This window comes from Chenopodium album, chromosome 1, assembly GCF_948465745.1.
Source record: "Chenopodium album chromosome 1, dcCheAlbu1.1, whole genome shotgun sequence".
NCBI classification, from domain to species: domain Eukaryota; kingdom Viridiplantae; phylum Streptophyta; class Magnoliopsida; order Caryophyllales; family Amaranthaceae; genus Chenopodium; species Chenopodium album.
In genome coordinates, this window is record NC_137834.1 from 49915726 (window position 1) to 49987814 (window position 72089).

Genomic DNA, 72089 nt, shown 5'->3' on the forward strand with positions numbered 1-72089 from the left:
TGGCCTTCTACTGCATCGCTTTCTTCAAACATGATGGGGATATCCATTTTTTACCTTTCCCTCCTGTCAGGATGATCTTTATTGCTTTCCTTTGCATGCCTCTTCGCTGCTGAGTATGTTTGGCCGCATACTTCTGACCCTCCTGATATGAAACAGATAGTTTTGACAATTAGAGGAGGAGGTGGGGGGCCTCCTTGCTTGGATTCTCCTTCCTTTCCTGGAGCTTTGGATCTGTCTGATAGAAGTTCTTTGAGATACCCTTTCTTCAATAGGTAAGCAACCTCCTTCCCGAGCGCAACGCACTCATCAGTTGTATGACCAATATCTGAATGGAAATCACACCATCTTGACGGATCTTTCTTCTCTCCAGGTCTATCACTCTTTCTGGGCCACTATACGGTGTCTCCCATCTTATTCAGAGTTTTAATTACTCCTGCAGGGTTAACATTGAAACAATATTCATGCAATTTAGGTGGGAGTTCAGGATCCTCCCTCCAATCTGAGAATTCTTCCTCGACAGCATTGACTGATCCTTCATCAAAGCGAGAACGCTGATACGGCTTGAATCAATGGTCTCTTCTGGGAAAGTTGTTGCTCCTTATTGACTGGCGATATGGCTCTAGGGTCTTTCTTGCATAGACATCTTCTTCAAATCTGACTTGAGCCATTGCTTTGGCTTGCACATCCTCGAAGGTCGTACAGGGATATTTGGTCAACTCTTTGTAGAGCTCACTATGGTCTAGCAGCCCTCTTATGAATGCTTCGATTGTTGCAGGGGCATCACATTTGTGTATCCCAATCTTCTCTCTGTTGAACCTGTTAAGATAGTCCTTCAAGGATTCACCATATCTTTGCACAACACGGTACAGATCTGAGGACTACTTCTCAATTTTTCTGCTACTAGCAAATTGGATCTTGACTAGATTCACCATTCCTGCAAAAGATCGAATTGTCTCATTATCTAAATTAATGAACCAAGTTAGGGCTGGACCTGATAATGTGGCTCCGAAGCCTTTGCACATGATGGCTTCTCTGATGTCTCTAGGGATTGAGCTTGTCATCATCTTCTGCTTGTAGAGGGATACGCGCTCATCATGATCTGTTGTTCCATCATACATTGCCATGTTGGGCGTGCTGAACCTCTTTGGCACTTCTACCATGGCGATCTCTTCTGAAAATGGAGATTCTATATAACCATCCGCTGCTTCTTCCTCCATAGGCTTTGGCACTCCAGGGATTTTGGCGATCTTGGCCTCAAATGCTTTGAGGTATTCCTTAACCACCTTCTCTATTTTTCATTCTTCGGTTCCTTCTTGCCTGTTCTTCTTGAGGGTTCCTGCATCCAGAAATCTAGGTCCAGGGGCGTTTCCCTGCTGTTAGATCCTTTTTCCCCGTTAGGGGAGTGAAAGGTTTCGGACATATCAAGCTGCGTGGCTATGCTTTCGGTACTCTTTCTGGTGTTAATGGTTTTGGATGCAACTGATTGTATTTGGATGCGGAGGGCTTCATTTTGTTTGGTGAGTTTGGCTTCAGTTTGAACCTTTTAATTTGGGCCAACAGTGTTTCGATTTGGCTTTTCTACTGGTCTAAGGTTTGACGGAATGCGTTCATTCCTTCATTGATTTCGACAATGGTAAAGGGTACTGGCTGTCCAGTCATGGTGTTTGTCTTTGTTTTTGGCGAATTGGTAGGTTAATTGATTATCAGCCCCACAGTGGGCGCCAAATTGTTTAGACAAATCTCAGCTAGGATATCTAAGAATTTGCTAGGTTTTGAGGGGTAATAACAATCATTCCACCAATAATGTATAAAGCAATTTAGAACAATAACAAGACAATAAATAACCAATAAATATGCAATAAGTGTTCAATAAGATCAAAGAGACAAGTTTAGAGATACAATACTAAGTAAGGATAGGCCTCCTTGTTCAGCAGGGACACAGATCCGTAGATAAAAGTAGAATAATTAGCTTATATTGAAATGTGAGTGAGTGTACATGAGTGTTATAATGTCTGACTTTTCCTATTTAAACCTAGGAACTCCTAGGGTTACATAGATATCGAAATATATTCAAAGTATAGGAGATCTTCTTAATTTATTATATTCCCTGCTGTTCTGTAGGTGTATTTTTAGCAAGTATCCTCTTGATTGATATTCTTGATCTTGTTTTCCTTGCTTGTTTCAATCAAGCCGCTTTGTCTGATTTGTTGTGCCTCTTGATCATGGAGTGGTGCCCTAAATATACTGGGTCGTATATTAATACGGGCCCAACACCATGATGTGGATATTGGCGTTGGAGTTCTTTGTATCATTCCCATGCCGCACTTAGGGACTCACCACTCTTTTGGCGGAAGCCTTGAATGAAAGATTGAGCTTTGGCAGTTTTTCTATGATTATATAACCTTCTCAAGAATGTCGTGGTAACTTGGTCCCAAGTTGAAAGAGAGTTTAGGGGGCACCTCCTTCTCTAGCCATTATAAACCTTTCCCAATTAAAGAGAATGGGAACATCTTGAGTCGAATGTATTCTTGAGTCACCCCATTGGCTTTTATTGTGTCACAATACTTCTCGGATTCTTTTAGATGTTCATGAGGGCTCTCATACTTCCCACCCGAACATTGTTTCTGCACTATCAAGGCAATCAAATTAGGCTTGATTTCAAAATTATTGGCTTGAGTGGTGGGAGTTGGGATTCCACTTTGTGCTCTAAAGGCTTCGGGAGCCCCAAGACGACTCAAAGACATATTCCCTCCCATATTTGGGGGCTTCAAACTCTCAAAGTCAAAGGTAGAAAAAGGATTGATTTCCGAACTTAATTGGTGAAGAACTAGGACTACCTACGTCTTCACTTAAGGGTGAAGAAGGCAGAGTATCTTCTTCTATGTTCTCTCCCTCTCTTGTAGGGGTATGGGAGTTTCTACTTCTTGCTCTTGCTTCTCTTCTTAGCAATGACAATGACCTCTCAAGCTCGGGATCGATGGGGACCAAAGATCTTGAACGAGTTCGACCTCTGATCATACAACAAAACTAAGAAGAAAGTGAGCACTGACAAGCAACAAAAGTAACCAAAACTAGTAAATAAAAGGTGAGATAGTCTCAATAAAGCAATGAAATAACAATGGAAACCATCTCCCCGGCAACGGCGCCAATTTGACAAGGGAATAAACGCGTAATCAAATGCCTATCCCTAGATCAAATACAATTTATACAACCTAAACAAACCTAATACGAGTATAAGGCAAGCATAGGGGTCGAACCACAGGGAACGAATAAACACCACCAAATGTTATCAACAACTAAGCTAGTCCGGAATAGGAGGTAAGTAAACTAAAGTCTAATCACGCTAAGACAAGAAATAAAACACTAAGGGAAATGGCTTAGGAATAGCAATCACTCAAGCATAGCAAAGGCATAGAATTTGAATTAATCATGAACTAAACATGCATGAATATTGATATAAGGAGTCCAATCTAGCAACCTTCTAGGGTCAATTGGCTTCTCCTTACATTGCCTCTATGCTTCCACATTATAACCATATATTGGGAGGTAAAATCAAGTAACAATCAATACAAATGAACTTAGCTAATTCAACTTCCATTTCATGTAGCAAAGATTCACCTTCAATCAACTAACAACGTGCACATTGCAAGAAGATCGAAGAATATCAAGCATATAAAAACTTTAATCACAAATAAAATTCCAAACCCTAGAACATGCTCAAGGTCCAACTACACCACAACCATCCCCTTAATGGGGAAATTACTCACTAATCATGATAATAACAAGATTAATTAACAAATAACCAAAAATCAACATGATTAACAAGCAACACTAACAACTAAAACAATAATCAAAAGAAAGCAAATAAAATAGAGAAGAGAGATTAGAAATTCTCATTGATTGAAGATGAAAGTCTACAAATAAGATGATCAATCGTTTTCTTCAAAATCCAAGCTCAACAATGGTGAAACCCTCACTTTCTCTCTCTAAACTACTCTAATCCTAAGCTAAATCTAGAGAGAAAAGCTATCCTAAAACTAATTAAGAAGATAGAATAATAGTTGATTCCCACTTATTACCCAAAAATGGGTATTTATACTAAGTTTATTAAAATAGAAAAATAAAAAGAAAAAGAAATAAAATAAAAAGAGGAAAATAAAGAAATTAAGGAAATTAAAAGAAAAAGAAATTAAAATAATAAACCCAAAAATCCCACCCAAAATCGAAACAATCAGACTCCCAATTTCCTTCCTTCGCATTTGGCTGCTCTGAACTCCATTGAAGTGCATCACCATCACCACCGTTCATTAACCATTGATAACAATAATCAACGACAATTATCAAGCATCATCTTCGACCTTTAATATCAACCGTTCGATCTTATTAATTATCATGTGCAAAGCTCGTGAAATGGTTCGGTCGAACCGAGGGTAGGTTCGATCGAACTACGGGGTTGGTTCGGTCGAACCATGGGTGTGTTCGACCACACCTCTTTAAATGAGAAAACTTCGAAAGATTCTGACTGTTTTTGTACTTTTACTTCGACCAAACTCATGCGGTTTGCCCGAACCCGATTGAAATTGGATTTGCTTTGATTTTTGCAATTGCAGGGAGCTATTTTGCTCTGATTTTGGGCAAAAATAGTGGAATTATGGTGAGTAATTACGGTGGTTGAGAGGGCTACAAGAGCTCGTACTGGTGGCTTGCGATTGGCGGTAGAGTTGCGGATTTCTTGCGGTGTTGATGTGCGGTGGTGAAAGGTGGGTTTGCAAGGCTGGAGTTTGCGGTGCTGAGATGCGGGCAGTTTGGTGTTCTGTTGTTGTGCGCGAAGGGTGGACGGAGGAGGATAATTGGTGTGGTTTTTGGTGTTTTGTGAATTGGTGAGAGGGGCGGCAGCATAAGCAGTGCGGGGCTGCTAGTGTTGTGGTGCTTGGAGTTTGGGCGGTGATGGTGGTTCAGGTGGTGGAGTACGGGTTGGCGCAAGTGATGTGAGAGATGATTAAGGGTAGTAGGGACTGCTCCTGTGGTTTGGATTGCGACAGAGATTGATGTGGGCTGGTTTAGGTGGCTGCTGTGTGGAGTAGGGGAGTTTGGCTGCTTAGAAGTGGTGAAGGATAAGGGACATATGCGGTGAAGGCTAAGGGGGAAGCAAGAAGCAGGGCTGCTCATGATGCCCTTATCTCAAACCCGAAACTCACTCCGTTTGGAAATTGTAGCACATGCATTGAACCTCGAACACACCTATAAACGCGAGAAAGACCGAGGAGAGGATTAAGAAATAAATTAAAACGAACTAAAACAATATACCAAAAGAAATTAAGTAAGAAAAAAATATGAAAATAAACTAAAACTAAATAAAATAAAGAGATTAAACTAAAACACTCCAAAATTAACAAATAAAATAGAAACTTTATTAAAAGGAAAATAAGAGAATAAAAGGAAAAATTAGAGAAACCGAGCCCAAAAATGACTCTAAAACTACTCCCTTAGAGGGACATAAATGTCACTCATCAAGACTGTATTAATCATTCGTTGGAAAGTAGCAGGCGTATTCTTCAAGCCAAACGACATCATAGTATAACAGAATAACCCTTGACTAGTGACGAATGCCGTCTTTTCTTGATCATTTTTCCATAGGAGAATCTGAGGGAAGCCTGGGTAGGCATCCATGAAGCTCATCAAGGCATGTCTGGCCGTAGAATCGACCAAACTGTCGATCTTCGGAAGTGGATAACTATCCTTCGGACATGCTCTGTGTAAGTTAGTGTAATCAACGCACATGCAACAGGCACCATTCGGCTTCTTTACAAGCATAGTGTTTGCAACCCAATCAAGGCTCATGGCCTTGGATCAAGGCTCTTTAACTACTAGTCCATAGGCTGGTAATTATATGCCGGCCAATCAGGGAAGTTACAAGGCCGAATAATGAACCCATCGTCTAACAACTTTTTTACTTAGGCGTCTGCCGCCTGACTTCTCTTCTCGCCGTGGTTTCTCTTCATTTGCCAAATGGGCTTCTTTTTAGGATCCACGACAAGTTTGTGGACAGTAAGATCCGGGCTGATGTCTGGCATCATTTCCACTTCAAAGGCAAAAATGTCTTTGAATTCTTTCAGCAGTTGGTGCAAGCTTGCACCCAACATAGCAAAAGCAGTCGTCCCCGCCTTAACAGTTCGCTCTAGGTGACTATCGTCTAGAGGAATATCAATGTGCTCTCCAGCCAGCTGGGGATGGAGGTCGTTTGACCGCTCCTCGGTCAGTGATTGCTATTGCTTTTCTTTTTTTACCACCACCAGCTGATTAGTTTTTCTCTTCTTGGCGGCTGGTGGGGTCGGATGGAATTGGCTCTTTTCCCTGACTGGCTGCAGCTGCCGTAGGCTTAACGTCCGAGAGGTAGCACTCTCAAGCTGTCTTCTAGTCCCCGTTTAGGGAGTCAACAGTTCCATCATCCTTCTCATATTTGACCAGCATGAGGGAAGGAATGATGACGGTCTTGCACTCGTTAAGAGTGGGTCGGCCAAGAATGAGATTGTAGGCGGTCAGCTCTTCAACCATCAGAAACCAGATGGTCATGTGTCAACCGCTTCCTTTCTCTCCCCGGAGGACAGGTAGGTCAATCCGCCCGACTGGGTGCACAACTCCTCCCTCAAACCCAATAAGGGGATGGGAGACATCCATCATGCTATCCAGCCTGTATTTTAGGTTGGATAGACATTTGCGACCGATGATGTCTGAGGAGCTTCCTATGTCGATTAAGATGTGACTAACCTTTTGGTTGGCCACTTTGCATTATATGACCACAGGGTCATCATGCGGCCGACGGACTTTGCCTCTGTCCTTTTCGGTGATGATGACTTCGGGGAAGGCGGATGTGCTTGCCGCCTGTCCCTCTTCAACATAATGGACCATCTTTCTTAGATGGTCCCTGGTGCCCCGCATGGTCGGGCCACCTCCGGCGAATCTGCCTGCTATTGTGTAGACCGGCTCGTCATCGGTTTTGGAACTACCAGCAGGCTAGGGAGTCTTTTTACTAGATTGCCCTGGATTCGCCTTGGAAGTCACTTTGGACTTCACATAGGATTTCAGCGCTCCTTTGTTGGCCAGACGGTCAAGCGTCCACTTGAGGCTGAAGCAGTTGTTGGTGTCATGGCCGACATCCTCATGGTAATGGCAGTGTTTGTTTTTGTTCCGATTTTCAACAGAACCTTTCATAGGAGTCGGCTTTTCCAGAGTCAATCGATCCTTTATCTCTATGAGGTTGGAGTAGCTGTCCTTGTGGAACTCGTACCTTGGAATGTACGACTTCCACTCTTTCTTTTTTCTTCTGGGCAAGCTGATCGGAGTTATCAACCGCCCAAATCTCTTTCTTCTTTTTGCTCTCTTTTGGTTTTAGAGACAGCTAAGCAGGCCGACTTTCCTTCTATCGGTCAGACTTCTTTGAGTCCGACTGCTTATTTGAGGAGCAGAGTTCAGTCGCCTGTATATAGGCTTCCGCATCCATTAGGGATCTTTGGAGGGTGAAAATTTTCTTGCGGACGAGTTTAAACTTAGCTTGAAAGTCAACCCGTCCTTCAAACCTTTGAAAAAGTTTATATAAGCCACTTCGTCAAATAGTCCTTGGATTTGGATTCTCACCAGGTTGAACCGCCTGACGTATGATCGCAGCCCTTCTCTATCTCCATGTTGCACATGGCCTAGATCAAGGCTCATTTTATTTGCAGGGATGTTCATAGAGAAGTTAAAAGCAAACATGAATGCAAGCGTCTTGAAGATATTGATGCAACCAGTCGGCAGATTGCCGAACCACTATTGGGCTATGCCCTTTAGGGTGGCTGGAAAACAGCGACACCATGCGACATCATCCAACCCCTGTAAGTACATGAGGAGGGTGTATGCCAGAAGGTGGTCTTCTAGGTTAGTGATACCATCATAGGTCTCAACCAACACATTTTTAACCTTGGTCGGCTATTCGGCCTCGGCTATTTCCCTAAAGAACGTAGAGGGTTATTCCCTAAGGTTTTGTAGCCGAAGCTTCCAGTCCATAGGCTGGTAGTTATATGTCGCCTGTCCTCCGAAGAAGGCAGGTTGGATGTAGGGCAAAGCAGGCGGCCTGTATAATGGTTGTGCCATATACTACGCCGAGTTGATTATATGGGGCCCCGACTGGACAAGGGAGCCGCTTGATGGGGTCCCTCGTACAGATTGAGAATTTCTCACAGAGGTATTCTAAAATCTATCATGATAAGTCAACGTGGATGCCGACTCTAACAGCTGCTGGGTCTTCTTCTCCTTGATGTATTGTCGAGCATTAGAAAAGGATTTTTCGCTACCATCCGGTTGTACATGCTAGATGGCTTTTCTCGCCACCGTTTTTGGGAAACGGAGTCTTGAGAGGTCGATCCGGGGTCGAGCCTTATCCTTTGGAGCAGGGTGAGGAGTCGGCTGACGGTCCCGGACCGACTTCTGCATTCCAGGATGAGCTGGTTTCTTGGCCAACTGTTCCTTTCTAGGAGTCGTCGACCGCTTGGTGATCAAATCTTTAATTTCACCCAGTTGCTAATGAATTTCATGAGCTCATCTCGGGTGACTGGGGTTGATCCTGCCACCAGGGATGAATCAGCCGGCTATCCTGAGGGCTTACTTGGCTGTCTAGGGGGCCTTCTTGGACCCGTCTGGATTGCGTTGCGCTCCCGCCTGTCTTTATGACGGATGCTCTTAGAGATGAGACCCGTCCTGGGCCACATAGGTTTCGATGTCTCCATCGTCACTAGAGTCCTGGTCCGTCTGGACCACCACTTCTTTCGGAGGCCGATTGGTCTCTAGAGGCAGCACAAGTAGATCTTGTGAAGCCATCTTAGAGGTACTCTCCCCACAGACAGCGTCAAATGTTTCGGGTGTTTTTATGTCCCTTGGGAGAGTTACAACTCGAAGACTGGATTCGACAAGGACGCTTGTACCTGCAAAACAAACGGAGCTCCGAATGGTCGGAGGTCCGCCTCCGAAGATTAAGTTAGTACGAAATCAAAGTAAAACGTGCGAAAAGTAAGTTATCTGCTCGGATTCCAAGCTCAGGTGTTCTCTGTTTTAGAGAGCAATGAATGCCTTAATGATTAAGACATAAGTTCCAAAAAGTGTAAGGTCCTCTAATAATTAAGGGAATCTCCCTATTTATAGGGTCCTAGGAAAATGTGCCCTACCCTTGGTTTGATGACCTAGGGATTAGGGTAGCGCCATTTTGCGACGCCCCTTGGAATTTGGGCCTTGAAGGCCGCCATTTCCAGGGGCATATCTGAGTGACTCGTGTCGTCCATCTAGGGTGTCCATTTGGACGCCTCTTAGAAGGACACATGTCGCTCTCTTACTGGTCCACTTGGGGGTATTAAATACCCCAAATCACTTGTTTTTCCAAACTTTTTTTTAGGTTTACAATAATGCTTCCTCCTGGAGGAATTTTTCTCCCTCAAAAGAAAGGGTTTCGATCTCCTTCGAAAGACAAGAGTTTTCGACCTCGTTCGAAAGGAAAGGTTTATCTCCTCTTTTCGGGGGAAGAAATTTCTTAATTTTGAATCCATGATATTAGATCTAATGGATTTTTGTGAAATTATTTCGTCGGTGAAAACGTTATCAAGTTTTCAAATACAGGTTTTCAAATACAGACATATGAATCATAATGAAATCATCCTCACGGCTACAAAGGATTGTTAAATTGTCTCTCCAACAAGACCGTATATATTTTCCAGCGATATAAGCGGGAGATGTTCCAGAGTGCAAGATCTACTCGACGATCGTAGTTTTTATGAAGGAAAAATTTATTTTATTCAATATCTTATGTATTTGTTAACGTCAAATATTTTTGTAGATGTCGTATGATTTTTAATTAATGAAATATTTTTGCTATTAAAAAAAAAGAAATTATAGAACATAACGCCACAAAAGGCCCAGATTTTGATTATAACACCACAAAAAAAACTTTTATTATAACACCATAAAATAACTTAAATTTTGATTTCACCACTAGTTTCCATCTAAAAAACCGTTAAGTGGGCCTATAATTGACACGTGTTAATGATCTATTGCTTTAAAAAATTAAAATAAAAAACAAAGAAAGTTTTTTTTATAAAAAATCTATCCCCTAACCCAGTTAGCCCCATCGCTGGAGCCACCTGCTTAGCCGCCGACACCTTAACCTAGGTCGTCGGCAACCCCTGCCCCCACCCAAAACCAATGAAAACCAGCCTGACCACCCATTCTTGCCTTCCGTCAGAACTCCATCGTCAGTCTCCTACCACCAAACTCCTCTCCCTTACCCAGATCCATCACCGAAACCCACACCATAACCCAAAAACCGCCTTACCCAGACCCGTCGTCAAAACAGTCACCCTCACCTAAATCCAAAAGCGCCTTACCCAGATTCGTCGCCGAAACCAAATTGAATCGGGGGCGAGGTTGTGGCTGGGTATGTTGTGGTGCGTTGTTTAGGTGGTCAGCTTGGCTGGTTTCTTTGGTCGAGGGTGGTCGTCTGGGGCAGACGACAGCGCGGGTTGGGGTGACGGCGGTCAGGCCAGAGGGAACTGATATGTATACAATGTATACAGTGTGGGGCCCATTAACGGTTTATTGGATGGCGTTAGCAACTGGTGGTGAAATCAATTTTTTGAGTTTGTAGGTGGTGTTATAATTTTATTTTATTTTATTATTTTTTTTTTTGGGTAGTGTTATAATCACAATTTGGGTTATTTTGTGGTGTTATTTTCTAAAATTTTCAAAAAATTATAACAATAACAATAATAAATTTAACTATATGAGCATGATGCCTTGCCTTAAAGTTTCGACCCAAATATGACCTGTCTATAACTTGACTAGACAATTGTACTCAAAGATTGATCCGACCCAAATTGTCCTGACCCGATTTTAACCCGACCCAAGCTTACCCGACCGAAGCGTTGACCCGATACCCGACCCGAATCGAATAATCATTGACCCGAACCTGACCCACCCAAAACCCAAATTGACCCGACCCTGACCCGAACCGTGCCTGAAACTGATTGACGCGAAACTGATCCAACCTGTTAGTTCGAGACATTTCGGGTATCGGATTTGTTCGGGTCAAACACTTTGGATCAATTTTGGGTCAGGTTTGTTCGGGAGTCAGGTCAGGATTAATCAACTCCATTCTCGGGTCGAGTCAATTTTGGTTTTCGGGTCATTTTCGGATCAATGTTTATGAGTCAATTTCGAGTCATGGGTCGGGTCGAATCATCGGGTCTGGGTCAAGATTGCCAGGTCTACTTGTAGGTAGGCCCAACCCGACCCGAGATATAGAAAGAATTTTTTGTAACGACCTGGCTCGAACCAGGCCATGGATCAGGTCTATTTCTTTTTTTTTATTATTTTTTTATTTACAAGATTGTTCAGGTCTAGTTACCCTTGGTTATCACCCATAAAATTGTCATCTTTACCTGTCAACCGTTTTTCTCACTCCTCCTGTGAGTGGCAAGTAAATTCCCAAATTTCAAACCTAGAGTAAATTCTCACAACAATCATTTTCCAAGAAATTCAAGCCGTAACATCTATGTATAAACCTTGAATTACTATCAATCCTTCTCAAATTAACTCTCTAATGGAGAACAACTACATTGTATCCTACAATCTAATTGAACAAGTTCAGATCTTGCTGAAGAAAGAAGCTGGTTTCGACTCTTTCGATTTCAACGATCATTCAATTGAGTCTCCGCAATTATCCTCGTTTCTTGAAGAAGCTATTGCTGGATCGAATCCCTCTATTGATGCTTTGCGATGTAAGAATTGCAGCGGTGAGCTATTGCGAGGTTCTGAATCAATCACTTGCATTTATTGTGGGCATACCCAATTGCATGATATTCTCCGTCACCCAATTAGTTTCAATAATACTGTCGCATTTCAATGGTTTTTGAAGTCGCTTGATTTGGATGGATTTGTAAGTAAACTATGTTTTTCTAATTTTTGGTTGATGTTAATTTGTTTTTTTTGTATGATGTTATTGTGTTGAAATTGCATTGTGAATATGTAGTTATATAATTGAAAATGGGGTTGCAGGAAAAAGTAGGAATACCACTTGGTGATCATGAATCTGGTAATAGAGGTCGGAATTCTTTCAAAGAGGAGGAAATCTCGTTATCGGATTATCTCGATCTCCAGCTAAAGGGGCTGAATGATTCGAGGGAGTTCGGTGTGCGGAATGAAGAACGGCTTCCTAGGAAAATATTTTTGAGCTTGGTTGGTGTAGATATTGAACAAATTTTAGCTCACGATTGTATTGAGCATGGAGTTAGTGTTGGAAGTGAACAGATGGTAACGAGTCGAAAAATAGGAAATGAAAATAGTGGAAATTCAGGAGATAGGAGCCTTAGTTTGTTTGAAAACACGCAGTCTACTGAGGCTGTTTTAAGGTCTAGTGAGGGTGAGGGTGAGAACAACGAGTCCTTTTCTGATTGGGGGGCTGAGTTTCAATCTTCCTTCCCAGAGTCTGGACATGAGAAATCAGCTAGTAGCTCAATTGCTGATTCTTTTTCAGGAAGTAATTTGACTACTTCTGGCAAAAATCTTTGGAGTAATTCGAAGTCTGAATCCCCTTTCAACCCTAAGGTATCTGAAGGAAATTTCTTGGCTGAAGGTGGTGGAAAGGCCACTGAGTCAGTCGACGCTTCTTTTGATTGGTTGCCAGCAGATCAACGGCCTGCTGTCAAAGATGATTCTCCTAATATTGACAAGGGAGATGGTGATGAATCTTTTGATGACTGGGGGGATTTTAGGATGTCTACGAGTGATAATGTTAGTCAATGTGAACCAAGCAGTACAACTGTGCCTGGTATTGGTAGTAGTGTTGGGCTGGTTACATCTGATCCGTTTGATGATTTTACTGATTTCGTGGTTTCTAAAGATATCAAACATCCTAACAATTCTCTGACAGATCCTGATAATGCTTGGAACAATTTTACATCACCAATTACTGGAGGAGAGACTCCTCTTCAGATCAATAAAACAAAGCAGTATGTTTGCACAGGTGATCTCGCTCCTTTGGATGGTACCCACTCAGAATATCAAGGTGTCAATGTAGACAGGACCCAGAATAATATATCTGATCAAGGTCATTCAACTGGTTTATGGAGTAATGATATGCATTTGGGTGTAAATAATGAACTTGGTCAGTTGCAAGGCGGAGAAAGAAAGTTACCTGCAAGTGGGAGTGCTAATGAATTTGGTAATTCATTTGACTTGTGGAGTGATTTTGCTGGACTTGGTGTTGAGAACAAAGAGGAGCAAGCTGTCAGATTCAAAGTGGTAGATGCGAAGGGAAACGGTCATCAAAATGATTCAGTGACCCTGTTGAATGATAAATCGCTTGATGCATGGAGTTATTTAGCACGATCTGGTGGTTTTCCTGACAGTAAGCCAACTACTAATGATAATATATCACCTGGGTTATGGAATGACTTTCCTGGTATGATATCTAGTCATGCAAATCAGCCTCAAAGTAGCTATACAAGAACCACAGAAGATCAAGCAGTTTTCAAGGATGATAATCTATTTGTCTCATGGAGTGATTTCCGAAGCTCGGGAATTCCAACAGGAATTAGTTCTTTGGGACCGATTGATACCAAGAGCAGTTCAGATCAGACTGATTTCCAGAAAGCTAACAGTCTAAAAATGGTTGATGACAATAGCACATTAAGTTCATGGGGTGATTGTGGGGTCGCAAGATCTGTTTTACAGCAGCAGCTACAAGTTGCTGGAGCAGGATCATCTGGAAATAAATTGAGCAGTGAAGATGGTGATTTGTTTTCTGGATTTAGTGACAGCGGTAAACAGTACACTATTCAACCTGACAATCGACATCATTGTGATGGAGTTATGATACATGATGGTGAATCCACTCGTGAAGATGATGATTCATTTGGTGCATGGACTGATTTTACAAGCTTAAGTAATTTGCAAGGAAATCTTCCTAGCTCAGCTAATGCACCTGATGACAAGAAAGCTGTTGAGCATGGGGATCCATTTGATACATGGAATGTAATGGTTAGCTCCTTGAGTACACAAGTTGGTGAAGACAATGCGGTCGCAGCCTTTAAAACACCAGAATCAAACTTGCTTTCCTTGAATACAAATTCAAATTATGTGGGCCCTAACAACCTGATGCCATTGGACCTAAATGCTGGACTGTTCAGTCATCAAAATCGTTCTGCCTCAGTTGCATTTTCACCAAGCGAGGGTCCTGATTTGGTTAGGTATGTGTGCTGTGATCTAATTCTTCTTTTCCATGTCAGTCTATGTCTGGTTCTTGTTTGCTATAGCCAAATGTTTTCTTCCTATCTTATAACAACGCGATTGACCATGCATTAATTTGTTAACACTTGCAAGCAATGTATAAAAAAAAGCTCAAGGCGCATTGAAGCGAGAGGGATTCTGTTGCGCCTTACTTCGGTGATTGCCAAGTTACCCCCTCGGCCCCTCCTACTACCACAAATGATAAAAGCAAGCAAATGAAGTAAAATCAAACTAAAACAACTAAAAAGATGAAATACTAGATTTGAGGGAAATAAGATCAAAACACTAGGTAGAGGGGGTTCCAATCATGATCAACTAAGACAATAATGATGATTAACATGGATATATGCCAAGGAATATAAATTCTACCAAAATAATTCATTCCCATGCAATTGTTCAAGCATATTGATGAAATAGATCAACACTAAACTAGATCATTTCCATGCATCCAATTTAGTACTCAAGTAATGGAATTAAAGGTGCACAACAATAATTTCAAGCAATTTAAGGACAAAATCAGGTAACCGCACCCGCGGCCTGTAATGTCGTGTCCGCGGTGGTGTGGGGCGCGGGCAGCCTTCTACAGGTTCCAAATGGAAACTCCAAAACTCTTTTTTTCCGCGCCTACGGCTAGGACTATCGCGCTCGCAGTCCATAGGGAGGTAGCGCGCCCTCTCTAATCAGCATCTCTCCTCTCCTTAGCCAAACATTGGTCATCTAGCATCATCCTAAAGTGCCAAAAACCTACAAAACAAAGATAGAAAAGCTAGAAAACACAAGAAAAGCTAAAAGAAGAGGAAAAACACGAGAAAAAGCAAATATAACTAAAATGTAAAAATAGCTAGAGAAGGCGCAAACAAGTGACAAATGTGTTTCAATCCTTAGCAAAAAGAGGTGAAATAGTGGCATAAATGTCACTCATCATCTTCTAATTCACCATTGTTTAATTTTTAGGGAAGTTAGCTTACGACTAATTATTGAAGCCAACTAAACATGATTAGCGTATTGTTCTTGAAAGGTGACATAGGAAACAAATTGATGTTGTTAAAGGTCTTAAAATGTGACCTCATTTTTTCTTGTACTATTATTCTACGGAACTGAATATGAAAAGATTCATTGAGCTTGTAGTATAATAATTGTGGTATTGCGACAGTCGACATGAAGGAGGTCTTAGAAGGTTATGATTTATAAGGAGGATCTCTCTTCTATAGGGGGACTGGAATATCTCCCCTCATGGATTTCCGTGGGTGGCTCCAAGGAATTTTTTTTCAATTGGAGCAAGGACGTTTCTTTGGATTAGGGAGATAATTGCATATTAGTTTTGGTATGCGGCTTTTATAGTTAGGCAAATTCCTTTTCTTGCACTTCTGTCTCCAATCTTTTTCTATGAGGCTTTTGATTACAGTTAGGGACCGTTTGGTTCGCACAAGGTAAACGGAATGGAATGAACAATGGGAATGAAAGAGAATGGAATGAAAAACCATTCCATTTGCTATGTTGTTTGTTTACAAAATAACAAAAGAATCCAACCACCATTCTAAACACCACATTACCACCCCGAAAACCCATCTTCTTTCACGAAAACCCTCCCCCACCAACGAAAAATCTCTATAAAACCCTCCACCCCCACGAAAAATAGTTGACCACCCTCCCCTAAACCGATGGTTGATGAGGGTTTTTCCATGGGGGTGGAGGGGGTTTTAGGGTTTTTACGTTGGTGGGGGAGGGTTTTTAGGAATTGGTTTTTGGAAGGGGGGGGGGGATGGAGAGGAGGGGGCGGCGAGGGGTGGGGGAGGGGCGGCGAGGGGCGTTGTGGGGGGTGGCTGGCCAGGAGAAAGAGAGGGTGGTCGTGTGGTGGGGGAATATTTTCGTGGGAGATGAGGGTTTACCGGGGGAGTCGGTGGGCGGCTGGGTGGTGGAGATAGGTTAGAAGGTGGTGGCTGGTGGTGAAGTGGTGGTTAGGGAAAGGGAATGCAAAAGGCTAGGGGGGTGAGGAATCAATTGGGAATAAAAATGAGTAAACTCAAAAATAAATATGGGGAAAGAGAATGACAAAAACGGACAAACAAACAACAATAAAGGGAATGATACCCTTTCCCTTTGATAATTAACCCCTTAGTGTGAGTGTCACACTTTAGAAAACAAAATCTGTAACTTACATACAAGATTAAAACTAGAAAGGGAATTGGGAGATTTTTGTTGCAAATTCTTATGTGACTTTGTATTGGATAATTCATGAAAGTGGAAGTTTTTAATCAGTAAAAACTATTTAATACCAAAGTTCTGGAGTCTGGACTATTAAGACCTATACCATAGCAATTTCACATGTGCATCATGTGTTGGAGTACTAATAGCAAAGACTATTATTCACTGTACAACTCTGCTGTACGGCCTTATGGAGAGTAAGAAAAAAAGTGGGTTTTTTTTTTATTTTTTTTATTTTTATTTTTTTTTTAATTTTTATTTTTTAAGGGAAGGAGCATGTGGGGGAGATTGAAGGATGTAAAGTGCTAAGGTTGTTGACTGTTTGGCGTTGATGATGATCGAGCACCATTACAACACACAGGAAGTGTTCAAGGTTCACTCGCAAAAAAGGAAACTGAGGGTTCTAAATCTGATCTAGGGCTTTACTCACGATTTAGGAATGGCTTTGGGTATTTACAAATTAACTTCAATGTTACTCTCTAAATTTTGTTTAATTTGCCTAAATTAAGGATTTTGGTCTAACTTTGTTTTATAAAAGCAAGAGTAATTAAATTTGGAATAATATATTCTGGATTTTGAAGTTCCTAGCCAAAATAATTACACAAAAAAAGGAAAAATAGCTTTTTAGATATTACAAATCACGCCTATACTAATATAAATAAACCTAGGAAAGCTTAACACATAAGGAAAAAGAATAAAACGTACGCCTATAATGAATATAGACATTTAAACCAATTCTTGGTAGAAGTCTAATTATACTAGGACTATAGCTACTAAAATAAACTTGTTTTTATTAAAAGAAAAAAAAAAAATTGTTTAAAAGATAAAAAAACCTATCCACATAGGATGGTAGTATCATATAATCCAACTGTAAAAACAGATTTTACTCAAAGTAGGACAAACACAACCTGGACAATTGCACCAAGAGAAGCACATAGGGGTGGTATTATAGAGCTTTAAAAGGGTGGTAATGTCGAAAGGAAAAATTGAAATTATCAGTCCTAACTATTGTCGTTCTACTACAAAATTGTCCCATTATGTTTATCTTAGGTAGGGCCAAACTCAAAAGTAAAAGTAATCACTTGGAGTCTTTTAGACCCTTGCCTGAGTTATCTCTAACCTTCATTCACTTCCCCGATAGCGAGCCAGTAGCCATACTTCAGCTTCATCTCCATCTTTTCTTAAAATAAAAGGAAAAATGGAAAAGAATATCCCACCTTTGACATTTCTGCCGGAAACAATCCCACCTTTGAGTAATCTCAAAACAATCCCACCTTTTAACACCATCCTCTCAAAATAAACCTTTTTACCTGTTGAACAAGTTATTATTTTTTTCAAAATAATTTTATTCTTTATTCTTTCTTTTTCCACCTCATCATCTTCTTCTTTGGATAACCCACCATGAGCACTACTTGAACATTACCACTTTGCAACCCCAAAATCCTAACCCCACCAAACCTCCGTGGCTCCATCTCAAAAACCGCACCCATCGAACGATCTAACCCCCCCCACCTCGAAACCCCTAACCCAGAATCCCACCTACCACTAAATTGGCTGAGACCCACCCCCACCATTAAACAAAACCATACCGAAACCCTTACTAATACAAGCACACATTAACCACCTCCACACTCATCCCCACCCTAAAATTTCATCCCTCCCAACCTGATTCCCACGCCGCGAACCAAAACCCCACCCCCACCAGATCCCGAAAACCGGCACATTGGCCAAAAATCCCACCCAAGTTCGAAACCCACCGCACCGGAGTAAATCTCACCCCATTTTTGAACACTTAATTACGCACCGAATTGAAATCCTACACTTGTATGCACTTTGAAACCCACCTCCACCGTTTCTATTGTGAGAAAGGGAAGGGTAGCTGCTTTCAACGGGGAAGGCGGGATGGGTGTAATGCGGCACTGGAGATTGTCCATGTGGGGGATTGGGAAGGGCGCTTTTTTTTTTAATAATTTTTTTTTGTTATTTTTATATATTTTTTAAGAAACAGACCAATTAAAATGAAACACGTGGCAAGTGCAAGGAATCAATATTAGGGGAAGGGTATGTTAGTCATAACCTATTATTAGTAGCTTGGAGAATAAGTTAGAGTTTGTTATGAGAGTTTTTCTACAAATAGGCCTCATTAGCTTGGTTTTAAAAAGCGCGAGGCGCAAAGGGTCCTCGGAGCCTAGGCGCGAGGCGCAAAGCGGAGGCGCGCGCCTCTTGGATACGAGGCGCACTATAAGTGCCCAAAGCCTTATAAATTACTTCTATACCAAGATATAAGCCTTAAATAATCAAAATAACATATTATAAATGCATAAATTAACAAAGGAACTACAAGATACCCTTAAAAGACGCTAATGGCATGAAACTCTTTAACTAAAAAGCAAATCACACATTCAACATAAAAAGTAAATCAAGTAGAAAGAAAAGCAAACATAGTAGGTCTTTAAGCGTGTTATATGGCATACTAAGACACTAGCAATCCATCTCCTCATCCGATGAATCATCATGCACATCCTCCTCTTCTTGATAAGAATCACCTCCACTAACATCCTCTTCCATCTCATCATTATAATTCTCATTATCATCATCATCTATCACAATTGAATGACGTGGTTTAGAAGTGGAGCCACTAGCAATTCCCTTTCCTTTATCAACTTTAGATGCTCCTCTAGTAGCATAGAAAGGTTCATTAGCTCGGAGGCTTTACTAACTGTACTCCAAGTCAAGTCATCCCCTTCAAATACAAAATCATTCTCCTCCTCTGCCTCGTCTTCCATTCTTCCAAGTAGCCACTCATTGCTCTCATCAATTTCATTTAAGACAATGGGATCAATAGTGTCTTTCCTCTTGTATCGCCGTTGCAATGCATGATTATACTTTACATAAAGCTGTAAAAATAGAATAATATAAGCTATATAATGTAATAAAATAAAAACATATTAGGTAAATCAATAAAAAAGAAGATACAAACCTGTTGAAAAACACCCCAATTTCTTTCACAACCTGTAGCCCTATAAGTGAGGCTAAGAATTTTGGTGGCTAACTTTTGGAGATTAGGAGTTGTTCCACCATAAGCCGACCACCAATCCGCCGGAGATTTGGTCTTCCTTTGCCTAATTGCCATTGTACAACCAAAGAGACTGGTAGCATTCTTAAATTCATCCAACTCTGCAAGTATTTTATCTTGAGTTTTCACAACCGGAACTAGCCTTTCAATACAATCATACAATCCTTTCAAAACTTCCTCACAATTTACATTTACGGAATGATCATAATGAAGTTCCGGATTTAGATAAAAACCCGCTGCATGCAAAGGATGATGAAGTTGATAATCCCACCTTTTATCAATGATCTCAAATACCTTAATGTAGTGCTCTTCTCTTAATTCAAAAGTCTTCGCTACAGCCTCTTTAGCTCATAAATGTATCCCATTGGAGGCTTTTTCTCCCCGTCAACAAGTCTAAGCACTTTAACAAGGGGACTTGTTAGCGTAAGAGCATACACCACATTCTTCCAGAAGGTTGCTTGCAAAATATAATCCTGCTGCTTCTTTTTGCCACTTGGAAGCACTCCATTCTTGAGAGGTTATCATCTTTCTCAAGTTGCCTTTTTGCTTATGAAATTGAGCTAGTGTAATAAAAGATGTTGCAAACGTAGTATTTGATGGCCTATGCAAATTTCTTTGTTATGTGAACTTCCTCATCAAGTTCACAAGAGAGGTATGACTATAAATATAGCCATTGATGAACATGCACTACTTTAGTGCATTCAAAACTCTTGGTAGTTTGCCAATGCATTGATACACGGAACGCGGGACGATGGCGCGTTCTGCGAACTAGGACGCGTGTCCCGAAATGCAGAACTTACTCGTTCCGGTTCGTGGTGGTTCGCGTTCTGGTTTGTGTTTGATGGAGTATCCATTTATAGGCGAAATAATATTCTATTTTCTTGAGTTTTTTATATTTAATTAAAGCTTCAAGTTTCATTAATGGAGGAAAATGAAGCAAGAAGTGTGTAGAAGGAAGAAGGTCATTGACGGCTGTAAATGACTCTAACCTAATTATAAAACACAAAATGGCGGACCCCTCCTTATTTATCTTTTCTTTTTACTATTATTTTATCTTTACTGCCTAGTTTTTCCTCATTGTGCATCTGTTTATCTTTTCCTTTTATTATTATTTATTTTTAGTGCCTAGTTTTTAGTTATGTACTAATAGTAGTGTACAATATTTATTTTTAACAGTAGATTAAGAAGTACTTACTTTCCAATTTAAGTCCAATACGTTTAAAAGTCTACTAAAAAAAAGAAATTCTAATTAAAAAAAAAATTCAAGAACTAGAGCCATACGTTCCGGGAACTCTTTACCCTACGTTCCCCGTTCCCGTTCCCATCCCACGTTCCAAAACGTCCCACGTACCGTGTAACGTTGTGCCAATGTCTTCTAACATCAAATCAATACAATGAGCACCACAAGGAGTCCAATAAAGATGAGGTCTCTTAGATTCAAATTTTTTTTCCTACAATTCACAAAAAGGAAAAAAAAATATTAAATAAAAACTCACAAAGCAAAACAATTAGTAAAATTTAATTGAACATATCATAAGAGTGACAAGACTATTTACTAATTCATACCGGCTTTGACATAATTGGATGCATTGTCCGTCACATCTTGAACAACATTTTCCTCTCCAATTTCATCCACCATCTTATCTAGAAGTTTATACAATAACTCTGCATTTTTCACAACGTATGAAACATATAAGGATCTTATGAACACAAAACCCTTAGGGGAATTGACAAGAAAGTTTATAATATCCTTTTGGACAACCGAATCACGCCATCCATCGGATAAAATTGAACAACCTTTACTTGCCCACTCTTTCTTGTTCTCCTCTACTTGCATCTCAACATCTTTCACTTCTTTGTTCATGATTGGAACTCTAAGCTCATACATACTTGGTGGTTTTAATCCGGGACCATATTGACCAATAGCTTCAATCATTGCATAGGTAGCCGCATTGAGTGGAATTCCCGCATCATAAAACCACTTACCAATTGTCCTACAAGTTTTCTCCCTTAACTCCTTATCACAAGCACCAAAAATTCCTTTCCTTTCCTTCCTAGCTTGCATTACTTCTTTAGGAGTTGAAGTGATAAACATATCCAAAGGACCTTTGTGCCTAGGTTTTTTAACAACTTTTTCACGTTTTGTGACAACATCTTCCTATTCTTCATCAACATCATCCGTTTAAGTTGGGACATACTTGACATCATTTGACTATCCACTTTTTCTTGAACTTTGTTTAGCATAAAAGTCTTAACTTCGTCCCTCACATGTTCGGGACATTTAGTGACATTTCTAAAGCCACCAACTAAGTGTTGTTTTAAACGATGTGCCCCTCCCGTAGTCACTTTACCACAAAAACTATAATGCCAATTAACTCTATTATTAGGTTTCGGTTTTCCATATTTTCTAGCCGGCTGATCCGGTGGAGGGAAGGGACTCTTCATTCATGTTCCTATAATCAGAACACAATAACAAAATAAATATAAAATTATAAATAGAGAAAAACAAAAAAAAAAACAAAAACTAAAAACAAATAAACTGGAAAAAAAAAAACAGAATATAAAGGCCTTGTTTGGCAATTGGCTGTTGGCTGCTGGCTACTGGCTGTTACTCTTGGCTTGTCTCACCAGCTGTATGTATTGGCTTTTTATGTTGGCTGTTTGACTGTTAGCTGTTAAAAAATATGTTTGGTAAACTTGGTTATTGGCTATTGGCTATTGGCTGTTTAGGGCTAAAATTACCTTTAAGGGCATTGATATGTTTTATTATTTTTTAATAATAATAATGTTTTTTTTTTTAACTTTTACCCAAGTAGTATCACTGCTACTCTCTATTTTTTTTATAAATAATAATTTTTTTTTTTTTTTTTTTTTTTTTTTTTTTTTTTTTTTTTTTTTTTTGTAAATAGGATTATTATTTACTACTACTAATAACACCTATCACTGTTACTTCGTATTTTTTTTTCATAATAATTTTTTTTTTTTATTTTGTTGGTTATTATTATTATTATTATTATTATTATTATTATTATTATTATTATTATTATTATTATTATTATTATTATTATTATTATTATTATCACATGTAAAATAATGCTTACAAAATTTCAATAATACAATCCAAAATGAATAATAGAACATAGGTACGGAGTAGTAACTTAGAAAAAATAAATTATAAGAATGCATATTAATAATCTAATATTATTGTCTTCTGACTCGCTTGGCTCGTCTAGTTTCCATCGAGCTAGCAGCAATGTTGTCACGAACAATTGTCATCTCCCTGATGATTCTTGAACACATTGAGGGACATTAGTTTCAATATCCTCAACCCCCTCGGGAGGTACAAAGTTAGGATCTTTATCGACGAGTCTAAAAGCTGGATCACCAACACTACTTCGTCTAATATAGTTGTGTAATGCAAAGCAAGCGCATATTATTCTATTCTGATCTTTGAATGAGTACCTTGGCATTTTATCTAAGATCTTCCATCGGGCTTTAAGAATACCAAATGACCGTTCAATGCAACTTCGTATTGAAGAATGGACACGATTAAAAACTTCTTTGGTACCCCTTGGACTTGCACCTCGAAATTCAGATTGATGGTACCTCGTCTTAGGGTAAGGAGTCAAATACCCCTTTCTTTCCGGATAGCCTTTGTCAACAACATAATATTTACCTAAAAGAAAGTTATTAACAAAAAAATTAGCTTTAACCTTCATTAAAAAAAATTTGGGCCAATAGGAATAATAATGTATAATACCTTCTGGGGGTTTTGGAAACTTGAGTCTTGGATCACCAATTGTATCAAGAAATATTCGTGAATCATGAGCTGAGCCTTCCCATCCCGTCAACACGTATGTAAACAACAGATCAAAGTCACATACAGCTAAAACGTTCGTAGTTGGTATGCCTTTCCTTCCTCTATAACGCAGTTGGTCTTCTTCTGGAACAATTATTGATATATGTGTACCATCTATAGCTCCAATACAATCCTAAATGAAACGATATTATTAAATTATTGCACGAAATTTGTAAATTATTTCATTTTTTTGTTTTAACAAAAGGAAAATTCTATTACCTTGAAATATGGCATGTATCTAGCATCATTTGCTAATTGTCGTGGCACCTCCTTAAAACTAGGATCTCTAGGTACAAGTATATCCCTTGACATTCCATCCATAGCATATAAAACTTCTTTGAATACTCGACTCACTGTTTCGCCGGAGTGTTGAAAACGTTCTTGAGTTAATCTATTTGGGGCACCATGAGCAAGGACATACACAAATATGCCCACTTTTTCTATAATTGACATTTTATACGATGGTTTTAAACCATACTTGCTTTCTAAATCTGTGCATAATTCCATAAATAAAGGAGGGTACATCCTAAGAGCATTAAAACAACGTGTCTCATGACCGTTAAGTAACTCAATCATCCACATTTGGCCGGTTAAATACGAGGTCATACAAGGTTCCTTATATATATGGTTCAAATAATACTTTGTAATGTAACATGCGTTGCAAGCAATCAAATCCCAAAAATTATCCTCCTCATATAAGTACTCTTTGCATAACAAGAGCATTGTAAGTTGCATATCATAATCCATACATACAAACAAACAAGTTTAATTTCAAAATCAATTATATAACATAACTAATATTAATATGATATATATAAGATTTAAATGTACAAAACAAGGATGAATTTCAATCATCCAACAAAAGTAGCAAAAGTAATCCCATTAACACCCATACATTTTTACTCTATAAAACATAAACAACACGGGTTGAACACCAATAAATACGTCATTTTGCTTCCTCTTCATTTTGCTCATGCATTAAGCTAGTTGGGATCTCACTTTTTTGATGAGATTGTTTTTTTTTTTTTTTAATTATTTTTTTTTTTATTTTTTATAAAAAACAAATCAGAACCCATACATTTGCAAATTGAGATCTCAACAATTTTGTTTTAACTAACCAATAAGGCTTCTTATTAAATTCTTCCCTAATTAAAAGATAATTGAAGAGCTTCATGGTAAATTCTACATCAAATTTCACCAAATTAAATGAGTATTTTCTACAGATCTAAAAAACTTAATAACCACAAAAAAAAAAAAAAAAAAAAAAAGTTACCGAATAATGTAGTCATGCAGATGCCGGAGCTTGATTATGAATTTATGCTCCGCCGCTCCCGACGCTCTAGTGAAAGTGATACCTTCACCACAACTTCTCCCAAATTCTCTCTGTAGTATAATAGCGGGTTTTTTGATTTTTGGAGAGAGAAAGGTAATTGAGATGAGAATGATAATAGGTGTCATGAGGGATAAAATTGTAATTGTTATCATTTAAGCCAAAAGCCAACCCAAAAAAGCTACTCTCACTAGCTTTTGGCGGAAAAGCTGGCTTTTTAGCCAACCAAAAAGCCAATTAACCAAACACAAATTTTGGCTGTTTGACCACTTCCAAAAGCCAAAAGCCAAAAGCTATATAAAAAGCCATCAAAAAGCTACTTACCAAACAACCCCAAAATCAGAACACAGAAGATAAATACAAGTATGCTAAATAAAAAAACAAAATTTAAAAACACAGTAAGATAAATACAACAAACGACATACAGAGTTCCAAAAAAAAAACACAGTAAGAAGATAAATACAACAAACGACATACAGAGTTCCAAAAAAAAACACAGTAAGAAGATAAATACAACAAACGACATACAGATTTCCAAAAAAAAAACGAATAAAATAAAAAGAACAGCAAGCTAACCTGGTTCTCGGCGAGATCCACCAAAGCTCGGGTCGTTTCCAGCGAGAATCGGCAGGTTTCCGGCGAGTTGGCTGGTTTCGGGAAGCTAGGGTTTTAGTTTTCAAATAGATATGTTTTCTCTCTCTTCCTTTTCTTTAATTAAAGTTTGTGTATTTTTTTTAAAAAAATATTACTTTTGGTAGCACGTGTCTCAAAATCGCCTCAAATCTAGAAAGCGTCGCTCATAGCGCCTCATGCCTCAGCGCCTTAGCCTTGAGGCGTGCGCCTCCTTAATTTCGCCACGCTACAAGGCTGTGAGGCGATTTGATGGCCGCCTCGCTACGCCTCGTGCCTCCTTAACTTCGCCACGCTACAAAACTGTGAGGCGATTTGATGGCCGCCTCGCTACGCCTAGGCGCACGGCTAGGCGCGCTTTTAAAAACTAAGCTCATTAGGATGAATAATCATCATGTTGAATATTGTTGTGGTTTGTTATTGGGAGATAATGAGCCTCTCGAAAGCTCATATTAGGAGAGAATCCACCTCTTGAAAGTGGAAATTATCGTTCAATTAGCTAATATTCTCATCTTAATATTATAATCAGCATTTTTCTTCCTAATTCCTGCCATAGTTGATGCTGGAAACCATGCTAATGCGTAGCAAATGGTATGCAGAGAGGGCTGAAAGTAGGGATGTCAATGGGGCGGGGCGGGGCGGATGTTGGCATTCCCATCCCCATCCCCACCTAACATTGTCATCCCATCCCCATCCCCGCGGCGGGTCTTAAATTCATCACCATCCCCGCCTTGGCGGGTACAATTCCAAAACCATCCCTACCCCACCCTCCACTTGGATATCAACCCCCACCTAATCCGCGCCAAAGACACGCCTAATCCCCACCCAAGACCCACCTAACCTCCACCTTTCAAATACACAATCCTACATATTAATATAGATTACATTAAAAAGAAAAAAAAAATCATTCTAAATATTACACATTTTTTTGTTTATAATATAAGTGTTTTACAAAGTGTTATAATTAATATTTTATTTTACATATATATTTTATAAAATAGTATAAAAGTATAGAATTTGTTTTAAAAGATATATAAATGTGGGTATAGGGGGGAATGGGGCAGGTACGAAGTGGGGCGGATGGGGCGAGGCGGGGAGGGGGTGGGTACAACCTAAAATCCACCCCCGCCCCATCACCCATGGCGGGTATGGTTTTCATCCCCATCCCCGCCCCACTACCCGCCAAACCAAGACCTATCCCTGCCCCTCTAGGGCGGGGATGGAGCGGGTCTCCTACTTGACCCGCCCTACTGACATCCCTAGCTGTTCACTAAAGCCCCGTTCTTTAGAGCCGCTCGCTCAAATCAAATCTGCTGTGCTTTGCTCAAAAGAAATCTGCTGTCTGCTCTACTCTATTTTCAAATAATAATTAATAATAACAAAAATAATAATTAATATTCAATAATAATAATAATTAATATTGTATTGATGATAATAATTTATTATTTTGAATAATTATAATAATTATTAATATGAAAAATAATTTTAATACTTATTAATATTAATAATAATTAATATTTATTAATTATAATAATAATTAATAATGATAGTTATCATTATTAATATTTAATAATTCAAACCGGTCAAGGGACTATTTTGAGCAGATGGAGGGAACACGTGGATTGTATTGAGATTATTCAAAGGTGGGATTGTTTTGAGCACAAATGTCAAAGGTGGGATTATTCTTTTCCATTTTTTCAAAATAAAAATATCATCTCTTTTCCCATTTATGCAACTCATCTCCCTTGTAATCTCTCTCTTCTCTTAAAATCCACACTTTTCACATAACCATGGAAACCAACTTTGAGTATTCAAATCCAAGTACTCAACCCCCACCATTAATGGTGAAAATAACTAAATCTCAAAGTACTCCGTAGTACTCAACCTCAATTTGACACAAAAGCAATATTAATCGAAATTTTTTGTTATGGTGAAGTTTTAAATATGAGATTTGGTTCATATTATTATAATTTTCAAAAAATTAAAGCATAGAAATTTAGTCTGTCCTTCGACTTTCTTTAATAAGATTTGGTCAGACTTTTATTTTGAGTGACCGTGACAATAGAAGTTAAATTCTACCATTAAACTTGAAATGAAATTGTATTACATTTGTTAAAGGCCGGCGTGACAACATACAAATATCCCGTTCTTTTTTTCCTCTATTTTTTTTTTTAATTTTGTTGTTGTCGATAGATATAATAGAGTATTTTATTAACGCTGATTGTTGTTGGGTGAGAGGTTAATGGATGGGGAAATAGGAAGAGGAAGGGGAAATAGGAAGAGGAAAGAGAAGAAGAAAGAACGAAAAAGAAAGAAAAAGCAATGAGTAAGGTTTTTTTAAAAATGACTTTCGTGTCCTAGGCTAGGCACATGGGCATATTTTTACCTGTCGTAAAATGTTAACAAATTACCCGACCCAATATAGTCAAACACATCTCAAAGTTTGACCAACCAGGGATAAATAACAAGTGGGATTTTTTTATAGTGGAATAATATTAGTTGGGATTATTTATTTCAATTTTTCCATGTTGAAAAGTGGTATTCTATGGGGTGGTAAATGGAATTAATTTTTTTTTTTTTTCCTTTTTGATAAAAATCAATAAAACACTAAAAACATGCATCAAAACTTCATATTCATTGTTTAATAACAAATTAAGTATGATGAACATTGTTGCATAAACAAGTAAAAAAACTTTGTCTTACATATTATGAAACCAAATAAAAGTCTTACAAATAATTAACTAAATTGATTAAGCACATAATTGAAAAGGTAGGAAAATAGGTCGTTATTATCACCTCCCTAAATCAAACCAAATTTATAATTTCTAAACTAACCCTAAACAAGTGTAGCGACAAGTTCGGTGCCAAACCACAACGACTAAAGGACAAAGATTTAAGTCAACTAAGGTAATGAAATAGGTTGAAACACTCGAAAGTAAATCGAAAAAGAAATCCACACAACTATAAATCGATTACCAAAAACACAAGCACCAGGCATAGTGATTCAAGCAACCAATTGCACATAAATAATTTTGAGCTTAATTAAGGGAAATTAACAACTTTAACTCACTCTTCACAATCAAACATGATAATTATCAACTAGATTAATTCACTCCCACACAACCAACTTAGCCTAAACATGGATGAATTTTATACTCTCAAGTAACTCCCTCCCGCATAATCAATTAAGAGCACGATAATATCAAATAGACAATTCGTTAGAAAGACTTTAAGCAATAAAGTCATCATCCCTATTCACAAATTGAGCATCAATCACAATTTAAACACCATCAATTAATTATAAACATCAATATTCCCTTCATCCTCTTTGTTAGCTTAAAACCTATCCTAGCATAAGGAAAAAGACCATGAAAATAGCCAAATTGGCAACCAAAAGAATAATGAACAAATAATCAAGGACTAAATAAAGATTAACAACTAATTTAAAAACAAGCTAAAATAAAGGATTAAACTAATGAAAGCAATTAAATAAAAGCAATAAATAAGAGCAGAGAGAATGAGAATGGAGGATTTGTCATATTCATTTGGTTACCAAACAATTTTCTAAAGCTTTCATCTTTCTTTGATTTTTCACTCTAAAAACCCTTAGCTAATCCTAAAGACCTAAGAGAGAGAAAATAAAAGAGAGGCCTAATCTAATCCTATTCTAAGTTTATTAAAAGCTGGTCCTAATAAACTTCCCTAAGGGTATTTATATTACAACCTCCATAAAAGAAATAAGCTTATTAAAGATAATTAACGAAAGAAGTAAAAGAAAATAAAAACAAAAGAAGATAAAAAAAAGGACATAAAAATAAAAATCTCCCCCAAAACAATCAGACCCTTTCACCCTTCCCCTTAAAGATAGGCAACGGGCCGTGCCGTGCCGCGGTGGTGGGTGTGTCGTGCCATGCCAGCTCCGCCCACGGCACGACCCACGTGCCTGGCGGGCCGTGCTGTTCCGGGTCGCGTGCCAGTCCGTGCCACTTTTTTTTTTAATAATAAATGTAAATAAAAAACGATATATATATATATATATAGTACAACTTAATTTTATATAAATAATGTTATTAATTTAAGTTTATGTTAATGTTAATATATTTTATTTTGAACAACTTTATTTTAATTAAGGTTATATAAATTATTTATCTAATTATGTTTAAGTTTATATACATAATTTTATTTTAGCAAAAAATAACAATGCATATAATAAAAAAAAAAAAAAATTACGAGTGCGATAAGCCGAAAACACAAAAAATTGAAGAATAACTTATTTTATCATATGCCGGTAACCGGTACGATAAATCGATAATACAAATAATTAATGATAATTAAAAATCGTACAATAATTGGTGAACAACTTCATTTATTATATAGAATAATTAATAACTTCATTTATGTTAATGTTAATGCCGTGTCGGGCCGTGCCCGATCGTGCCACGTGTTGTGCCGGCAAGCTGCGTCGGCGTGCCGATCCATGGGCCGGCCACCGTGCCACGTGCCGTGCCCATGCCAAATTCACAATTTGCGTTCACGGCATGGCCCACAGGTGGGCCACCATGCCGTGCGCGTGCCGGCACGGCCCGTGCCCATCTTTACTTCCCCCATTTCTTCTTCGTGCTGCCCTTCAATCATCATCCCCATTTCACGCATCAACATTAATCAAATCGCTCGAAAATTGGGACCCTTGGATATGATTGAAATAAATCGCAACAATAACATTATACTACGTATTTGGATTGTTTAATTTGGAATTGGAGCACTTGCTCCAAAGAATAAAGTGCCCGCTCAAAGGCTACTGATTCGTTGCCTGATTTGGGCATGAATTTTCGTGATTGTTGGTGTTGTATTGCTGGCCGGTTATTGTTGCTGTGTGCGGTGGAAGCACTGATGAAGGCCGCGAGAGGGAGAGCAGGTGGTGCTTTTTGGTGACTGTCACAATAACATTATACTACGTAATTAAATGAAGGCATAAATGAAGGTAAATATTTGAGCGGGAAAGTCCTAATAATATTTTACTTAATACCATTTATTTATATATATTAGTAGAGAATTATAATCAAAGTTAACGTGTAAAAAGTGACCAAACTCCAAATGGTGCAATCATTTGGAAGCATAGGTGGTATAAGATTAGGGCAAAATCTATGTATAATAAATATATATATTTTTTTGATATTATCGTAATTAAATGAAGGTAAATATTTGCATACAAATCAATATAAATAGTTATAGAGTGTTAGATAAGGTGAGTGGGTGTATGGAAAGAGTTGGATAAAGTAGGAAAGAGTGTAAAAAGGTGGATGGGTGTAATAAAAATGGTGAAAAAATTACATTGTAAGAGAGTGTAAAAAGGTGGATGTGTATAATAAAAAGGTGGAAAGAGTAATAGTGTAAAAAGGTGGGTGGTATAAGAAATTGTTAGAAAAAGTATGATATAATAAGTGGAAAGATGTTTCCAACATTGGATAATGTAAATGTGTAAAGATTATCGGCTACAGACTTAAACAAAAGGTGTAAATAACTTTTGTGAACTGGGTAGTATAAACAATTAAATTAGAGAATGTAACAATTTTTAAGCAACAAGGCCACAAGGGAAAATTGGAACTAACATGCTTCAATTTGCTACTATGTTTTACAATCTTCCTTTAGTTTTTTAGTGTATCTAATGTAAGATAAATCTAAGATTCTGTTTGGGAATGGATATACTGGCACCAAACTTACCACTATTGTATCATTTTTTATTTTACTGAATCTCTTTGTTTTGTGCCAAATGAAAGAGATGATATTGTTTAGAAATTAAATCTGCTAATGTTTCTTAGGAAATGCTTTGCTAGGCTAGACAGAAATTAATGATTATAGGATTGAGGGATTTTTTTTATTAAATGCTGTATATTGCTTTTAGAATATATGATTCCTATTATGATAGTTGTTCCATATTTTTATGTTTAAATATGATCTAGAGAAAATAAAGATAAATTATGGCCAGTGTTTGAAAAGGTATGCCTAAGGCGCAAGGCGTTAGGGGTCATGTGCCTTTTATGGTCTAGGTGAGGCGATTTTGATTAGGCGCACTAACGCGCACAAAGATTTTTTCATATTTCAGAATCTTTTATTAGTGTTTATTATATATGCCTTGCTCCGAGGCTCATTAAGCCGTGCCTTAGGCGCAAGAAAATATAAAATGCCTTGGTGCACCTTCTTTTTATACATTGATTATGGCTAGATTTTTTTAATGTATCACCTGGACACCTGATATGGATACCAAGGATATTTAACATATATTATTATTTTTAATTTATTTTTATCAAATAACTGTGAGCTTAAGTAATAAGGGACCTAGGATAGATTTTAGGAAAGCTGCATGGCTTTACTTATTCCTTAAGAATAGGAGTTTATATGTGAAAAAAAAAATTGTGTTTTATCTTAATTAGGAAACCTAGTTAATATAGGATTAATATGCTTACATAAAGGGATCTTAGTATGTAATTTTATGTGTTTGTGATTGAGATTAATAAAGTTTTTAGTTTTGTGATAAAACTTATTAGAGTAGGTGATAAGCTTATTCACCCAATCGGGCATATTTAGTTTGGTTTATTATTTGAATCATTTGTTTAAATCTGTTAGTTTAGGTTATTTGTTTCCATATCACCAACCTAGCTTTTGTGAAGTCCGTTAGATGTAGCAAAATCATATCATCACCTCTTAGAAGAGTAATAGAGAGATTGGGTAGAAGACTGCTATTTTACGGGTATATTAGTGTATCTTAGTAAAAAAAAATCATGAGATGTAGGGATAGTCTTTTTTCTTCATTTGATAAATTTTTGTAAAGATATTGACATTATTAATGTCTGCTAGCTGGACTATTAAGGGTCTATACTTGAAACTTTAGTGAAGTGTCAACATCTAACTTTATGAACCATTGTCAATGTTGGCACTTGGCATTAATTTAGTCGTATTTGATTGAGAATCGATAAGTAGTGTGCAGCTAATCCATTTCATTTTTCTACTTTGTAGGACTGAAAATGGTGATCCTAAGGCTGATGTCAATGGAATGAACCCGAGTGACAGTACCTCGAAGGAAGCATTGGATCTCAAGTCCTCAGTTACAGAAACATTGATTTCTGAGATGCACGATTTATCTTTCATGCTTGAAAGCAGCCTCTCAATTCCGAACACTGGTAGATGAAACATCCTGTGTTAGCTTCTCTTCTACTGGATGCAAGATTCGAGCTTTTTATCGTCTCCGTGCATTGTAATACCATTTGTATTTACTGGCATTGTATGTCCATTTGTATTTTCTAGCTTTGATCCATTTCTTGTAATTTTATTCTTTCCTGTTTTTTTTTTTTTTTCTTTCTTTCTTTTTTTTTTTTTTTTTTTTTTTTTTTTTTTTTTTTTTTTTGCAGATGTGATATTGGGATTTTTTGCACAGGTCTTGAAAAGGTTATGAAAGTTCTGAATTTTGTTCAGATACTTTTTAGGTAATTAATGCTTCGTATCATATTAAGCTACAGCTATGAGAAAACTGGATTGATAGACCTTTTTGACACGTTTACCGCGTGTAAGCCATATATTGTTTGACTATCACAAATTAAGATGAACTGAAACATAGATCCAGTCCATAGATTGTTCGACAATCACATAATAGTTAAACAATCATTCGCCATCGTTTGTAGCTATAATTTGTTCAATGTTCTGACGATTTTCTCTGTGTATTTCTGCTCGAATGCTTTGGGTTTTTTTTGCTTGCAATATAATTGTATTCCATGTGAGGCATCCTTAGAGGACTCCATTCATATTTTTAGGGATTGTCCTAACTCTTCGGCTTTTTGGTCTCTAATTTTTAACAAATTTCCCTCTTCCTTTGATTTAAACATGTTTTATAATACTTATCTTTCTGATTGGCTTGTTTTTAATCTTTCAAATGACTCCAGGTGGAAAACTATTTTTCTAGTGGCTATTTGGGAACTTTGGAAAACTAGAAATATTGCCATTTTTGAGAAAAAAAATGTTGTTTATCCAATCGACTTTTAACAGCTTCCTAGTGGATTATTTGTTTACTCTCAAACTTAAGCAGGGCCAAGTGGATACTCCAAGCTTCTCTTCCAACACAGCTAGCAGAATCTGGGCTCCTCCTCAAGCTGGCCATTTCAAACTCAATACGGATGGTTCTTGGTAGGGCGTTCAAATAAACCCGACCCGATTGAACCGACCAGGTTTTCCGATACCCGGTAAATGCCCGATGGAAAATTTGGGGAAAAAGCTGTTTTTTGGGGACGGGTACCTGACTCGGAAAAATTGCATGTTATCTGAGTCGGGACATGGGACACATTTTTTAATGTCCGGGTACCCGATTTCCCAAAAATAAATTATTATTTTTTTTAAAAAAAACCCTCAAACTCCTCAAAGGCCAAGCCCATACCACTATACCAGTTTGGAGATTAGGATTCTCCAAAATTCGCTCTTCCTCTCTCTCTCTCTCTCCTCCTGCCTTCTTCTTCCTTCACGAGTTCACAGATCTGCCTTCTTTCATCCTCTTAATATCTAATTTCTAATCTCCATATGAGCATACTTCTTTTCCTCTCATAATCTATCAAAAAAATCCTTAATCAACAACAAAATTAAATCAAAATTTATATACCCTAAGGCAGAATGGAAGATGGTGGCCAGCGATTGTGGTGCTACGATGGAGAAGAAAGCTTGAGGGTGGCTGACAATTCAGGTTCTTGAAGATGGGTTTGAGAGCTTTCATATAATTTACCCATAATTTGGAATTATAATTCTTGATTTTGGCCAATAAAGTTTAGAACTTGAATACACAAAATTTAGAATTAGGATATGGAAATTTATGCATTGTATGTGAGGATATGATAGATGGTTAAGCAACCAGAAAGAACTTTGCTCATAGATCTATCTCGTGATAATTGGGGGTACTTGATTGTAAATTTTGGATTTAGCATAGTTTTTGTACTTGATAATTGTGGGATAAAACTTAAAAGTAGAAGAATGCAAATTGTTAATTAATCTTGTTGTTCTGTTGTAAATTATTTTGTTTTGATTGATTATTTTTTTTTTTTTTGACAAAAATGTTGAGTGAATTTTTTCGGGTAACCTTGACCCGACCCGAGAAAATCGGGTACCCGAAACGTGGGTACCCGGGTTTCTCGGATCAGGACATGGGTCGAGTTTTGAACTACCCGAAAATCCGGGTACCCGCATGGGTACCCGGATTTGAACACCCCTAGTGCTTGGATTGGATTGGAGAATGCTGGAGGGGGTGGTGTCATAAGGTGTGCTAAGGGTATTTGGAAGGAAGGCTTCTCGATCAATTTCAATGCCATGTCTGCTGCTGCCTCAGAGCTCCTTGCAAACAAAGAAGGTCTTCTTATGGCTTGGAAGAGAAAGATTCAGCAACTTGATCTTGAGACAGATGCTGATACCCTTTCTAAGATGCTGAAAAACCCAGAAGCTTTCAAAGATCATGACCTGGGCAACATGATCAGGGATGTTGCTTCCCTTCTTGCTCGTGACTGGGATGTTGCTATTTTTCATGCTAAGAGATCTGTCAACAAAATTGCAAATTCTTTGGCTCACATTGGCAGAACAAAGGGTCAAGAAGGGGGAGAAAGAGACCTATTTCTACCCCCTGCAGATATCTTCGAGTAATATGCCTCTGAAATCCCAGATTACCATCCACAAGCTTAGTTTCTTCTTGCTGCTATTGTGTCCTGATGATTACTATGTGCTGTAATGTGCCAAGCAAGATCATTTTTTCTAATTTCAGAAACTTTTACTGGCTTTATCACTACTATCATTATCTATGTAACTATTATTCAGGTTACACTAGTACATAATTAACCTTAAGTAACATCCAAAAAGTGTTACATAATATGGTAAAAGTGTTATCATAGTCAATAAGTAATACTTTAGTGGGTGATACATCCGCCCATGTTACCTAAGGTTTTATGTAACACTTTGGGTAATGTATGGCAACACTTTTGAAAGTGTTACTATAAACACTCTTATGTAACACAATTTTATATTATACATATCATTTTTAAAGTGTTACTTTTTATTTATTTGGTAACACTTACTTATTTTTAATAACACTTTTCAATCATATAGTAACACTTTATCTAACATTGTGTATCACTTTTACAAAATATACGAACATTTTTCAATCATCTTTTGACATATAGTATCACTATATTCGACGTTATGTACCACTTTTAACAAGCTAATGTAACACCTTGTTAGTTAATTAGTTAATTAATAAATATTTATTTTACACAATTATTATTATTATTGTTGTTTTTGTTGTTGTTGTTGTTGTTGTTGCTGTTGCTGTTGCTGTTGCTGTTGCTGTTGCTGTTGCTGTTGCTGTTGCTGTTGCTGTTGTTGTTGCTGTTGTTGTTGTTGTTGTTGTTATTATTATTATTGTTATTATTGTTATTACTATTGAAGAACCCGCTCCTTCCCCCTCTACCTCACAACCTCGTCAACCTACCCCTATCCCCAAACTACGAATTACCGACCCCATTCAAAAGCAAGAATTGGGAAAGATGAGTCAGTTGCAGCTTTGGATTCTTTGGGTGGCTACTCGTGCGGAGTACCGAGGTCGCCTAAATTTGGGGTACACTTTTGTCAACTATTGCCAAGGATTGCAAGATAGGGATTCTGTCGAGATCCCTTGTGGGAGCATGGTCACAAGGCTAATGACTAACCTTGAGCTCGGGCACTATTTGTCGTCTTGCACTCCGGTGGGGGATGTTGATTCTCTCTTCCTCGACGTCCGGCAATTGAAGCAAATCCAGTTCTTAGCAAAGAATGATGACGACAAGGTGTTTGATTGGCTAAGGGATAACGCACATTGGTGCTAACCCCTCCTTGACTTCTCTCCACCGCGAGAATGTGGCAAACATTTGGCATGTCTCCAAAAGTCACCGCCCTCCCTACTATGATGATGATGAGGAGATGGGTGAAGAAGAGGAAGAAGAGTCGCAACAACAACATCATCAACAACAACAACAACAACAACAACAACAACAACAACATCAAGAGCAACATCACCAATTTGCTAACTCCGACTTAGATGCCCTTAGTGCTCAAATGAAGGGAATGAAAATCCAGTTGGAGGGCATGTATGTTTAAGAATTTGAGGCCCTCTATTCTTATATGAGAGGGATTTCGGAGATGCAACATGGTATGTTTCTCCAACAACAACATTTGTATGATGCGGGTGTTAACCGGGGAGACATCACTCCCCCGGTTAACTACCCTTACTTTCCACCCCAATATGGTCTTATACCATCTTTTGGGGGTGATGGGGTACCTACTTACCCATATTGGCATGGACCCCTGTTGGGGTTTGGTAAGTCCAACTTACCGCGGAAACGACCCCGACCCAAAGAACCACTCACAATTAATAAAACCACAAAGCATAACAAATAAACATAAAAGGATAGAATCGTAATTTACCTTTGACGCGTGCTTCGCCCGACCTAATGGGCTCTTACTTGAAAGCTTTAGCTCCGCTCACACGAGAGCCTCCAACGATATCCACTCATAAAGGACGAACACCGACATTTTAGGTCCGCTACCTTGGAGTTAGCAAGGTCCGACCAAAACCCGAGTGATTAAATGAGTTCAAAGGTTTTCACAATGGGGATGCCTTTTTCAACTCTCACTCAAGCAAAGAATTCTCAAGCCATGCTTTGGCTATTTATAAGGAAGGATAGCTTGTGAATTCCACTCATCTTTCAATGTGGGACTTTTCACAAAAAGATCCCACATGGAAAGATTGATGAATTCAATCCTTAGTTAAATAAACCAAGGAATAAGTAACAAGTGTCACATGGTTAGGTGAGGACCACTTTCCTACTTGGTCCCCAAGGCAATTCACATGTAATGTGAACTAACCATGTGTCACCCAACCTTGAGCCCCAAGTTGGGTTTTCCTGGGCCATTTTATTTTGGCCCGTGTCCATGACCCGTCACCCGGGTCCACGACCTCTTGCCACACGTGCCGCCACCATGGAACGTTGCACACGGCTGCCTACGTGGCATACTTCCACTTGGCGGCTGCCACTAGGTGGCTGCCACGTGTGCTGTCACATGGCGGCTTCCACTAGGTGGCTGCCACGTGTGCTGCCACATGGCGGCTTCCACTAGGTGGCAGCCACGTGTGTTACCACGTGGCACGCACCTATTGGGTGCGCTTTCCTAGCCTTTTGCGTGGCTAGGATTTTACTTCTTACTTGAAGCATTTTCCCGTCTTGCCAAATCCTAAATTTTGGCTCGACATTTGAGATTCTCCAACGCTCGGTTTCGACGCTCCAAGATCGAATTCCGACGTCTAAATATTTAACACTCGGGCGACGAATTAATTTCTTCCAAATTAATTCGTCGAGTCGGCTCGTATATTTGCTAGGGTGTGACCCGAAGGGTTCAGTCAAGATTAAGCTGTAATATTAGTTATACATTAATATTACTGATTGGAAGCGGCCTCCACCCAGGCATTCCGATCACTTGACCTTACTGAATATATTAGCTTTCTAATAATTCTGAACCCGCTAACGGAATAGTACACTTGTTCCCTATTTTAGTATACAATAAAGGCATCTTCCCTATTTTAGTAGGGGGGCATTCCCAGTTTTGTAATGTAGCTCCTCTTACTGAGAGGACCTAGCCGCCCGAGTGTTGCCATTATAATCCCCTATTACGGCATACGTGTGACAACATCAAAGCGGACTAGTACTCAAACAAGAGAACTCACAATACTCATGGTCAAGGAAATAGGTTCCGATAGCCATAATGAGAAGTATACTTATGAAGATTTTTAATCTCTTAAAGTATTCTCATAGGTCGATCCAGTATGGTTCTAAACCAATACCTGTGCAAATGATTTATGACAATCATGTCCTCGTAGGACAAGAAACAGTGCTATAAATCAGACTACACACTAATCTCAATTGGTCATTAATCGTCCATCGTTTAAATGACCTCGATTAGGGACAATTTTCGATTATAATATTCAATGTTCACTTAATAGGTGTTTCCTTATCAAGACTGGTCTTGATACCCTATTTTGAATATTCCAAGAATCGAATGGACTCATTATTTAATTCTAAACCACAATTAAATAGCAAACGGAGTGATAAAAATTGCATGAAGTTTTAAATTACTCCAAAACCTAAATGGTTCATCTTATAAATGGTTTTTCCGAATGTTTTAAGAGTATCACTCTTTATAAAACATCTAAGAAATCACACCCATATCTAATATGCTTGATTTCTTTCATGCAATTGTGAATGTTGTCGTTCACTTATTGCATAGGTTTAGTTATAATTACTTTGCTAATCTTAGCATCTTCATTACTGATCACTTTCATAATAAGATGATAAAATTTGAGAGTGTCATGGATTATATGTGATTTAGGATTTATTGTCCAAGTGATGGATCCCACTCATTTTCATGATTGAAACCTTCAACTTGACAACCTACAATCATTAACGTTCAGCAACGAACTTTCCATAGAACATCTTCTTTATTATCGCCATTAAGGCATTAATATTCTCAACATATATTTTAGTAGACTTCCTGATGATGCTTTGCTTGGGTTTCATTCCAAACGGCTCATAATGATTTGGGATACCTTAATCACTTGTGATCATGGAAATTTTCCTTAAATTACTGCACATTACACATGGATCCACGTCCATGTTACCATTCTCAAGCCACGACTCATTTTAAGCTCGTGCTTAAAAACGGCCTCCTTGTTAAGGGTCTAATCCTTGTTAAGGTTTGTGCTTGCAACATCAATTCTCAAATCGTATTTGTTTCCACAAGTCAAGAACTCATCCTGTTACTTATCCAAGTACTTTGGATGTTCTTGGCCATAATCTAACGATCTATTACATAGATACAGGTTGATTGGTACTACATACATACATCACATGCTCTAAGTAAGTAAGTCCTGCGACGATTCCATATCACAACTTACATGATGGTTAAATTGCAGAGTAATTCTCAATCTTATTCCATCAATTTGTCATTTTAGCTCATTCAGTTTCACTGAGTCTTTGCTAAACAGTTTGTTGTGTGATATGGTTGAAAGTCTCTATTAGAGTCTTTCATGTTTGACTTAGTATTTAGCCTAGCTTATACTTAGTTCAAACATTTACTTAGTTTTATACATACGGGTCGAAAGTCTTTCAAAGTCCTTCAATTCATGTTTAACACGGTAAACTCCTTTACACGTTCAAACATTTTATCAAGTCTATACAATAGAACTTAATACCCAATACGTACTAAGTATCGTCTTTTGCTTGGTCCATTCGAAAATACTTTCAAATCTAAGCATTTAGCATTTGATAGTTATTTCACAATAGAATTCGTAAACTTCTCGTTGGACCTTTACTTTTGCTCCCACTAAACTTCTTATTCATCAAAATTTCTATGTTTCTCCATAAGCCAATCCTCTTATTAACTTTATGAGAAAACATGTTCCAATTCCTATATGCAATGCTTCCTTAAATCCCATAACGGATTCGTTGAGCTTGCTTTCAAATCTAGCATTATTTAGATTTTCAAAACCCTTAGACTATTCCATAGTCACTTCCAAAAACCTATTTTGGGAAGGCGGTTTTGGTATCTATTTTGCCATATTTCATATGAGCAATTTTGCTAAAACAATCACGAAAAGACTTTAGCATTCCGATTGGTGAATGGGTTTTTATTAAAATCAACTCCGTGAATTTAATTGTATCCTTTTCAACCAATCTAGATATGTATGTGTTTTGGGTGTTTTTGTCCCTTGGGAGAGTTACGTCACGAAGTCTGATCCGGCTGAGCTGTACCTGCAAAACAACGGAGACTCCGGGTGGTTGGAGCTCCGCCTCCGACGATCAAGTTAGTAACTTGAAACGGAATAAAGAGAACGAAAATTTAGGTGGGTATCTGCTCGGATTCCAAGCTTAGGTCTTTCTCTGATGTAAGAGAATAAGGGTGTAATAAATGATTCAATGTGTCCCCAAAATGGGGAAATATCTCCCTATTTATAGGGTCGTTGGAAAATGTGCCCCTACCTAAGTCACTTGACCTAGATTCTAGTGGGCTGCGCCGTTTTACGGCGCTCCTAGGAGTTTGGGCCTTTGAAAGCCGCCATTTCAGAAAACATATCTGAGGGCGCCAAGTGTCAAGAGGATGTTGAGCCACATGGGCCATCCTGAGCTTGACACATGGACACCTCTCATTGGTCCACGTCTCAAGAGGATGTTGAGCCACATGGGCCATCCTGAGCTCGACACGTGGCGACCTCTCATTGGTCCACGTGTCTAGGGTAAAAATACCCTAAACATTTGCCCCTCACAGGTCGCACGTGCATGTCACGTGGGGCCTGTGACACGTGTCCACCTTTCATAGGTGAACAGTAACGGGTAAAATTTTGAATTTCAAATCAAAAATTTCCCCCCACTTTTACTTTCTATAAATAGAAAGTTACCCCCCTCCTTTTCACACCTTACGTTCATATTGACTTTTTAGAGAGAGAAAAAGAGATTTCTATAGAGAGTTTCGTCTGCTCCCGCCTGCATAACAGCAAGTTTCAAGCTTCCGAGTGCTAGCAGTACATCACCCGGTTCACCGGCTGAAGCGGTTTTCAGATTTTCCAGAGTCAAAGCAAGGTAACCGCCTGTACCATTTTAGCTTTTCTCCCCTTCAATTTACATACCATTTTTTCCGCCTGTATGCCCGACTTCTTTTAGAAAATAGAAAATATAAATGAGTTCCCAATCCACCCACTCGGCACTGCCCAGGACACTCAGCCGATCCCCCGGAACGGCTGAGTCTAGAACAGGGGGTGCCTCTTCTGGACTGTCAGAACCAATATGCTCATCTCCGAATTCCTCCCTCTCTGTGTCTGTGCAGGACACAATGGCCAGAACGAAACAAACGGTCAGGCGGTCTAAAAGCCGGCGCACCATGAGAGTGCCAGCCGATGAGGTTTTCCCGGAAGGGGATCCGAGGAATTGGGAGGAGAGCGGATCTGACAAAGAGGCTCCCTCTACCTCCGGGAGCTCTGGAGTAAGAGAGGCGGACGATGAAGGAGCCGCCTCCTCAAATGAAGCCGGCGACGCTGAAGCCGGCCAGGGATCAAGGGCGGAATCCTCCGGCTCTGACCAGGGAGATTTTGCGGCTGACTATCAGCAGCCGCCCAAAGTTGCCGACCATCCCAACCCCAAAAGAACCCGGATGCTGCCGAGTAACATTGCCCTTCTTAATAGCGGGTTCAGGGCTTTTAAAGAGAAACATCCATTTGGAAGGGGTTGGGAAGTTATTGTCCCTCCGGCTGATGCTGTGATGGCCTGGGGGGACGACATTGACCACGCAGATGACTACTTCATCTGCTATGAGGCGGTTATAGAAGCCGGCCTCCGGTTCCCCCTCCACCCCGGGATTAGGAAAATCCTCAAGGGGTATGATCTGGGAGTTTGGCAACTCACCCCTAATTCGTGGGTGAACATATTAAGTTACATCGCCGCCTGCGAGTTCCAAAACTTGAACCCCAGCTTTTCCGCCTTCGCTCATATGCACTACCTGAGCAAGGCCCCAGGCGGCCATGGGGCATGGTATACGCTGACTACCTTGCCCCAATATCTAATGACTTTGGACAAAGTGTCCAAGTGGTCCGGGTGGAAGGACAAGTTCTATTTGATTTCCTCTCCAACCCTAAGACACAACCGGACACTACGCCGGTACAATACTGAGCCGGCTCTTCTTGGACGTAAATTCCCTCTCCCGGCACTATCTACTAAAGCCCGGGAGCAAATCATGGAGCCGGGATTTTTTGAAACCACAACTGAGCCCATGGGGGATGGGACTCACATTATTGTTCCCATGAACTGGATCCCCCATCCGGACTTCTTCAAAGATGAATGCTTCTTGTCCGCCTGCGGACTGAGTACGATGTTTCCCAGGGGTAGAATACTTCTCATCCGGAATGATTGTCATTTTATTCTTATTGCAAACTTGCCTTGATTTTTTCTAACCTTAAAATTCTTGTTTTTGCAAAAGAAGCCCTGAGGATGGTTGACCAGGATAAGACTCCTGCTAAATCTGCGGCGCAACTGCGCAAGGAGGCGGCCCTTGTAAAAAAGGCAGCCGTCGAGGCTAAAGACACGAAGAAAGGCGGGGTAAGACCGCCTGACTTTATGTTTGCATTTTTATTTTTTTTTATTATTTTTTTTATATATATACCGGTTGGGTATACTTATATTTTGCTTCTTTCTCAGGAGTCCGCCAAGAGAATCCCTCGATCATTCTCCAAGATTCTCAAAAGGCAGGGAGATGATCTGGAGAAGGATCCGGCTGCCAAAGCCGCAAGGAAGGATCCCCCCCAGAAGCAAAGTTCTGCCCAATCCGGTCGTCCAACGACTGGGGGAAAATCCCCTGCTGTTCTGAAGAAACTGAGTGAAAGCTCAGAATAGCAGAAAGCGCCGGAAGCCTCTACGGCATCGAAGGGTGGCGAGCCACCTAAGGTTGCAGGCGGTGCGGCAACCACTGGGGAGGAGAACAAGTCGGAGACCCATCCGGAAGTTCACGGTAAGGAACAAACTGAAATACTTGGCCACTTGATTTTATGAGAATCAAGACTAAGGTTGATTCTTCAAAAGGGTCAGTCAGTAGCCGGCAACGGATGAATGCCAGCTACGCTGCTTCTATCTCACAAAGAACTACTTTTGATGCAGATCTGACTCCTGACCTGCCGGATCTCGCAGGCTTCGCGAAGCGAATGGTGAGGACCCTCACCCGGTCTGAGAAGGCCTTCATACCTGATCTGCAGGTCGTGGACTTCGACCGGATAATGGGCTCTCTGGCTGAGGTACATAATTCCTCTATCTTGATGTCTTTAATCTTTATTTTGACTAAGTAACTCATAAACCGGCTGTTATTGACTCAGGCTATGGTGAGAGTGGACAATCTCCGGGGTCCCTTCAGGCAGAAGCAAGAAGAGGTAAATGACGCTAAACTGAGGGCCCTAGAAAACCTCAACTTTGCTGAACATTCTGATTATATGTGTAATTTAAAGATTAAAGCAGTAGAGTTGAAACAGGAGGAGCTGATCCGGAGTTTGACGGCTGCAAACGATGAAGCTAACAGCCGGGCTGATGACCTTGATAAGCAGCTGAAAGATGCCAAATCTGATCTCAAGGCATTAGAAGATGCTAACAAGGAGAATGCCCAACTCCGGATTGACAATGATTGCCTGAGGCTTGAGCTCATGACCCAGCGCAACAAGCAGTCGGATGAGCAAGCCCGGGAGCAGACCTGGCTGACTGAGGAGAATGAACGGGACAACTTGGCCCGGCTGAAGATCACCCGGGGCCTCCTCTACCCAGAAATAGACTTTGAGGTCTATAAGCTGAGGTATGATTACGCCACTGAGGTGTATGATGCCCAGCAACTGGGTGATGCTCCTCCGCCTCGCTTCCAAGACTGGGCTGCTGACCAGGGATATGAAGTCTCTGATAATGAGGAGCCGGCGGATGATCATCAAGAGGGCCAAGCCAGCCAAACTCAGCCGGAGAAGACTCCGCCTCAGCCTTAGGCGAGCCTCCCACCTTTCTGCGGCAGTATGCCAATCAATGTTATTTACCGGCTTGCATGCCGTGTTTTGTTGTATCTTTTTACCAACCATGGGGTTGGGTTAACATTTTTACTTTCTTTCCTCACCGGATGTGTCCGGTTAACAATTATTCTTGACTTTGTGCCATTTGAAATATAAATGAAGTATTCCGACTCAGTCGGATTTTATATATGTCTATTTTCAATTTGAATTTTTCATGTGTATGCAATTCTTTAGTATTTTGCCTAACTTAAAAAAGCATGCGGCAATTTGCAATCCGGGTGCTCTTGCCCCTGGGCGGCTATGTGGTTGATTTTATGTCAAGCTGATTGATTGGCTTGAAAACACTTGATACTTGGAGAAATATGGAGTGTTTTTAGGCCAATCAATCACAATGGTGATTGCCCCAAACCAAGTGTACAGCCAGCCATTAAAACGGGTGCTTTGAGCTTCTTACCCGGGCGGTTATATTCCGTCTGGGGTTAACGCGTAGCCATTACACAACCCTTTGCCCCGGTGGGTAGCACGACCTTGGGCTACCTAAATTACAAGTTTGAGACATACAAGGCATTCCTCCACCTTGGGGAGGGATTTGAGATTCAGCCTCCAAGGAAGTCACGCGCTTTGGCTGCTTGGGAGGAAGAGAGGCCGTGTCAAAGGTCCTTCAGCGTTTATAGAGCGGCCTTAGACGTTGGACTGCGCTTCCCTCTCCACCCCTTCGTCCGCACCATTTTGGACGAATATGACATCGCTCTGTTCCAGCTGATGCCGAACAGCTGGTTGAACATTTTTGGGTATCTAGTGACGTGCATCTGCAAAGGCTTCAAGCCGGAATTTGCAGTCTTCTGTGAGATGCACTCACTAACCAAGCTGGACGCAGACACGGACGGCTGGCTCATTCTGAGTTCCAATAGGACTACATGGTGGTGGTTGACCGCGTCTCCAAATGGCGTGATTGGAAGCACCGATTCTACCGCATCAAGACCAAATATGTTGAATTTAACTTGCGGATGAATCGGTTTAATGCTGAACCAATTCAGCTTGGACGTGGGGACCTCAAGCCTGATAAGCCACCCGTCCACCCCAGCCAAGAGCATCATCTTGAATACTTCAAAGTCAAGAGGGTGAAGAGGAACGGCAAAACTGAGCGCGTTCCGAGTAACTGAATGCCTTTATCCAGTTGGCTTCGGGATCCTACGTTCATGTCGGCCTACGGCCTGTACAAGAACTTGCCCCAAGGTGGACGCATGGACATATATAGTTTTTGCACGTACATAGGTTATTTGAAATTGACAAATTTTCTTACACTTTCTTCTTTTTCTTTTACAGCTGAGGCGTACAAGGTGCTGGACTCAGAACAGAAAGGGGAGGTTAACATGTCTGAAATCGACTTGGCCCGCTACAAGGTTCGTCGGAAGCTGTACGAGCAATCTAAAGAGGTAAGAACATTCTTTCCACCTAATGTCCAAAAAAAAACATTCTTTCCACCTCCGCTTCTTCTTTTCGTCCGTGCTGGGATGCTGGGAAGGTCCTCCCTTCTGGGTTCTCACGGACGAATCCTTGCTTCCGTGTTGGCATGATGAAAGGGATCTCCTTCCTAGCTAGACAAGGACACTAATGTATTATCTTGCTCATTTTTCGCTAACTTTCGCCTCTCTTCAGCTGTCGACTCCGACCCCAAGGTCCAAGAGAAAGCAGTCGTCCCCTGCTTCCAAGACGGACAAGGACAAGAAGGCGTCCAAGCAAAGGAAGACGGTCGCCTCTAAGACCACTTCCTCTTCTGCGGCAAAGACTACGTCGCGGACTGTCTCCATGCAGTCCAAAGGAGAACAACCCCGGCTGGGTGATAGCGGGGCCTTCAAGTCCATGGATCCGGCCGCCACGCCGGTTTATGATAAGTCCGAGAGATCGGACAGTAGGGGTAAGTCGACCCCGGCAAAACCGACCGGACCAGAAGTGACTCTGCCCGTACAAAGAGTCTGAGAATCTGATTGGCTTGAAGCCTTTCAGTCGGCCGGCGACCAGCCTGGCCGTACGGGTGAGGAGGGTGACGAGCCTGTGCCGCCTCCGTCATTCACCTTCAATCCCCTTAACCCTCCGAGCTTCTCTGACGGTCAGCTCGAGTAACTTTGCATATTTTATTTTGTTTTCTTTATAAGCCAGATTGAATTTAAGCTAAACTTTTTGCGCCCGCGTGCAGATATCGCAGAAGAGCTACACATGAAGCTGCCCGGCCAATCCCTTACTGGCGCGGACAGGAAGGCCATGAGGGAGGCCATGGTAAGGGCTGTCCCCGCTGAGCAGCGAGACAAGCTACGAGGGATTCATGAGGGCTTCCTTGGCCCAATGTTTAATTGCAGTGCCGAGGTAATTTTTTTTCAACCTTCACACTTAGTTAATTTTTCACTCTCATTTTGCTAACATCTTTTCCCTGTACGCAACTTTTCCTGCGACTGAATGCCTTCCTTGAATGGAAGGACAAAGAGAATGAAAAGCTGAAGCATGTCTAGGATCAGATTCAGAAAACCCAGGATGCCATTACTAGGGAAATGGCCGTTGTAGACACCTAAAAATGTCTCCCCAAAACCAAACTCGATGACGAACAACCTTTCACCGCCATTATTGGTCGGGTTTAGTATTTAATCTTTGGAGTGCTTAAATCCATATTCAAATCCATATTTTCATTTCATAAACCAACCCAATTCCTAGCCCATTTCCCCAAAATATAACTTATTTTCCTCTTTTCGTGCCTTTAAACCCAAAATAATTCATTTCGTGTCCTTTAAAATCATTCATTTCGTGCCCTTTTTATAATAACGTTTAATCCAGTTTATTTTGGTCCATAATATGGGTCCAATTATTAAATATTTGGATGGGACTTTAAAAGAGCTTTCCAACTATATATTATAAGCCCAAATCCGAGTTATAACGAATAAGTTATGGCCAAAATATTAAACTGAGCCCAAACCGAACCTAAACCCACCTTGCCTACGACCCAATGATCATGTGGAGGGTCCAAATTATTTAATCCCATTCCTAAACCAATTAGGATTAATTAGAAGCTTATATAAGTTTTTAAAAGATCTTAATTATCCTTTTTGAAAAGATAAGATTAAAGAATTTGAAATTGAATAAAACTTTTCTTTTTGAAAGTCCTAATTTTATTCGAATTGAAAGATGTTCAAAGATAGACAGATATTATTTTTGTGGACCATATTTATTATCCAAATTTTATATGGTTGGATAGCCCTTGAAATTATCTTTCCAATGATATATTATAATATCAATTCCGAGCTATAACGGAAAAGATATGAATAAAATGTCAAACTCTATCCAAAACTGACACCGTCTCACTATTTCGGCCATATCTTTTGTTATACTAAATATTTTAATCTGATTCTAATTGTTTTAGAAAGTATACTTCAAGAGCTTTCCAAAGATATCTTATTAATCTTATTCTGATTTCTGGATCAAAAGATATGATAAAAACAAGAACCGCAAAAATTGCAGTCTATCGAGTTTTATTCCGATTTAATTCGGATCTTATCTTAATTCTTCGACCCCTCTTTTTTCTCTATAAATAGAGGTCATATCTCCCCTTTTCCAATCATCAAAAAGCTTGATCACAAAATAATTCTCTTCTCCCTCTTTAGCCTAAATACTAGCCACCCTATTCTTCCAAAATACTTCCCCTAATTAAGCACTCCAAGGAGTTCATAGAATACCCAAAGTTCTATACTTAAACCAAGGCGTGAAAGGTATAAATAACTGAGGGTTTGGACCAAATAAAATCTATATTTATTTAATTTAATTTTCATTTACTTTATATTTTTTTTTATTGAATTTACAAACAGTTTATTCATGATGTAGCAATTTAAAGGAACGTGCGGAATGTGAGTAATTAATTAATTTAATTACCCTTATTTTATTTTAATATTTCTAGTATCATGATTAGGGTTATTTTATATTTGATTTGACTAACATTATTATTTTCAAATTGCTTCCAATATTAATGTTGATTCTATTATTATTATGATCACCATATTGCATGTTTAAAGGGAATATGTAATTGAAAATCACGCCTAATAAGATAATTTGGACAACCGGTTTAGGTTCCTTTTTAATCTTGTTGTTTAATCAAGTGATCACAATATTTTAGAATAATGTGTTGCATTAATATTCAACCAATTTAGCATAATAATAGTTTGGAGCAAATTGAATCTCTGTTTGTATGCCTTTGAGATCGCAGAAATCACTTTTCACTATAAGAATCGAGTAGAGGCCAATACGGGCGAATGTGACTCCATGACTCACTTCGTACCATCATACCCGATCCTCCTTTCGTGGTTCCGAACCATATGGAGTTAGTAATCTCATGGATTATGAATGGGGTGTAACCTTCACGGGTCAATCGTTGTTGCCTATCGTTGTCCCTTATTCGCGGTTGCCTTTCTATGATCCGTGAACGGTTTACAAGTTCCTTAAAAACTTTTTAGCGGCTCCCTACTTTATTTGTCCCTAATCGTATTATGTCAATTCCCACTTCCTATGAGTGCCAAGCATATTCACACATGCTTAAGGTAGGCGCACTTCAAACGACGCCTACAGCCGTCCTGTGTCGATACTTTGAAACCCAAATCAACGCGTTGTCCGATAAGGCAATGCGGCAAGCTGAAGATTTGGTGAAGCTGGGCCAGGCCCTAGAGCAAGAGTCCGTGGCTAGGGACGCCATGAGACAAGAGAGGGATCAAGCCCTCCTGGACGGCCAGCGCTAGAAAGAAGGGTACGAGGCCTCCGAAAAGCTTAAGAGTGAGGTGGCCTTAGCCCAAATACACTTGAAGGAGGCCTTGGACGAGGCGGACGTTCTTAGGGCCGAGGTGGAAACTTTAAAGAAGTCCATTGAGGACTTAACTCTACAGCTGAAAACACCTCGGGCCCCTAGCGCAGATGAGGTCGTCCGAATTGAACAGAATGCTGAGGATAGGCTGAAGAGCCACTTCTTTGAGGCGTTCGAGCTCATGGTGGACGAGGGCGAGGCGGCTTTTATCAACAGCGTTTCACCAAACGCCTCAACTTTGTCTGCCTCAGGGAAGAGGCTAAGAAGGCCGGGCAGCCTTCTCCTGAGCTGGACGCCACACCAACTACCTCAGAGGATGAGGAAAATGCAGAAGTGGCGGCCGGCAATGATGGCGAGGAGGAGAGCAAGGAGACGCCTACTGAGGACGCGTCCCTTCCCGCCTCTCAAGAGCCCGTCCAAGGCCAAGGTCCAGCTTCTTAGAGCCCCAGCCGCCCCATGATATCAGCTCTTTGCTCTGCTTTTTTTACCAATTTTTATTTTCTTTTGCTTGCCGCCTTTTTGAGCGGTTTTTGTAAGACATTTAGCCGCCTTTTGAGCGGTCTTTAATTAATTTAAGCTCTTCTTTTCATTTATTTCATACTTAGCAAATTTTACATATTTTAGCATGTTTTTGCATTTTCGTACGCGTACTTTTTTTGCACGTTTTTCCTTTTTCGTACAATAGGGAGGGTATGCCCCTATATTCGGCGTTCGCCTAGTCCATATTTTGAGTAGTTTGATTGTCTTGGTAGAGTTTATATCTTGAGGGGTATGACTACTAGCAAGTTAATCAAATCATAGTAATGATTTCCCTTGGACTAGGTGATACGCCGAATCAACATATTATTCGGCCGTTTAATTGGCTTTATGCGAGCTGTCCGTTGAAACTATCACTCGGACATGCTCAAAAAATTTCAAGTATTATCTCAACCTAAAATTTCTAAGTTTGGCAGAGCTAGAATGCCTAGGTATGCCCTTGCCCCATATACATAGGATACCTTACCTTTTCCGTCCGTCTAAATGAGGAGCGGACGTATATATGTGGCTTAAGGTCAAGTCACTTATTATTATTATTATTATTATTATTATTATTATTATTATTATAATTATTATTATTATTATTATTATTATTATTATTATTATTATTATTATTATTATTATTATTATTATTATTATTATTATTATTATTATTTTTATGACCGGGTTGCTGTGTTGCAAGCAACCTAGTTACAAGTTTCACACGGCGTATCTGCGTAGACTATGAAAGTGCAAATAAGCATAAGTAGAATGGAAAATAATATAACAATGTTTGACTTTTCATTAATTTATCAAAATTACATTGTTGTGGCTGTGCGGCTTACATTGCTCGGTCAACAGACCTAGCTGTATATACAGCTTTTGGCTAAGTACTAAAAGCTTAAACATAATATTTCTACAAGTTGTCAGTGTTCCATGTACGCGGAATCTGACGGCCGTTCATGGCTTCGAGACGGTAAGTACCATCTCGGACTTCTTCACTGATTCGATACCGCCCTTCCCAGTTTGGGGGTCAACTTTCCATCTTCATTTGCCTGACCCACAACCTCCATTTTCCTTAGAACCAGATCTCCCATTTTCAGCGGACGCTTTGACACTCGGCGATTGTATGCCCTTGTCATCCTTAGGCGATAAATTTCGTGTCTAAGCGCCGCATCACCCCTAGCTTCTGGAAGGAAGTCTAGGGCAGTCTTCATGGCTTCCCAATTGGCCGCTTCATCATATAACATCACTCTAAGAGTGGGCTCGTACATCTCAATTGGGAGGACAACCTCAGCGCCGTATACCAAAAAGAATGGAGTTTCCCCTATGGAGCTCTTGGCCGTTGTTCGTATGGAGCATAATACATTGACCAACTCATCAGCCAATAGGCCGCCTGCCTTTTCAAGCTTGCGCTTGATACCATTGGAGATCAAATTTTTGTATGCATCTACTTGGCCATTAGCTTGTGGTCGGCCGACCGAAGCAAAGCAATGAGCTATGCCCTGGTCTTCCAACCATTCCTTGAGTTGAGGCGTTTCAAACTGGGGTCCATTGTCGAACACCATAGACTGAGGAACGCCAAAACGTGTAATGATACTCTTCCATATGAAGGCTGAAACATCCGTCCACTTGATGCCCCGTACAGCCTCGGCCTCCACCCACTTTGTGAAGTAGTCTACTGCTACAAACACATAACTCCTTTGACCAGATGCTGGCGTGTACGGTCCTAAGATATCCATCCCCTATTTGGCAAAGGGGAGCAGACTACTTATGGCCGATAGACTATTAGCAGGGCGATGGATTAAGGTTGCAAATCTCTGGCACTTGTCACATTTTTTCACCATTTTCATTGCGTCCGACTTTAAGCTCGGCCAGTAGTAGCCCAGATGGGCAGCCTTTTCAGACAAGGCTCGCCCTCAATATGGGAGTCGCACTACCCCCTGGTGAAGGTCGTCCAGGACATCATGCCCCTTCTTAGGAGTAATACACTTCAGGTACGGCTTCACAAATGCCTTTTTAAACAACTCCCCCTGCTTCATTTCGAACCAGGCCGCTCTCTTCTTCATCAGCCAACTCTCTTTAGGATCGGCCGGAAGTAACCCATCCCTTAAATAAGAAATGATTCCGTCCATCCAAGTGGAGCTTCTATCAATGATTTGTACTGGCTCAGCATCAATACTCCTTCTTTACTTTACCTCCCAAAATACCGATCTAGGGGTATCACATGATGCTGAGGATGCTAATTTAGAGAGGGCGTCCGCCTGATGATTAGACGAACGAGGAACTTATTGCAGATTAAAATGATCTAGGCCCTTGACCTCCTCCTTGACAATCTTCTAGTATTTCATCATAGCTGGATGCCTCAAAGTCTCCGTTCACCTGGCCGACTACGAGTAGGGAGTCCGAGCTTACATCCACTTTTGTTGCTCCTGCCGCCTTACACATTCTAAGGCCGGCCAGGAGAGCTTCATACTCGGCCTCATTATTAAAGGCTTGGAACTGAAATCTCAGAGCATACTCAAACTTATCTCCCTCGGGAGACAAACATATGATACCTGCGCCACACCCGGTAGCTGTTGCACTGCCGTCCACGAACACTTTCCAAACCTGGTCTCCGACCGGCTGAAGATCAGGCCGAGTCATCTCAGCTAAAAAATCAGCAAAGGCTTGTCCCTTAATTTCTTTTCTTGGCTCAAACGTAATGCTAAAGCCTCTCATTTCCAAGGCCCACTTGAGCATACTACCACTTGCCTCTAAAGTTTTAAATGGCTTCTTCAGAGGTTGGTCTGTGTAGACCACAATTGAATGTGCCAAGATGTACGGCCGCAACTTTTTTGATGTCATGTACAATGCCAAGCCAAATTTTTCAATAGGGGGGTACCTCAGCTCGGCGTTGTGAAGTACATGGCTGATAAAATAGATTGGGATCTGGTGGCCGTCCCGTTCAGCAAGCAGGACGACACTTAGAGAGTGTTTAGAGATGGCGAGATAGATAAATAGCTTCTCATTCTTGAGTGGACTGACGAGCCGAGGCTATGTATGAAGGTGGCTTTTTAGCTGTACGAATGCTTCCTCGGCCTCTTCTGTCCACTCAAACATAGCTTTCTTCTTGATGGTTTGAAAGAAATAACGGCACTTATTCCCTGACTTTGACAGAAATCTACCAAGTGCTGCTAAACAGCCGGTTAGTCTTTGTACTTCCTTAATCGTCCTTGGTGACTTCATGTCCAGGACAGCTTGAATCTTTTCAGGGTTGGCCTCAATTCCACGTTGGTCAATCAAAAATCCGAGAAATTTACCAGAATCAACACCAAAAACACATTTCTTTGGATTTAACATCATCTTATGCCGCCTGAGTTCAGTAAAAGTTTCTCGCAGATCCTTCAGGTGGTCGGCCGACTGTTTTGACTTGACAATCATGTCATCAATGTACACCTCCATATTCCGGTCGAGCTGATCTCTAAAGACTGTATTAACAAGTCGTTGAAAGGTAGATGGGGCATTCTTGAGGCCGAATGGCATAACTTTGTAACAGTACAACCCATGCTCAGTTACGAACGCTGTTTTACCTTGATCTTCTTCCCATAATGGAATTTGATGGAATCCGGAGTATGCGTCCATAAAAATTATCAGGGCATGCCCGGCCATTGAATCAACCAGGCGGTCGATTTTGGGCAAGGGAAAGCTATCCTTAGGGCATGCCTTGTTCAGATTGGTGTAATCCACACACATTCTCCAAGTTCCATTCGGCTTCTTCACGAGAACTACATTAGCTAGCCAGTCTGGGTAATAACATTGTCGAATGAAACCGGCGTCCAACAGCTCCTTTACCTCAGCTGCGGCCGCCTGATTCCTCTCTTCTCCATGATTTCTTTTCTTCTGGCGGACAGGCTTAACGGCTGGTTTTACAGCCAGCTTATGCACGGCCAGGTCAGGGCTTATTCTTGGCATCTCACCAACGTCAAATGCAAATACATCCTTGAATTCTCTCAGCAGTTGAATTAACTCATCCCTAAGCATACCCAAAGCTATAATGCCCACACTAACCGTCCGATCTGGTTGATCGGGGTCAAGCACTATATTTTGGTGACTGCCGGCCGGCTAGGGCCGTAACTCTTGTGGCCGACCGACAGTCATTAGCTGCTATGCTCGCTCTATCTTGGCCGCCTTACGCTTCTGGCCGACCTAGTATGCTGGGAGTGAGGTTCCTTCTTCTTTTGGCTCGGACGCTTTTGGTCCGCGTGCTGTAGGCTTTACGGCCAATTGATTACATTCCTTAGCCATCTTCAGACTCCCTTGGATTGTCCCGATTTTTCCGTCCGTCCTCTCGAACTTTAGCAGCATTAGATGAGGTACAATGACTGCTTTGGCTGCATTCAGCGTAGGACGGACGAGTATGACATTATATCCAGTCAGCTCTTTTACGACCAGGAAGCGAACAACCATATCCCTTCCTTTCCCTTTATGCCCAAAGCGGACGGGTAGGTCTATCCGTCCCACCGGGTGGATAACATTCCCCCCAAATCCTACCAACGGGTGAGTGATGTCCTGAAGAGCATCCTCTGGGAAGCTTAGATTCTACAAGGGGGCCAGGCTGATGATGTCAGCCGAACTACCCGTATCAATCAATATTCGTCCGACCTTCAAATTGGCTATCTTCATAATGAATACCATGGGATCATTGTGCAGGCCTTTGACCTCCCCCCGGTCGGCCTCACTGATGATTACTTCGGGAAAGGGTTCGGCCTTTACTGTATCCGCTTGCATCACCTTTCCCAAGTTCTAGGCGTCCTGCTTGATCCCTTTCATGGTTGGGCCGCCTGAGGCGAATCCTCCTAATATCACGACCACAAAGCCTGAATTAGTGCTATTCCCATCATCTTCCATGTCTTTGTTCTTATCATTTTCTGCCTATTCTCGGACGTGTTGTTTGTCCGTGTGTTAGTAAATTTGGACTTCATCACATAAGAGTTCAGCATGCCCTTCTCGGCTAGCTTGTCCAATAGTCTCTTCAAATTGATACAATCGTTCGTGTCATGTCCCACGTCCTTGTGGTAATGACAGTACTTGTTCTTGTTCCTGTATTGAGCCGGGCCTCTCAGCGGTTGTGGCTTTTCGAACTCGAACTTATCCTTGATTTCCATCAAGATAGAATAACATTCCTTGTTGAACTCATACTGGGGCTCATACGTCTTGACCTTCTTGGACTTCTGCGGCTAGCCATCGGCCACCCAGATTTCTTTTCTCTTTTTTCCTTCTTTCTTTTGGTCGGCCGAGTCTTGCTGAGAAGATTGTTTCTTCTCAGCCCCCTTGGCCGGCGCTTCTGATTTTGTGAGCGAACAAAAGTCCGCCGCTTCAATATAGGCTTCGGCTTCTCGCAAAACACCTGCGTATGTCCGAATCTTTTTCCTTATCAGGTCAAATTTAAAACCATTATGCCTTAATCCCCGGAGAAATTCAGAGTAAGCCATTTCATTCGGCAGATTATGAATTTGGGCTTTTTCTTGGTTAAATCACTGGACGTACGACCGTAGGCCCTCATTCTTCCCTTAAACAATTGTTGCCAAATTAAGGCTAGTCTTTTGAGGCGGTCTGTTGTATGAAAAATTTCCCACAAACAGCAAACTAAGAGTAGTAAAACAATTGATACATCCGGCCGGGAGGCTATTGAACCAATCCTGTGCCACACCTTTTAAAGTGGCCGGAAAGCTTGCACCAAGTAGCATCATCTACACTTTTCAAGTACACCAGGTTTCTATACGAGGTGATGTGTTCTTCTGGGTTGCCCATACCATCATAAGCTCCCACAAGTACACTCTTCACCTTCGGCGGCTGAGGGGCAGTTAAAATATCTTATGAAAACGAAGGCGGTTTATCTCCCAGAGTCAGCAGGCGCATCTGCCAATCAATTGGTTGTGGCTGCACGGACGGGCCAGCCAGGTAGGGAGCCTGGCCGTACGTCTGCCCGCATGGCCCATATTGTCCGAAGACTTGAGGATTCGGTTGCATCAAGCCATTGAATCCCTGGGGAGGTTGATATTGAAGTGATTGAACTGGAATAGGAGTTGGAGTGCGGACGACTGAAATAGGAGTTGGAGTGCGGACAACTTGACTTCGGCTTGAGATGGCCGTGTTGGTATGCTGGGAGAGAAATGATTTGAAAAATCATTCGGCATAGTTGGGGTTGAGGCCGTGTCCGAGTAAGCGGCACGTTCCCGCTGCTTATGCCGAAGGTAATCCCTTGCGTCCTTCCATCCTCTAGACGGCTCAGACTCCTCTCTTCGAGACTGCCTACTCCTCCCCCCAGCCAACTGTGTTTTTGCCAACAGATCAGAGAAATTTGTCCGCGGTACCCTTGGGGACCTTCCAGTCGGCCTACGAAAGGGGGTGTTCCCAGCGTCCATTGTATTAGCCGCTTTGCTTTGTGCTTTCTTCGGAGCCCTCTCCCCCTCTCTCCTGGGCGGCTGCCTAGAGGTAGAGGCTCATTTGCTCTCAAACTCCTTACGTAGCTTGTTGAGTGCAGCCTTCAGAGAGGTTGCGGTAACAGGAGGGTCATCAGCTTCTTGAAATGTGGCAATCAGCGGATCGCTGGTACGAATTGTAGGGATTATATCCTCTACATGTCCGTCCTCGCCTGGATTAGGTGTCTGACCATCTATTGCCATAACGGACGAGTATCCCCACAGACGACGCCAAATGTTTCGGGTGTTTTTTGGATTTCCTCGGATATTGGTCACGCTCTTCTGGCAACGAGACGGACACACCTGCAAAACAACGAATATTTCGTTTGTCGGAATATTCGCCTCCGACGATCAAGTCAGTGATCGGAAACGGAAAAGGCTAGAGAGAGAAAGTAGAGAGAAGTTGGAGCTATTAATGCTCTTTTTCTTGTAATGTCTTAATCCACCCCTCCCATCATAAATGATTGGGGGTATTTATAGGGGTGGAGCTTGTGCCCATTTTAGGGTTTGTACCCTAAAATTGCGTGACGTGATTGGCTGCGCAATCGAAGAACACCACGTGTCGCTTTGGGAGCAGCGCTTTTGCGGCTTTCAATGATATCTCTCGGGATTTGGGCCCTGATGTAATTAGGCCTCTTTTGCGTGCTGATCTGAGGGGTCATGTATGCCCTAAACACGTGGCATCTTCCTGTAACGACACGTGTCACCCTCTCATTAGGCCACGTGTCGCTACAGGATTGGCCTGAGCCCTTTGAGCGCTTTTAAGCTGGACGCGTGGTATCTTCCCATAGTGACATGTGTCACCCTCTCACTGGGCCACGTGTCGCTACGGGACTGGTCCACGTGTACGGGTATTTTTAAGAAAACTCTTCCCAGGCCAGTTAGTACAGATTCATGTGGATATGATGGTTCATCTATTTGAACGCTTGAGTATGTTTGGGAGACCACACACAGATGATCAGGTTCATGATATAATTCTGAATTCTCTACATGATGGTTTTGACCTCGAGAAACTTTGTCAAGATGATGAGGATTATGAAGTCAAACTTATTGATTTACTCAAGAATCATGTAGAGGTTACCTAAAAAGAGAATAAGCCAGTGCTTGATGATGAGTGACATTTATGTCACTCTTAGGGAGTAGTTTTAGAGTCATTTTCGTGTTTATTTTATCTTATTTTCCCTTTCTTTCTCTTGTTTTCTTTTTAATAAAGTTTCTTGTTTATTTGGTAGTGTTGGAGCGTTTTAGTTTATTTTCTTTATTTTATTAGCTTTAGTTTACTTTCGTATTTTATTTTACTTTATTTGCTTGTAGAGTTTTTGTTTTATTTTTATTAGTTTAGTTTTGTGTCTCTTATTTTCTATTTCATTTGATTTATTTCCATTTTATTTATTTTTATTTTATTTATCCCAATTCCTTCCTTCGGTTTTGTGTGTAGGGGTTCGGGTTTTATGTCAAGTGGGTTCGGGTTCCAAGTTTAGTCAAACGCCAAACAAACCCATGCTGCCCCTTATCCTTCACCACATCCCACACCTTATCCAACACCACACACACCAACAGCACAAGCCACCACTACCCCCTGCTCCCTCACGCACACAGCTACATACCAGCCTCACCACCAATCACCCCCGCATCAACCAAACCCACACCAATACACCACCAATTTCACGCGCCCACTGCACCAGCCACCACTACCCCCTGCTCCCTCGCGCACACAGCCGCATACCAGCCTCACCACCAACCAACACAACTCCCCTGCTCCAATCCACAACAATCAACCACCACACACCACCAGCCTGCTGCCACCAATTTACAGCCACCCTCACCTCGCAACAGCCACCAATTAACTCCCCTGCTTCACCCCGCAAACCACCAGCCACAACAACAACAAAACAACCACCAATTAAGCAACAAATCGCCCACCAGCATCAATTACAACAACAATTGCACCTTACCGTCACCAATTCGCACAGCAACATCCCCAATTTACAGTAAATCACAAATTCTCAAGTTCGAGCAAACCGTTGAGGGTTCGGCCGAACGTCGAGTCAGAGACTTTGGGGGTTTTGTTATTCGAAGAGGAGTGGTCGAACACACCCATGGTTCGACCGAACTAACCCAGTAGTTCGGCCGCACCAACCCACGGTTCGACCGAACCATTTCACGAGCTATGCACATGGCTTTTAATGAGGATCGAACGGTGGTGTTTTCTTGGTGCCGAATTTCAATGATGATGAGCGGTAGTGATTTGATGATGATGGTTGTTAGTTTGATTTGGTGAGATGCAAAACATGGGATCATTCCCCCATTTTAGAGCAGCCAATTTCGAAGAAGAAGGAATGGGGTAGCTGATGGTTTTGGTGGGGATTTGTGGGTTTATTCGATTTTATTTTCTTTTTCTTTTATTTTTATTTTCTTTCTTTTCTTTTCCCATTTCTTATTTCTTTCTTTTATTTTTATAATTAGATTTTTATTTTACTTTTCCTTTTTAATTTATTTTCTTTTGTATTATTTACTTAGTATTTTATTAGCTTAGTATAAATACCCAATTTTGGGGTAATTAAAAAGGGGGATTCAATAACTATCTATTCTTCTCTCTAGTTAGTTTTAGTTTTAGGTTAGATTAGGATTAGTCTTCTTTGGTAGAGAGAGAAAGTGAGGTTTTCTTCATTAATGAACTTGGATTTTGAAGAAGGAGCTTGTTCAATCCTTTGTAGACCTTCATCTTCAATTAATGAGCAATTTCTTACTCTCTCTCCTCTATTTTTATTTGTTTATTTTGATTATTATTTTAGTTGTTGGTATTGCTTGTTGATCATGTTGATTCTTGATTATTTGTTGGTTAATCTTGTTATTATCATGATTAGTGAGTAATTTCCCCATTAAGGGGATGGTTGTGGTGTAGTTGGACCTTGAGCATGTTCTAGGGTTTAGAATTGATTTATTTGTGATTAAAGTCTTTATATGCTTGATATTCTTTAATCTTCTTGCAAGTGCACATTGTTGGTTGATTAAAGGTGAATCTTTGCTAACAAGAAACGGAAGTTGACTTAGTTAAGGTTCATTACTATCGATTGTTATTTAATAGTACCTCCTAGTATATGGTTCTAATGTGGAAACATAGAGGCTATGTTAGGAGAAGCCAATTGACCCCGGAAGGCGGCTAGATTGGATTCTTAATTTCGATATTCGAGCATGTTTAGTTCATAATTAATTCAATTTCTATGCCTTTGTTTATGTTCAAGTGAATGCTATACCTAAACCATTTCCCTTAATGTTTTATTTCTTGTTTTAGCATCTTTAGACTTTAGTTTATTTATCTCCTATTCCGGACTAGCTTAATTGTCGATAACATTTGGTGGTGTTTACCGTTCTCTGTGGTTCGACCCCTATGCTTGCCTTATACTCGTATTAGGTTTGTTTAGGTTGTATAAATTGTATTTGATCTAGGGATAGACAATTGACGACGCGTTTATTCCCTTGCCACTTGAACAAGGATGTCCCCACTTTGATGAGGTAATAGGTAAGAGTTACCTAATACTCTTGTTATAAACATTTTAACTTTCACTTAGGTATGTGATACCAAGTTGTAGTGCTTAACATTGTGATGTTGCGCAGGAACTGCAAACAAGTGAAGCTAGCAAGGAAATGGAGCTTGAACGTGCACTAGAAGTATTTGAGTGGCCATAAATAGCTTCATAGTTTTAAATTTTGATTAGATTATCATGATTTTAGAAAAATTTCCAGTTTTGATGAGACAATATTTCTGTTTTGTTAGAATACTGATTTGGTTTACTTGGCTTGGACAAGTGTTGATCCATGACCAAGGTAATAAATTGCTTTCATTTTTCTAGATATGAGTTAATTTTGTTTTATGGAATTGATATAAGTAGATCACAAAAGTAATATTTAGATGATTCAAAGTACACTTACTTATAACAAGTAAGGTTAGGTCACATTAACCATAATTGGCAAGAGCATTTGTACATTAGGGTATGCATTTCCCCTTTCGTACCCCTGGTTACCTTGACTTCATTGTAGGTTTCGGGGTAAGGGATAGTCCTTGCCTGCAATTTTCTATTGAGCTAGGGAGGAAAGATCCTTCTAATTGACAAGGGAATAAACGTGTCGTCAATTATCTATCCCTAGATCAAATACAATTTATACAACCTAAACAAACCTAATACGAATATAAGGCAAGCATAGGGGTCGAACCACAGAGAACGGATAAACACCACAAAATATTATCGACAATTAAGCTAGTCCGGAATAAGAGATAAATAAACTAAAGTCTGAAGATGCTAAAACAAGAAATAAAACATTAAGGGAAATGGTTTAGGTATAGCATTCACTTGAACATAAACAAAGGCATAGAAAATGAATTAATTATGAACTAAACATGCATGAATATCGATATAAGGTTCCAATCTAGCCGCCTTCCGGGGTCAATTGACTTCTCCTAACATAGCCTCTATGTTTCCACATTAGAACCATATACTAGAAGGTACTATTAAATAACAATCGATAGTAATGAACCTTAACTAAGTCAACTTCCGTTCCTTGTTAGCAAAGATTCACCTTTAATCACCCAACAATGTGCACTTGCAAGAAGATTAAAGAATATCAAGCATATAAAGACTTTAATCACAAATAAATCAATTCTAAACCCTAGAACATGCTCAAGATCCAACTACACCACAACCATCCCCTTAATGGGGAAATTACTCACTAATCATGCTAATAACAAGATTAATTAACAAATAATCAAGAATAAACATGATTAACAAGCAATACTAACAACTAAAATAATAATGAAAATAAAGCAAATAAAAATAGAGGAGAGAGAGTTAGAGATTCTCATTGATTGAATGTGAAAATCTACAAGCAAGATGATCAATCTTCCTCTTCAATATCCAAGCTCAACAATGGTGAAACCCTTACTTTCTCTCTCTAAACTACCCTAATTCTAACCTAAACCTAGAGAGAGATGCTCTCCTAAAACTAATTAGAGAATAGAATAGATGGTCAATTGTTTTCTTCCCCTTCTAATTACCTTAAAAATGGGTATATATACTAAGCTAAGAAAATAGAAAAATAAAAGAAAATAAAATAAAATAAATTAAAAAGGAAAAGTAAAATAAGAAACTAAAAATAAAAATAAATGAAAGAAATAAGAAAAAGGGAAAAGAAAAGAAAGAAATAAAAAATAAAAGAAAAAGAAAACATTAAAACCCAAAATCTAATTCCCACAAAAACCAACAGATTTTTTTCTTCTTCTTCGAAAATAGGTGCTTTGAACTCCATTGAAGAGCTTCACCATCACCACTGTTCATCAACCATCATCATCAAATCGTCACCGCTCATCCTCCTTGTTTATCATCAAGCATCATATAAAAACTGTTCGATCTTCATTAAGAGTCACGCGCGAAGCTCGTGACACAGTTCGATCGAACCACGGGTTGGTGCGGCCGAACTACGGGGTTGGTTCGGTCGAACCATGGGTGTGTTCGACCACACCTCTTCAATTTACAGAACTTTGAAAGTCTCTGACTCGTACTTTGACCAAACTCTCAACGGTTTGCTCGAACCCAATTGGAATTGCATTTTGCTCGTGCGAATTGGTGATTGGATGAATATTTGCAGGTTGTTGCTGGTTGTTGACGGTGGTACAGGTGGTTGATGGTGGTTTAGGTGCGTGAGAATGGTGGTGCGGCTGTGACTGTTGGTAATTGGTGGTTGATTGTGGGTTTGTGATTGGGTTGATTGGAGATGGTGGTGGCTATTCGCAGGTGAGTTGGTGATTGTTACGGGGGTGATTGGTGGCTGCCAGGTGCGTGGCTGGTGATAGTGGTGATGTGAGGGAGCAGCGGTGTGGATGGGTTGCTGTTGCGGCTGCTGTGGTTGATTGTGGTGGCGAAGGAGCAGGGGATTGTGATGGTGGCTGTTACGGGGTGTTGGTGAGGGGCTGTTGTGGTTGCTGTTGTTGTTGCAGGGAATTTGAGAGGTGGAGCTGCTGTAATTGGTGGTTGATTGTGGGTTTGTGGACGGTGGTGCAGGGGTTGCTGTGAGGGTGAGTGAGCAGGGGTGGCTGAAATTGAGTGGCTGATGGTGGCTGTTTTGGTTGGTGAAGGTCGGGGGCAGCAGTGGTGTTTCGTTTGTTTTTTGTGCAGTCGGCGATGACTTAAAACCCGAACACCTACACGCAAAACCAAGAAAAGGGATTAAGAAAAATAAAATAGAACTAAGTAATAAAATAAAACTAAATAAACTAAAATAGGAAATGAGAGAATTAAAATTAAAACTAACAAAATTAAATACAACACAAACAAATAAAATATGAAAAACACTCCAAACTAATTAAAATAAATAAAAATAAAATAGAAAAAAGAGAAATAAAACTAAAACTAATAAAGACATAAAACTATACAAGTAAATATAATAAACTTAAAATTAATTAAAACTATGAAAGTAACAAAGGAAAGGAACGAAATAAAATAAATCGAAAGCAAATAAAATATGAAAATAAACTAGAAACTAATAAAAACTACGAAAAGAACTAAAATACGACAAAATTACCAAATAAACAAGAAATGTTATTAAAGAGAAAACAAGAGAAAGAAAGGGAAAATAAGATAAAATAAACACGAAAATAGCTCTAAAACTACTCCCTAAGAGTGACATAAATGTCACTCATCACTAATCTCCCTGGCCCATCCTTTGCAAATTAAGGCAGCATTCCCCATGTCCTCTTTCCTTCCAAGTGTGGAAGTATGAAATTCTTCAAAATATGAGCGTTTCCACCTACTTGAAAAGAGGTAGGCCTAGGCGCCCAGCAGGTCCGTCTTCGTCTTCAAGGATGGTAGGTCTGTCCCCCCCATCGCTTCCTTATTCTCCTATTGAGGCGATTTCTCTTCCGATTCATGTAGTTCATCCTCCATTTAACGCGTCTATCCATGGCTAAATGGTGATTTGGGCACTCCATTGGATATTCTCCATTAGGACCAATAAGTATCTTAATATGATTTACAAAACCCTCCTCCATTATAATCTCAAGATTCAATTTTAGAAAGTGGTTGGAGAACTATGATAAGTTTGAGTGAAGTTACTATTGATATATATAATTAGTCATGCGTCTTCGTCCCCTTGATTGTTAAAATTCTCCGTAACTTCAATATTACGTGGTAAAACCAGGAAACTCTTAGTATTCTAGAAACCCCCAGCCCTTATCCAAAAATCATATTAAGGGGAATGAATTTAAAATATACCGTCCCAGATTCCAAAACACTGCTTGAGTCTTGTTCAATTCCGTGACGGTTTATTAAAATGCATCCCCTTAAGTTAGAATTTGGGAAGTTTAATGAAACAACGTGAAGAATGTGGAAGGACACGTAATTTTACCACCATGTATTAAAATTACGGATCAAAGTATCTCAACCGTCAACAGTGTCGCAAAAATGACTATAAATACTTGCTTGTAGTTACTTCCCTCAATTTCCTTCTTCATTAAGCCAAGTTTAGCATTTCATATTTAAAAGGGAAAAAGGAAAAAACTTCCTCTGCTGTGAAATGGAGAATTTTAATGAAAACATGGACAACTGCACTGTGAAATGGAGAAGGTCTTACAAGACTTCTTTGGTAATATTATTTTTCTATCTAATATAATAATAATAATAATAATAGTCTTTATATTTAACAATAATTGACTTTGTGTAAATAATTTTTGTTTTTGTATTTTCAGCCTCTTCCTGGCAAATGGAAATTATTGCTGCTTTCATTTAGAGATACGACAAGAGTGTATCGAGGGAACGATGGACGACATGTTTGGAACGTCAAGGTGCTGGGTGTGGAAGAAGAGACATGCAAGTACGGAGGATTAATCATTGATGAAGAGTGGAATTGAAGGACTTTGTGGAAAGAAACAATTTAGCAGTTGGAGAAACTCTACATGTGTATTATAAGAGTAGAGGTTTTTATATAAGAGTTTTTAATAATGATGGAAATGAAAGGCTTCCTACCGAAGTCGAAAATGGCATTTAAGATATTCATTCTCTTGTTTTTTATATAAGAGGTTTTTATATAAGAGTTTTTATACTTTAAAGTTTCCTGATGTTGTATATGTAGATCTTAAATTTCTTGTTCTAATTATGAAACCGGTGAAATTATAAATTTTGTAGTTTACTGGTTTTTTTTTTTTTTTTTTTTTTTTTTTTTTTTTTTTTTGTAAATAGAATTTTTATTGCCAAAAGGATCAAAAATAATATACAAAGTTAATGCTTACAAAAGCTAAGAAAAAACAACACCAAACACCACAAGACCAAAAAAAGGCCAAACACCACCAAAAGGAACCTAGCTCACTCCTAGCCACCTTCTAGGAAGGGTTCTAGGAGAAACTAGGAACAAACTACTGGACTCATACACTTAGCCACCTTTTAAGAAGGGTTCCAAGTGTCAGGACCAACAACAACCCTAAAAACCAGCAAAAACAGCAAACAAAACCAAACAAAATCAAACCAGAAACAACACCAGTAGAATAAACAATCACAGCATAAGAAATTTCCTGTCAGCATCAGAACATCTACAAGCAACTCTAAACACAATATCCTTAAAAACAACCTCCGCAGGAGTACATCATCCTGTAAAAACACTGTTGTTCCTCTTAATCCAAACAACATAAACAGTCTCAGAAAAAAAACATCAGCAGCAACCTCCCAGTAACTTTAGTCTTTCTACAAAACTTGAGAATCTAGGTAACTTCATGACTAAAAACTTTCACAGTTTTCCTGCAATTTAACAGATCAAGAACTCTTTGCCAGATTTGCTTGGAGTATCTACACTGAAAGAACAGGTGATTGACACTCTCAGCAGCTGTAAGACAAAGAACACAAATAGGGTCACATTACAAATTCCAAGACAGCAACCTATCCTTAGTCATCAATCTGTTCCATAAAGCCAACCAAAGAATAAAAATACTTTTTGGAGAAGCATGACTATTACAAACTAATCTTTTCCAAGGAACTTTAGGAGCTTGAGGTCTTAAGCACCTATAAATTATCTTGATTTGCACTCCAGGACCTTTCCTCACCTTATCCCACCCACCAATATCATTGATAACCTGCCTACACATGAGAATTCTTCTCAAAATCCAGGAGCTTTTCTTAGGGACAGAACGAAGCTTCCCAAAAATCTTTGTTCTTGAAATAATAAACATGTATCCACTTTACCCAAAGAGAGTCATCTTTGTGAGTAATATCCCACAAAAGCTTAGAAACAGCTGCAATATTCCACTCGGGGAGAGAGATAATATTCCAACCCCCACTAACTCTAGGTAAACACACAGAATTCCAAGCAACAAGGGATTTCCTAGAAGGGTTGGAGTGACCAGTCCATAAGAAGACCCTGAACCTGGCCTCAATTTCCTTCAATATCTTCTTAGGGAGCACAAAAACTTGACTCCAGTAAGTCTGAACCCCAAATAATACACTCTTAATCAATTGCATCCTACCAGCATAAGAGAGATGCTTAGCAGTCCATCCATTGATCCTTGCTGTAATTCTATCAATGAGGGGGTTACATTGCCTACTAGTGAGCTTTTTAGAAGATAGAGGCACTCCAAGATATCTAAAAGGGATGGAGCCAGGGACCATACCCAAGATATGTAGTAAAGTAGCCTGAACTTGATCAGAAATACCCCTAAAATAAGCTTCACTTTTGTCCAAGTTAGCAGAGAGGCCAGAAGCTACAGAGAACTTAGTAAAATCTTGGAGAAGTGACAAGGGAATAAACGCGTCGTCAATTGTCTATCCCTAGATCAAATACAATTTATACAACCTAAAAAAACCTAATACGAGTACAAGGCAAGCATAGGGGTCGAACCAGAGAGAACGGTAAACACCACCAAATGTCATCGACAATTAAGCTAGTCCGGAATAGGGGATAAATAAACTAAAGTCTAAAAATGCTAAAACAAGAAATAAAACATTAAGGCACCAAGGGAAATGGGTAGGCGAAGTTGACGCTTGACCATACAATAACAAAGTAGCATATCAATGGTAAACTAAACATGCATGAATACCGAAGTAAAGGGTCCAATCTAGCCGCCTTCCGGGGTCAATTGGCTTCTCCTAACATAGCCTCTATGTTTCCACATTAGAACCATATACTAGGAGGTACTATTAAATAACAATCGATAGTAATGAATCTCAACTAAGTCAACTTCCGTTACTTGTTAGTAAAGACCCACCTTTGATCAACTAACAATGTGCACTTGCAAGAAAGACCAAAGAATATCAAGCATGCAAAGACTTTAATCACCATTAACATAACCCCAACATTAAAAGCATGAACAATTAGCAACTACACCATCCCCACACCCTTGGCTAGATAACTACTCACAAATCATGTTGAAAACAATATCAATCATCAAATCAATAAGCATCAACATGATTAATAAGCAAAGAAGAAAAATAAAAGCAAATAAACAAAATCAAGAACAAAGGTAAAGAGAAAGAGTAAGAAATTGCTCATTAATTGAAGATGAAGGTCTACAAAGGTTTGAACAAGCTCCTTCTTCAAAATCCAAGTTCATTAATGAAGAAAACCTCACTTTCTCTCTCTACCAATGAAGACTAACCCTGTGTTAATATGGAATGTGTTAATCAAACATTTTCTCTACCAAAGTTCACATCAACTTGAAGAGGTTATTGTTGTTCTGGCGTGCGTAACATTTCTAGAGGGAATTTTTAATTTCACTTACACCACAGAATGGATCATCAATTTTAATCTTCTCCTCCTCTTAATTTACATGTACTTCGTCACTAAAATGATTCTTGCAACGAACATTGCAATGTAACATGTATCCTTGAGCTAATTAAGTTACAAAATTAATGATGCAGGTAAAACTTTGTCACGTCGCTTGACATGAGCCACAATGATTGAGCCACAAAAAGTCCTCGATCATGTTGGCTCATGTATACTTAGTTATTCTTTACATTAAGGGAAATTACCAACATAGAAATTGGTAGAATTTGTATTTCACTTAAGAAATACAAATCAGCCTTTGAGGTTTTGATTGCATGGGCATTCTTTTGCTTTGCCTTCTGCTCGATCATCATCTGTTAATTTTCCATCGAAGTGGAATATGGTTGTCTTTATTTTTACTTGGATTTACTTTTTCAATTTTTCTCAATGTCGTGCTTTCATTCTTCTTAATTCTTTATTTATGTGTTGTTTACATTCTATGTTTGGGAAATCTATGCTTATCTAATTTAATTAAATTGGATGAGGATTAGATTGAAGACTTAAAATTGTAAACCGAATTATAGTGGGATAGAACATGGGAGATTTTTAATTTTTTTTAATCAACGGTTCACATTAGTGAAAGGAAATAAACGGTTGTGATTTGATCTAATACAATGGCCACAATTTTACTGTGGCAATTTGAAAAACTGTCCTTTTATTTGTTATTTAACATGATTTCACTTGTAGGTTCTAAATTAAATCGATTACTTAAATTGTTCGGGTAAAATTATACATGACTTTAGTATGGGTAGTTTTTTGTATGTGTGAAAAAAAATTAATTTCTATTTTGGGATTATTCTTATGTAGTCCTTATGTGAAGGAACCAAAGTGTTTCCTCGTACAATGTGTGTTGTATGAAACATTGCAACTCTTCTTCTTCTTCTTCTGCATGTTATGATAGACATCTAAAAAGACACGAAGTAAATAAATGACGACTTGATTTGCCATAAAACGCAAGAAACTGATCTTCAATACACATCCCACAATAATTGCTCTTTATTTTTCTTGGAAAGTTGAAGAGCTTTTGCCCTTTCCCTGTCATCCTCTTTCTACACATTCAAACTTTAAAACCTAAGGATCTCCATGGCCGGGAATGATGACGATACTCCATTCACAGACTGGTATCGAAAATTTCCGGAAAAGCGGAAAGAGAATCTACGGGGTCAGTTTTTGGCAGCAAACAAGGTTCGTGTAGAACCGACAAAGAAGCTGAAGTTGCTGATGGAGCAAATGAAATACATTGATGCATAGTTAGAAAAAGTGTGTTGAGGTTGCCCAGAGGAAAAGCAAGGGTAAGGAACCTAAACTTGGAAGGAACTTTGATACTCCTATTGAAGTTGATAGTGACACTGGTGAGGAACCAGTGAGAATGAGAAGAATTTTAGGCTTTAAAGGTGAGTCATCTAAAAGCAAGGGTTAATGTAGTGGTGCTCATGAGGTTTTTGGTATTGGTGTTGAAGGAGGGGAGGCTGATATGGAGATCAACGATGATGAAGGTCAAGTGAAACATGTTATTGATTCAGCGGTAGTTGTTCCAGCTGAAGGAGTGCAAAAGCAACTTGTAGTTGAGGTAGATGATGTTGGTTTGGTGAAGTAGGGGAAGCAACAGCTGCAAATGAATCATGGGAGGGACTCGAAGGAGGAGGAAGAAGACAAAGAAGAGGAAGCTCAGGAGCAGGACGATTCATGGTATGGTAATTCGGAGGAGGATATTGGTTATCCATACCATTATCATAATCCTGAAGTTTCTGGTGATAATGAAGGAGCTTATGGTTTTAATTCTGATAAATCAAATTAAGTTGGTTTTTTTTTTTTTTTTTTTTAAAAAAAAAGGCAGATATGAATTTAGGGCCAATTAGTTGTTTAAAGTATTGACCTTTATCTATTTTGATGTAATCTTTTGTGATTAAAGTAGGGAACTTTATAATTATTTAGGATGTTATGATCTTGGTGGATCATATAAGTATTTTGTTTCGAATTCTGATTATGGAAGGTAATATAAGTATGTTGGCTTTAATTGTGAGTTTATTTATTTATCTATAGTCTAATTTATTGTTGAATGAAATTGATTGTTTATTGGGTTTTTTATATGCTTCAATCTATCTATTACTTCATTAAAAATTGATTGTTTGGTAAGATGTCTGTGCATCATATTGTTGCTACTGATGTAGCTTTTAAGGAGAAACAATAATAGTAAAAGCTAAGAAAAGTTGTTGAAATGGTTAATAGTGAATTAGAAAGAAGGTTAGGCGTAGTAATAATAATAATAATAATAATAATAATAATAATAATAATAATAATAATAATAATAATAATAATAATAATAATGCATAAAAATAGTTGGTTTCTTTCATTCCTATAAAACAAAATAATTATGTAGGATGTTATGATCTTGGTGGATCATATACGTATTTTGTTTCGAATTCTTATTATGGAAGGTAATATAAGTATGTTGGCTTTAATTGTGAGTTTATTTATTTATCTATAGTTAAATTGATTGTTGAATGAAATTGATTATTCATCGGGTTTTTTATATGCTTCAATCTGTTTATTACTTCACTGAAAATTGATTGTTTGGTAAGATGTCTGTGCATCATATTGTTGCTACTAATGTAGCTTTTAAGGAGCAACAATAATAGTAAAAGCTAAGTAAAGTTGTTGAAATGGTTAATAGTGAACTAGAAAGAAGGTTAGGCATAATAATAATAATGCATAAAAATAGTTGGTTTCTTTCATTCCTATAAAACAAAATGATCAGTATTTAAGAGAAGAAAAAGGAAAATTGGTCTTTCATGAGCATGAGTGTTGCAGACACAGAACATGTAACATCTTCATAGTTGTTTCGGGGGTTTTTGTCCCTTGGGAGAGTTACAACACTGAGACTGAATTCAGCAAAGGACGCCTGTACCTGCAAAGAAAACGGACCGCCGGATGGTCGGTGGTTCGCCTCCGAAGATTAAGTTAGTAAGCGTTCGGTAATAAAACGTGCTGAAGTAAAGTTTATCTGCTCGGATTCCAAGCTCAGGTAAAGTGCTGTGTGTTCCTTGAAAACGACAGCTCTGTGATAAGTGACGTGTTGTCTCGTATTGCGTATATATTCTCTATCTTGTCATAAATGTAAGAATGTCCCTATTTATAGGGTCCTTTTGGAAAGTGTGCCCTCCCTAGGATCTGGTGACCTAGGGATTAGGGCACACCGTTTTTTTAAGGGCCCCTTGGGATTTTGGCCTTGAAAGCCGCCAATCCCAGGGGGCAATATCTGCTCGACACGTGTCACCATCTGGATGGTCCAACTAAGTGCCCCTTCCAGTGACACGTGTCATGCTCTGATTAGGCCACTTGGCAGGGTATAAAATACCCAAATCATTTGCCCCTCACAGGGGTCACATGTATTGCACGTGGCACCTGTGACATGTGTCAGTATCCGAGTGGTCGGATTCAAAAAGTTACTGTTGGAGGGAAAATTTTTAGGGTTTTACCCCCTATAAATAGTAAGGTTTGACCCCCCCTTAGATTCACACCTTTGCGAATATTTGGAGAATCTTGGACTTTTTGACTTAAAGAATCTCAAAATTCCCTAAGTGTTTTAACATTTCAAGCATCCGACACTCGGCCCACTGTCCAACCGTTCTTCAGCCAACCAAGCGTCTTTCACCCTTCTTCTAAAGGTAACGCCTGTTTTTTCTTTTACTCTTCATTTTTTCTTTGTTTTCGAAAAAATGGTTTCCCAATTGCATGCGGCACGACATAGGATAGTGATCAGCCGGTCACCAGGGACGGCTGAATCTAGAACTAGCAGTGTCGAATGCTTGGCCAAAGACCCTGCTTTGCGAACTTCTCCGAATCCGACCGTTTCCGTGTCTGTGCAGGACACTATGGCCAGAACCAAAAGAACAGCAAGAAAATATAGCTCCGATGGAACTTTCTACCATTCGGATGGGTCGACTGTATATTCAGACGGCTCAATAAGGGTGCCTCGAAGTGAGGTGTCAGAGCATCCTGACATCCCTTCTTATCTTCCTCCAACCCCCACCTATTACCATTCGCCCACATCTAGTGGAACTCCCAGTGATGGAATCCTGGGGGAGGCGGATGAACAATATCAACCCGGGCCTTCTGGACAGGCGCCGGAAGAGAGTCTGGGGGAGGACCCCGCTGGCACCAGTCGGCAGTCCCCTAGCTCTGATGAGAGCTCTGATGACGAGTCGGCCTCGTCATCTTCTTCAGAGAACGCCTCCATAACTTCGGAGGAGGCAAGAACGAAAATAGATTCTGCCAGGGAGTCCTTGGCAGTGGATAAGGGGGAAAGCTGGGCCGAGCCAAGCGCTTCCAGGCGCTTGGAGAGAGCCCCCTACTATCATCATGTTCCGCCCAGCAGGAGGAGCTCCATGGAATCCGGCCTTGCCAATTTTAGGCGCAAGGTCATTCTGGGCCATGTCTATACTTTGTCGGTCCCTAACAAGGACGAAACCATTACCTGGCCGAGCCTGGCCAGCTATGAGGACAGAGCATTCGGTTTCTATGAAGCGGCCTTCCAAGCTGGCCTCCGCTTCCCTCTCCATCCGGCCGTGGAGAGGATCTTGGATGGATACCAACTGGGTATTTGGCAACTTGTACCCAACTCCTGGATTAATATTCTGGGGTACGTTGCTGCCTGTGAGATGCTGCAGGTGGAGGCGAGCTTTGAAGCGTTCGCCCACATGCACTATCTGAGCAGGGCGCCTGCTAGGGGCGGTGAGGGCTGGTACACCTTGACCACTTGCAAGGGGTACATGATGGCTGTTGGCAAAGAGAACAAGTGGAAAGACTGGAGGACTAAGTTTTACATAGTCAAGTCTGCCGACAGCCGCCTGAACCAAAAGTATAACAGGTGGAATAAGAATCCACCTCTCCAAGCAGGCAGGAGTGCATTGCCGCCTCTTCCTAGGCGGGCAAGGGAGGAGATCATGGACAAAGGGTTGTATACCGTGTCCATGAGGACGAATGATGAGGGGGACAAGGAGGTCACCCCTCAATGCTATCTCCCCTTGTACAAATGGTTTGAGGAGGGAACATTTTTAGTCGCCTGTGGGCTAAGCGCTGAAATGCCGAGAGGTAGTCGACCGTCTGTTTAATATGCAATTTCATTTTGCTTTTCAATACTTGTTTGATGGTGCTAACACTTGTTCACTTTGCAGACAAGGCAATGGAGAAGCTCTCGGCCTCAAGGAAGCCGGCTGTATCTGCTGCTCGATATAGATCAAATGTCCTAAACAGGGCAGAGCCAACCACCCACACCAAGGTGGATGAGCAGAAAACTGGCGGCACCCCCACGGTGAGAACTTGTTATACTTATCATTTCTGACTAATGCTAAATTTGTCCGAATGATTTCTGACTTGTTTTATCTTGTGTTGATGTAGGGTGCCCCTACCAAATCTCCCTTAAAACCATCCGACCCTAAAA

At 39.9% G+C, this 72089-nt stretch overlaps 1 protein-coding gene, 1 non-coding gene and 1 pseudogene across 2 annotated transcripts; 2 read left to right on the top strand and 1 right to left on the bottom strand.

Moving 5' to 3' along the window:
• Positions 1-2270: 2270 nt before the first annotated feature.
• LOC145566253 (small nucleolar RNA R71) lies at positions 2271-2376 on the top strand. Its single transcript, XR_014095389.1, has one exon. It is a non-coding gene; the product is annotated as a small nucleolar RNA R71 (small nucleolar RNA).
• An 8769-nt stretch (positions 2377-11145) lies between these two features.
• Positions 11146-32756, top strand: LOC145584877 (uncharacterized). Its single transcript, XM_081641692.1, has 3 exons — positions 11146-11956; positions 12076-14267; positions 32422-32756. The coding sequence occupies exons 1-3, from the start codon at positions 11621-11623 to the stop codon at positions 32591-32593; spliced, it is 2700 nt and encodes an 899-aa protein (XP_081497818.1). The 5' UTR covers positions 11146-11620; the 3' UTR covers positions 32594-32756.
• LOC145563587 (uncharacterized) lies at positions 18994-20224 on the bottom strand (annotated as a pseudogene).
• Positions 32757-72089: the final 39333 nt, after the last annotated feature.

Excerpts from the sequence above, each read along its gene's own strand:
- LOC145584877 (XM_081641692.1), top strand. The coding sequence starts at position 11,621 with ATGGAGAACAACTACATTGTATCCTACAATCTAATTGAACAAGTTCAG. Across the intron at positions 11,957-12,075 it reads CGCTTGATTTGGATGGATTT|GAAAAAGTAGGAATACCACT; the intron begins GTAAGTAAACTA and ends ATGGGGTTGCAG. Across the intron at positions 14,268-32,421 it reads GAGGGTCCTGATTTGGTTAG|GACTGAAAATGGTGATCCTA; the intron begins GTATGTGTGCTG and ends TCTACTTTGTAG.